General features: G+C 35.1%; 6 protein-coding genes and 2 long non-coding RNA genes across 9 annotated transcripts; 2 read left to right on the forward strand and 6 right to left on the reverse strand.

Moving 5' to 3' along the window:
* Positions 1 to 4,193: 4,193 nt before the first annotated feature.
* Positions 4,194 to 5,711, reverse strand: LOC122300674 (protein LIGHT-DEPENDENT SHORT HYPOCOTYLS 4-like). The gene has a single exon (XM_043111491.1). The coding sequence runs from the start codon at positions 5,209 to 5,211 to the stop codon at positions 4,618 to 4,620; it is 594 nt and encodes a 197-aa protein (XP_042967425.1). The 5' UTR covers positions 5,212 to 5,711; the 3' UTR covers positions 4,194 to 4,617.
* A 2,707-nt stretch (positions 5,712 to 8,418) lies between these two features.
* On the reverse strand, positions 8,419 to 8,874 carry LOC122301862. The gene has a single exon (XM_043113225.1). The coding sequence runs from the start codon at positions 8,872 to 8,874 to the stop codon at positions 8,419 to 8,421; it is 456 nt and encodes a 151-aa protein (XP_042969159.1).
* Positions 8,875 to 21,267: 12,393 nt separating this feature from the next.
* LOC122300673 (putative E3 ubiquitin-protein ligase XBAT35) lies at positions 21,268 to 28,805 on the reverse strand. Its single transcript, XM_043111490.1, has 10 exons — positions 28,514 to 28,805; positions 28,293 to 28,407; positions 27,557 to 27,637; positions 27,351 to 27,439; positions 27,144 to 27,235; positions 26,816 to 26,897; positions 24,454 to 24,556; positions 24,303 to 24,353; positions 23,746 to 23,831; positions 21,268 to 22,095 (listed from the first exon to the last, which is right to left on the reverse strand). The coding sequence occupies exons 1-10, from the start codon at positions 28,613 to 28,615 to the stop codon at positions 21,424 to 21,426; spliced, it is 1,473 nt and encodes a 490-aa protein (XP_042967424.1). The 5' UTR covers positions 28,616 to 28,805; the 3' UTR covers positions 21,268 to 21,423.
* Positions 28,806 to 29,176: 371 nt separating this feature from the next.
* On the reverse strand, positions 29,177 to 39,373 carry LOC122300675 (PH, RCC1 and FYVE domains-containing protein 1-like). Of its 2 annotated transcripts, none has more exons than XM_043111494.1 (9): positions 38,560 to 39,373; positions 37,168 to 37,254; positions 36,674 to 36,763; positions 36,376 to 36,462; positions 36,181 to 36,285; positions 31,819 to 33,861; positions 31,541 to 31,687; positions 30,174 to 30,640; positions 29,177 to 29,746 (listed from the first exon to the last, which is right to left on the reverse strand). In XM_043111494.1, exons 1-9 carry the CDS (start codon positions 38,605 to 38,607, stop codon positions 29,512 to 29,514), a joined length of 3,309 nt encoding a protein of 1,102 aa, XP_042967428.1. In that variant the 5' UTR covers positions 38,608 to 39,373; the 3' UTR covers positions 29,177 to 29,511. The 2 variants fall into 2 exon arrangements, with proteins under 2 accessions (XP_042967428.1, XP_042967427.1); XM_043111493.1 differs by having other exon boundaries at positions 31,819 to 33,888; positions 38,560 to 39,371.
* A 65-nt stretch (positions 39,374 to 39,438) lies between these two features.
* On the forward strand, positions 39,439 to 40,131 carry LOC122300677. The gene is made up of 2 exons (XR_006240059.1): positions 39,439 to 39,803; positions 39,895 to 40,131. It is a non-coding gene; the product is annotated as an uncharacterized LOC122300677 (long non-coding RNA).
* Positions 40,132 to 40,267: 136 nt separating this feature from the next.
* On the reverse strand, positions 40,268 to 41,420 carry LOC122300676. Its single transcript, XR_006240058.1, has 2 exons — positions 40,858 to 41,420; positions 40,268 to 40,749 (listed from the first exon to the last, which is right to left on the reverse strand). It is a non-coding gene; the product is annotated as an uncharacterized LOC122300676 (long non-coding RNA).
* Positions 41,421 to 56,117: 14,697 nt separating this feature from the next.
* Positions 56,118 to 59,362, forward strand: LOC122300678 (receptor-like protein 7). Its single transcript, XM_043111495.1, has one exon. The coding sequence runs from the start codon at positions 56,298 to 56,300 to the stop codon at positions 59,073 to 59,075; it is 2,778 nt and encodes a 925-aa protein (XP_042967429.1). The 5' UTR covers positions 56,118 to 56,297; the 3' UTR covers positions 59,076 to 59,362.
* Positions 59,363 to 63,794: 4,432 nt separating this feature from the next.
* On the reverse strand, positions 63,795 to 64,604 carry LOC122301863. The gene has a single exon (XM_043113227.1). The coding sequence runs from the start codon at positions 64,602 to 64,604 to the stop codon at positions 63,795 to 63,797; it is 810 nt and encodes a 269-aa protein (XP_042969161.1).
* Positions 64,605 to 72,089: the final 7,485 nt, after the last annotated feature.

Here is a 72,089-nt window from a genome sequence, read left to right on the forward strand (position 1 = left end):
TAAAAGGTTTCCTCCATAGTTTTATTATTTAGAAGCAAGCTGCGGTCGATCTGACAGAAACAATCTCCTGCTGCAGATCAATTTCAGACGGTGTGTACTTTAATTTTCTGAGAAGAGAGAACCATATGATGATCTGCTTTACTTTTGGCTGGAAGAATGAAGAATTAATTAATTAACTTGACTGACGATTTATACCAACCAAAATTTGAACTTTGTAAGGGAATGTCGGTAGCTGCTACTTGAAGCAAAATACTAATATTAATGGACATGACCCAGAGAAACGTCATTAATGAAAGCTAGTTGATCACCTTATAACTAATTTCATGTGTTTGCATGCATACATTTTTGCACTACCGTAGCTTCAGTACTAATTTATATTGTATTCCGATTGGGAATTAATCGCACATGTTTGCTCTTGAATGCAGAAACTAGCTCTCACCTCAAGGAAAAGAGAAGCTATGGCGCCTCCTAAGCTACATAAATCTATTAATTCGTCTCATTTAGAGCAATTATTAGATAATTTCTAAGCATAGATAGCCGACACATGACGATGATATTCACATGATCTTAACACAATGTAATGTTACTAAAATTAGGGCTTTTGTCAACAATTTTAATTAATTACATGACATGTTGTGATAGACTGTTGAAAATACCACACCATCTAAAATCCAGGAGTATCCAACAATTTTTTCTCATTTTGTCTGTATGATATTGTTGCCCAAACTCGCACTCATGAAAGGGATCAGACAAGGAAAGTTGATGGCGAGGTAAACCCGTCTATCTCGTTTGTTTTCACAACTCTTCTAATAATTTTTTGAGAAGTTTGGTCGCGATAGTACTAGTACTTTAAGGGGCAAATAAAAAAAATATATAAACATGCATTATATATACATACATACATATATATATATATGTTTATAAATCTTTAGGCAGGCATTAATGATAATAAATAAATAAAGAATCCCGAAAGCTCCGGTGTCGGAAACTGGAAGCTAGCAGCTAGCTTGTGGTCAGCATTTAAAGTTATTCGAAGCAAAGAGATTAAAAAAAAAAATGATCAGATCATCAGGATTTATGGCCAAAATTAAAGTACTAAAGCAGACTAAAAAAAATGATTCTGATGATAAATTAAACTCCGTATCCTCAGAAGTATAACCACAACCTGTCGGTGATCGATCACATTGCATACCAAAGTCTGTAAATAATAGTTATGGATTACTGCCAACTGCAATATGATCAATATGTTCTGATCATAATTGATCCTCGATCGATCTAAACATCATATCATGCATATAATGATTAAATACCTACTTATGGTAGAACATCATGACACTGATTACAAATATTGATTAATGCGTCGAAATTACTCACTTCTTTCTTGTAGGATGATTGTCACATTTGATAAAACATAACAAATTAAAACATGAAGCAATATAAAATATTATTTGCAGGATCTTCCTTGTACATCTATAATTTTTATCTATCAATCCAAAATATTTTTGTCTTATCCAAAAAAATATATTATTTGCGGAAATTTCACTTTCTGCGGTACTAGTATTAAGGACTTGGATCAGTATTAGATGCATGTCTTTTCCCTACTTTTTAAGTATATGTTTGAACAAAATCAATGACATATTCTAGACAATACTTTCAGGTAATCTACTGATCTAGAAAGCCTTTGGATTTTCAACATGGCTCAAAGCTGACTGAAAATTGATATGTTGGATCGGAACAAGTTGATCAAGATCATCGACTGAAACAAACAAGTGGGCGCCGCGGGGGGTGGTTTTGTTGTGGGGGGGTGGGGGTTTTCTCAATAAGAAGGCTAGAAGGCCAAAATAGAAGGACAAAAGATCCTATTTGATCATTGATGTCCAAAACTAGCTCCTCTGATGAACTTTTTGGAGTAGCTGAATGCATGGGAGAGTGCAGTACTCATTACTAGAAATCATCAAATTATCAGATTATTTCGACCATAAGAAAGAGGAGAACTCTAAACAGAAGACAATGATGTATGCATTGTTTTTCATATGAGTACTGCTAAGGTGTCGCTCAGCAATGACAGTTGGGTACTGTGCCCCGAGTCAAATTTACTTTTTAATATTTTTTGTTTTTCTTATTCATATTTTTTTAACATCTTTAAACATTTTTAAAAATTATAAAAAAAATACCAATACCAATGCATAAAGTGGTCAAAATGAGGTGGCAAAAATTGATAGCTTAGCTTAATTGCATGATCGATCTAATCAATACCTGTAGGTTAAGTATAATATGCTCCAATTATTCCTATAGTTAGCTAGCTACCTTACTGTTCTAATTACACCCAATGCATGGTCAAGATAATAGACCAGTTGTGAAATCAGAAAAGAAGACTCGAGCTTAATTCAAAAGAAGAATTGAAAAAACATCTAAGGACAAATCTCCAACAGGAAATCACTCCTTAATATAACGAAAAGATGTATAACATGTACATGCAATGGATTATACATACCACAGGAGAAATCAAGCGAATATACACGTGTTTCCACATCAGATGTCAAATTAATTGATAATTAAGCATAAGACTCAAATAACATGAAAACCCACTAGCTATATATACTGGGCGGCCAAGTGTTATAATTTCTTAACATCAAAGAATTTTAATCATTTTATTCATAATGTTTGTGTTGATTCTAATTATACAACACAGGAATAATGATACATGAAAAGGAAGCTCCATCATCAACGGGGGGCCCCATCACAACCGTGTACATGATATCTTGACGTTTAATAACAACCAAATTTGATTAATTATGGCCTACTGGGATAATTATTAAAATATTAATATAGGTAGGAAAAGTAAACCCACTGCTAAAAAAAACAATATAAAATATCCTAGCATTATAAAGATTATTGCTTTGATAATTCTTTTTCTTTTTCTGATATGCTAATGTCCTATAGATGGGTCCCTTGATTCACCTGAAAGCATCTTGATGTAATCCGATATAAGACCTATATGTATGAATAATGGGAAAGTAATAATTAAAAGGCCAATCAAATGAGTTTAAATTATGGATAATACATGAATCTGATATAGACTCCAGCAATATCTGAACTTATTAGTATGATCAGTAACATGCACAATGGTTTAACTCATTTAGAAGAGTAGCGCTTCCCTAATGGAGCTTTATTAATGAAGTCGAAGAAATCAGTGTCATGGCTAAAAAAAAGACCCAACCATGGGAGGAATAGTCCATCATGTTCAATTTGTTGTCGGCTATTGTAAAGTGTGCCCCAAAGTCACACCGTGAAAGGAGGAAGAAGAAGGAAGAGGAAGGCCGCCTCACAAAATACCAATTCCGGCCTTACCCCATGAATATCAGTCCCTTACACGACATAGAAGTGCTTTTAATTAGTAGGTATGGAATGTATTAACTTGTTGGCTTCTTGGACTCTGGAGTTCGCCTTCCGAACGAAGATCTGAGAGACTTAATCTAAATCAAAGTTAAAGGCATCCATTAATTAATGGAGAACCAATTTGAAATCACTGTATATATAGTAGGATTCATAAAATCTACTTGTAAAATAATACCTCGTCCATCATTTAAAACTGACATGACACAACGAAGAAAATGGGTATGGACTTGCATGATAAATGAGACCATAGACTATTTTATGACAAAGACCCATCCTTAAGATTTACTGGGACGTGAAGAGTTACCGAGACTTGAAGACCAATTAGGAGCTCACACTGCCTTAAATAAGCAGCTAGCCGGCCGATCTCTTAGTTCTTGAAGTAAGAGGCAGACAAATCATGGAATAGTCTCTGAAACTCATTATATATATAATTAAGAGTACACTACAAGAAGGCGAATGGTTTAGTTTCAGAAACTCATTACGTTTGCTTAAGACTACTACAAAACCTGTTACACGATTGTATGTTTGAGCTGTACTGAAGGGCTTTGTTCTATTTCTTCACTGAATATTCATAGGAAAAGCGCTAGTTTATAGGGAGAGGAAAAAGGAGAAATGCAAACTGCCCCACATATATGATACGATAAAAAAAAAGGGGAAGTTTAGTGCTGGACAAATCTGACACATGATCTTTGCAAAGTTATATCCACTTTTTTCAAGAGCTGAATGGATGATTTGCCAATACCCATTAAAAGACTAGAAATGCAAACGAAAAGAAAGAAGAAACACTCAAAAAAGACATACAACATGATCTGCAAATCTATTACTTGTCATAGATAACCTGTCAAGTACATCTATAACAAATTGGATGTTTAAGTCACTAAGACTGTAAACTAAAACTAGTAGATACTTGACTTCTATAACTACTGCTTCTACTGCTACAACAGTTTTGTTTTTTTATTTCTTCTTTTTGGTGAAGTTACTAGTGCTATTACCATTACTGTTTGCATTACGGAATCAAAGAGTAGCAATAGTTCAATACCCACCAATTTATGCATAGTTTCCGAAACAAGGACATAAAGATAACTGTACTACATAGGGAATGTAATATAAAAGATTAGAAATACTTATTGAAGACTAATGCAAGGTAAGGGCTCTCGAACTCTACTTCGAGATAACGCGATTTCCCATCAACATGGTGTCATGCAGAATTGTTTGATCTTACTGGCTCGCATTCGGAGGAGGTGGCAATGCAGTTGGCGGCTGCGGGGGGCGCTTGCGCTTCTTCTTCTCGTAGCTAATCCCCCTTGCCTTGGACTGCGAATCACGAACCTCACGTAGATAGAGCCTCACCGCTCGAGCTCCAAACGGGTTTGCCTCGGGCTTGCCACCGTGCTCTTCAAAGGCGGCCCGGAGGCGGCCGATGAGGGCGTCGAGGGACCCCCAGGCTTGGCGGAGTGGGCATGGACAAGGCGCAGGTGGGTTTGGGTGGCCAAAGAAGGGACAGAGCTGGGTGTGGACCTTGGTCTTCCCGAACTGGTCCAAGTACCTGAGGAATTCAAGCACATGAGCCCCGCTGCAGCGGGAGAGGGAGAGCGGTGGGCGATGGTTCCTGAGGTACTGGCCGAAGGTGTTCCAGTCACGGCGCTTCTGGTTCTCATAGCGGCTGAGGGTTGAGGATGGAGAGGAAGACGAGGATGATCCTACGGTGTTGCTTGTTGGGGTAGTTGGGTTTGTGATGATGGTATTGGTGCTGAAGTTGATGCTCGGGCCGTCGTCTGTGTTCGAGGTGCCAAATTCGTGAAGTGAATCCATATGGAAGTGTTTCTGTTTTCTTGGATCTTTCAAGTTCTGGTAGTGAGATTAGGTTTTACTTTTCCTAATATTCCGGGTCGACAAGGGTTTCCTTTTTTTTTCTTTTTGGTTAAGAGAGGCAGATTTCTTGGGGTCAAACAAGTTCTTAGGAAAGAAGTTTAAAATAGAAAGAGTGAGATAAAGCGATGGGGATGATGGAGTTGATAAGAGGATGTGCGTTTATGGTGGAAAAGATCTAAGATCTGGGATAACGAGACTATCTTACTACAAGTTTTGGGTGTCAGCACCGCTCCTGAAGAAATGGAACATCTAAAAAAACGTCCGTCTTTGATCACTAAGTAAATTTTCAGCAGGATTGGATATCAATCATTCATGGCCGAGGGAAAGAGAGACGGGCAGGCCACCAGACAGAATAAGAGAGAGAGAGCATGGAGTAAGAAAGGACGATCTCAGGGTAGGGGAAAGATCATGATGACGGGATTGATATATAGGGAGAAGAGAATAACAGTAGGGCTAGCAACACTACGTTTTTTATATGTATTAATCTCAGTAATTTTGGTATTTTTTTAATCTTTGTTTGGTTTGAGGTTCTTTGAATCTTTTCTTATCAATCCTAGAAACCTTGAAAGGTTTATGAATGTTGGGTCCTTTTTTTATTTTTTTCGCGGTCCCGTTTGTACGTGAGGTGAGTTAAACTTTTTATAAATAGTAATAAATTATAACGATAGAATAAGTTTTATGAAATTTATTTAAAATAAATTTAGATGTATTTAAATATTAAAATAAATTTAACTATATTTATAAAAAATTATAAATTCTACGTATAAAAAAATATTAAATTAAAAAATATTATAGATCTCATGTGCAAATAAATTTTAAATTAATATAAATTTAATCATTTTAGAGTTTAAATGTTTAAATATTACATTTAACTTAAAATTAGAATAAATTAAATTAATTTTAGTTCAACCTAAATTCCAAACTTACCTTAAATTTCTGAAAAATGCTTTTGAGAAATGACAGACGATTTTCCCTTTATTTTTTTTTTCCGATTAAAACGGAAGCAAGGGTCCCTTGCCAAGGGAGTCTCTCCTGGGCCTACCAAGTGGAAGAGGAAGACAGGCAGAGAGGGTACTTGTGGAATTAGGAAGTCTTAAATCGTAATTAGGAAGTGGAAGGAAGCTCGTTAGGGCATTTGTGGAATTTAATAGAGTTTGATAGAGAGAGAGATAGAGAGAGATGATGGATGGGGACAAGACAAAGTTATTGTTTTTAAAAATGAGGGAATAACATGATTTTGTTTCTTCACTCTTTTTGCGTTGATTGACAACACCTTTTATCCAATGACCCATCTACCCTTCACGACCCTTCACCCATTTACTCTCGGGACTAACTTGCCTATGATATTTCGCACCAAATATTTACCATGCGTAAGTGTTACGCAATAAATTAAAAAAAAATAGTGAGTAGGAGATTTATATTAAAAAATTAATTTTTTAATAATAAATTTTATTATTTTTTAAAATAATTATACAACATTTATTATAAAATTACTCAAATAAATATTAAATATTATAAATACAGTTATGAAATATATAAACTCACAAAATATCTTTTATAAAAAAATGAGGCTCTGTGTAAACAAATAAAATTTATCCTGTAAATTTTAAATTTATTCATTTATTAAAAGATATATATATATATATATAAAACTTTTGTACTTTAAAATTAGAGCAGTGCTACATACAGTTCTCAAATAGAGATTGCAATGCAAGTATAGGTAATTTTATCTTTAAAAATTTTTAAAATTATTAAAATATCTCTCTTAAAATAATATTTTTTTTCTTTTAATAAAGAACCTGTACATATATCCCTCACTTAAAGACTGCAAATAAAAATTCTCTTAAAACTATATACATCGTTACTCTTTCCCAACATGAAGGCAGGGTGTCTTGGCCACAGTTGCTGATTCGTGGTCCGTCTCAAGCTCTCAACTCTGAATATAAAAGAGAGGATGCCCATTATTAATTGTAAATATATGGTGGTGATCATGTATTTTAGAATATCCAGTAACAGAAAATGATGTTTTTCCTCTGTAGATCGAACTAGAAAGATCACATGATGGGTAATAGTGTTTCACAGAGAAAAAAATGAAATAAATTACAATACTAGTGGTACTCCACAAAGAAAAATTGTACTACTGTTCATTCCAAGTTCTTATTAATATTTTTTTATTCATGATGTGAATGTTGACTTGTAAAGATGGGTGATGTGTGTATATCATAAGATAAATTACTAGTGTGGTATATGACATATGCATTCATGATTCATATTTATTTATTTATTTATATTTTTTGTTTTCTTGGGACCTCTTTGGTAGAGGGATGCAATCATCCTTATAAGAGAATAATAATATTTATATAGAAAGGATGAAGTGATGTGATAAATTGACAATGCCATTTCATACAAATTACTAAATTAGTATATATTTTTCTTAATTAAATCTTGAAATTTATAAAACTGTCGGCCTTCATTTAAAAAATAATTATAAAAATCTTGTATGTATATCATTACTTGCGTGAAGATTAATAAACCCGTCGTGTAAATAAGCGTGTATGATAACATTCTTTCAATGTAATTTTTTTCAACATTTGGAAAGTGAGATGATTTCAATATCTAATCTCAAATTTTCATTTTCTTCTTAAATATCAATAAAACATAAATACTTTTTCAATTTCAAATTTTTAAATTTTTTATCTAATAATTATCTAATCATTATAATTTTATTAAATTTCAAAATAAAATACAAAAACAATACTATTTCTCCAAATTTTAAAATAATAATAATATTAAGAAATTATATTATAACAAAATTTTAACTTTATAATATTTTTATTCTATTTTTTCTCTTTTTATTTGTCAAATCCCAATAAAACATCTTTATAACTTAAATCATTTTTCAAATTTTTTTTTGTAACACACCAAATGCGTTGTTGATGAGTAATCATGTCACATTAGTCTACATGGAAATGCCCGTATCTAGGCCTGTTCAACCGGGTTTCAACCCGGGTATACCCGGGTCGAGAACCAGGTCTTAAATCCAGATCGAAACCCGGCCCAGTTTAATCCGGATCAGACCCAGTCCGGAACCCGGATGTATCCAGGTTTTAAAAAAGGGGGATTCCGGGCTAAACTCGATTTTTTTTTTCAAACAAAATGACAAAATAAATCTGGCAAGTATGTCCGCCTCTTGTCCCCCTCCCTCATCGCCCTGTTCCTCACGTAGAAAGCTTCGTGTGCCGACGACATGGTTTCCTTTGACACGGCCTTCTTCAGTACCTTCTTTTCCAGCTTCGAATGATCCAATTCGGCCTTCTCGGCTCTAATCTCAGCTTCCTTCTTTGGCGTCAAGAACACTAACGATTCCTTGCCTTCGTTGTTGCATCTGCGAAGAAAACTCAAGAGCCTCCAGCGTTTTGATGTCGACGCCGGTCCAGTTCCGGTGGAATTGCTTTTCTTGCATTTGCTGGGGGAGGCTTTGGCAGAGCTGTTGTTACTACTATTCGGAGTCCAAATACAGTAGGTTCCGTTAGGGACCCCATCCAGCGCGTCCTCCACCTCTTCCTCCGAAGACGTCAAAAACGTCGACGACGTTTGATCCATAATACCACTAGTCAAAAGTAATTTTTAAAATATGATTAAATCCAGTGAAGAGGACCACGAGGTTTGATCCAGTAATTCTTAAAATATGCTTAGATCCTAATAAATGGCATCGAAATCTCAGTACAGGGGAGAGGAGAGTTGAGAAAACTTACTTCCTTCACTGGAGTCTGGCTTCATTGGCAACTAATTATGGTAAGAAAGAGATTATTCCAAAAAATAAAGAAACAGCAGTAACACACAAGAAAGAAGTCATCAATCATAAAACCAGACGAAACAGAGAGATCATAGCAAAAAAGAAAACAAGGAACCCACTACGACTCCAGACGATATTGCTGTCATTGCTTGCCGGTTTGGACCAAATGCACCCGAAAACTCCAAAGTAGTAGCAGTGTCTTCAATACCGTTGTATTGATCGCCCCTGTTGTTATGTTCACTTCTTTTCCTGCCGCTGTCGCGGCTGTTACATTCAGTTGGAAATGGCCGGCGTTGCTATCACTGGCCAGAGTATGCATTGGGTTTGTAGCAGTTTGGAGCTGCAATTCTGAGTAGAAATTAGGGAGGATATGAAATCAATTTGTTAGCTTGATTCAGTTTGAAGAAACACGAGTACCGGGTTTTAAACCCGGGTTCTGAGTTTAAAACCCGGTACCCGGCCCGAGTACACCCGGGTTTAGACATCCGGGTTTCGGCCCGGATTCAAATCCGGGAATCCGGGCCGAAAACCATAACCGAGAATCCGGTTATCCGGGTTCCGATCCGGACTGGGTAAAACCTGGTCTGGATGAACAGTCCTACCCGTATCCGTAATTTAACTTGTGTATATATATAATAGATCTCGCTGTAAATATTAACGTGTTACACATGATCAGTATCAGACTTAATTATAAATTATAGCATAAGTACCCATTTATTTTAATTTTGCCCACTTTTAAAATATATATATATATATAAATCCCAAATCTTGAGTGAAAGAAAAAGGGACGGCCAACGGGTCATTTAATAGCTCACTTGAGTTTGGGGTCGACTTTGATAAGCATTTAAAGGTTTGTTCCCAACTCAAATCTTTGTTGCAGTTGTGAACGTGTAAGTGATATATAATTATTTAAAATAAATAAATAAATATTAAATTTATTTAAAAAATTAATTTTTTAATAATAGACTCCACTCTTTTTTAATTTTTTAAAATAACTATACGATATTTATATACTCTATAATTATATGTATCATTACTCTTCTAAACTTGATATTATATATATATATATATATATATTAGGCATCCCCTCATCAAATGTAAAGACTTGTATGCACAGATTTTTTTCGTGTGCAAAATAGATTATATTTATTGTAATTTAGAGATTTTACTGTCTATATAATTAATATTGCTAGAAACAGATAAAGAAATGGCGTCAAATTTTTACTGTTCAACGCACGCAGTACTGTTCATAGTTGAAAAACCAAAACAAAACAACCTTTTGATAATGCAATAGAATACAAGCAGTATTATTGTAATCTTGATATTGTCCCAAAACATTTTGAGAAGTGTCATATCCATAAAAGAAAATTTTATTGTTACATAAATTGACGTAACTTGATCAAGTATCACGTCAATTAGTTATATCAATTTATAAATTTATTTTTATTACATTTATTTGCAAATGAATATAGCTAAATAAACATATGTGTGTATGAGAGGTAAACAACTAGCAATTAGGTCATGTGGTCACTAGACACAAGACCTAAAATATAAATACAAGATCTCTAGTCACGTATATATGTAACTTTGATACACACAAGACATGGCATGCACTCCCCACTTTATGAAACATAAAAATCTATGTGAATATATATTTAGAATTTTGTTTAGAAAATACTTAATTAATCGAATATCTACACAATTGGCCGGCTAGCCATATAAGTTCCAGATTTTTTCTTTACCCTAGACTGTACGTGAGCATGACGAAGTAAAATAATAAAAACATAACTCAATCGGTTGCGAATGGTCTTTTTATTGCAATAACTGATCACAAAAATCTATTTTTCTTGTAGTGCATTATGCGTTGGAAAATGCTACTAGCCAGTAGTACTCCATTAATTTTCTCGTGCTCCTTTCACAGCACTCTTAGGTTGGGTTTGAGTGTTGATAAGTGTTGAGGTATGTTGTGAATAATAATATATTCTTCATTTTATTTTTTAAAGTATATCATTAAAATTTATTTTTTTTATTTTAGGTATTGATTTTTACAGTAGATCATACATCAATTTATTTGTTTTTCTCCAATCATTTGAGGGTGGGTTTGGGTGTTGAGAAGAATTGTGAAGAGTAGTAAACAGTAGGTGAAAAGTAATAATAAAGTAATGAATAGTAATAAAAGTAAGTAAATATTATACTTTTTAATATTTTTCCTTAATAGAAAATCAATAACAAGAGAGAGAAATTAATTTAAAATATTTACAATGATAAATAGTTCCCTCCACATCTAGTGAGCTCCTGTAACAAAATGTAAAATAAATGATGGAATTCAAGATTCATTGGATGACACTTTGGAGATAATTTCTTTATATTTTAAAGAAAATTGTATTATAAAGCATCCATTGGGAGTGCTCTTAAGTATGATAAAGGTTGAAAGCGATTTCCGTGATCATATACCATGCGCTAGAATAGCCAATTTTTTTTTTTTTCCCTCCTTGTGCAAGCATATTATAGATATTAACAGTTATAGAATACAATAGTTAACGGGGTGGAATGCCCCCACATTCATCCCAAACCATAAAGCACATACAACACAAGACATAAATTACAAAAGAAGAAGAAGAAGAAGAAGGATTTAGGATTAATGACTTGACCTCCATCCATTTCCTATAAAGAGAAGCCGCTTGAAGTGATTTTGATACAGACCGAAAACGAATTATAATACTAGGACTGGAAGTCGTAGTGAAGTAATGTGTGCTGCATTTTCGTTGGTCTATTTTGACTGCCGGAGACTTCCACTACTTCTTTCCCACTATCCTTGGTTATGGGAAGTAAGAACATTGAAAAATAGCAAACTGAAAATGAACCGAATCAGCGACAGATGACGGCTCGGGATTGTGCACACGCCACACTAGGAGAGTGGAGGATGGCCAAGTCTAAAGGATTTGAGGTCATTGGCCCCAAAAATGCCGCACGTGGCACTAGCAAGCACTCCTCGATGTGGTGGTGCGTGAATCTCACGTGCGGTTTGAGCTGCGCATGTGGCTCACACGCCGCTCTTTTCTGTATTCTATTTTAATTGTCTGAAAAATTGGCGACTGGGGAGTCCTGTGGTGGGGCACGTGACAGTCTTAGGGAGTCGAAAGATAGTAGATCAGTGCTTTTCCTTGCTATGGACGGAAAATTAGAAAAAGAAAAAGTAGAAAACACCCTAAATAATTTTTAGACAAGCCAGAAGGGAGAAGGGATGAGAAGGGATGGAGGAGTAGAAGCTCCAAACACCCCCCCCCCCCCCCCCCCCCGGCGGCGCCCTCTCCTCCGGGCTGAGAGGATGAGATACTTGGATCTTTTGGTAAAAAGCAAAATGACCTCTTGAGAGAGAAAAAGAAGAGTTGCGTGCGGTGCTGCACTTATTTTATTTTTCTAGAATGACCAATTTGTTTGCACGCTACTAAATTACAATTTTCGTTAACAATTCAAAGCAATAATGTTTATTTTTCAAAAATCTGAAGACCTAATAGTATATAATCCGATTTTTCAAATAGAAAATTTGAGTTTGAAACGTGCCCACCTCTTTTACACCAAAAAAAAAAAAAAAGTAATAATGTTTATCCAATCCAAAAAAAAAAAAGAAAAAACTTACAGTAGGTCGACCCAAGTCTCTCTCATTTTCCTTGAAAAGAATCAAAACTAACATCCACGTTATTTATATTCTATTATAGAAGAAAACGGTACCTTGTAATATTTCATGACAATTAGTTTCGGGTCATGTTAAACGGAGGGAGATTTTTCTTTACTTTCTTTATGTAATAAATCATATTAAAAGTAGAAGATGTTCTTTACAATTTTTTTCTTTCTTTCTAATCAAACAATCATTTTATTAATATAAATAGATCAAGATACATATGAGGCGGGGTGGGATTTCTAGAAAAATCCCATTATAACGAATATGATGCAAACGTGCAAAATATATTGAATCTTGGGATATAAAAAAGTGGTGGGGGCCAAATAAGTAGCTGACGATAAAAGTGTAAAAAAATTGGTGGCGTCGTCCTAAATCAAGATTTTTACGGTTTGTAGGTAGAAATAGGGCTGTATACCGATAGGTTCAGTATTGGTTTCAGTGCCAAATTAAGACCTCATTGACATCTACCATGAGAGTTTAAAACCGGCCAAAACCAATCAATTGGAGAGAGAAAATTGATCATATCGATCTTGACATGTGTTGATGTGGTCTTTGATCTGCTGTCGATGTCTTTTATGAAGGAGGAGAGGAGTGGCGTTGTCTACCATGAGAGAGTAGAAGTGGGTTACAAAAGAGGAAACATCGTATTGCGGAAGAAGAAGAAGGCGCGAGAAAGAAGAAAAAGAAGAAGAAGTGGGGGTTTATTAATCTATTTTGAAACGATGCTGTTTGGTTTATTAAAGCCAAACGACGCCGTTTCGTATTTTTTTTTTCTAAACTTCCAGGAGAAAAATTACGCAGTTTCACTTATTTAAGTGAAATAACGCCGTTTTATATACATATATTTTAAAATATATATATAGGGTTGGCCGGTTCAGCTATTCTCCAAGGGTTCAAACCGACGCCGAACCAGCCGATATTGGTTTTCATCAATTCCTGTCGCTCGCTGTCTGATTCCTTACCGATTCTAGCCAGTTCCTTACTCTGGCGTCCAGTCTAATTGGTTCCTAGTAAGTTTAAGCGGTTCTTGTACACCCATAGGTTGAACTGTGGTGCCACTGCCAATAGTGGTGCTTGTTGGTGGTGTGCCATAGTTTTTGGCTTGAGATGTTTGTGAAAGAAATCAATGTCCTAGTTAGCTTCAAATTGTCGGTGGCCAAATTTCTTTGATTAGGAAAAGCAAAAATATAGTGAGATAAAATGTATTGATTGGCTCAAATTGTTAGTGGCCAAATTTGTTTGCGCCTGCTTGTAACAACGTGTGTATATCACATGCCGTTCTTAATGAGATGAGATGGGTAAGATCTAATAGACATTAGAATGACGAAACTACTCAAACAACAACGTATAACAGCGACGTGGGCTAAGCTGCGCATGAGAGCCACACATCGATATTTTAGTCACGGATCTGAATTGTACTAATAGATTGGTAGTTGAGGAGTTGCATGGTGGGATGCGTATAGACTATCGGTCGCCAAAAAGTAGTGGACCGGGCCCAAAACGAGCCGGGGTATAGGAAAAGTGAAAATTTTAGGAAAAAAAAATCTATAAATAAGACAGTTGAAGAAGTGGAACGGAGTGTAGGATTTCCAATAGAACAAGAGGATAGAAATTGTGAGGGACTTTTGCTTTTAGAGAGATGTGGGACTTTTCCCTTGATCTAGAGAAAGGGGGGCTATTATTTACAAAATAGAAATGATATATATAAATTTTAAATACACAAATTTAGCGCAAGTCCTTCATAAAAAAGTGAGTTTTATTGTAGAAAAATGTGAAAAACTCACTTTATCTTAACGAGGTCTATGTTTTTATAGAATACTTGTATAAAATATGTGTACTTAATATTTCTCTTTACAAAACTTACTAGCCATATGATCAACCTGCAGGTCTAGTCGTCATCATGCAAGTTGGCCTAGTTCTGTAAGTTTGTTAATGCTATGTAATTCAATACGCGAAAACTGACGACTAGATTATTAGTAATAGAAACAAGCCTAATTTATTAGCCATTGCTAACAGAACACGTAAGATGGAAATGTGGCCTACGCAGAGAGTTAGTATATATCTATAAAAAGATTTTATATAAGAAATTAACATAACTTCATCACGTAATACAGTAGATTTATTTTATAATATGACGTATTATATGATCAATTTATATTAATTTATAAATTTATTTTTATAAAATATTTTCGTAATTAAAGTATTTATAGAATATATTTTTCAATATAATTAATGAAAATACAAATATACAAAATATAAAAAACGGAAAAAAGGCAATGCCGGATCTATGACACTTGCGTACGGGACAACATTAATTTTTGGTGCTAGATTTGCTACTCAAGCTTAATTAAAGTCTTGTCTGAACGATTCACAAGCGCCCGGCCAACGAACATAATCATATACCCCACAAGCGTGCGTAAACTTTATTGAAAAAATATAGTTGAAAGTATAATTATGTATTAATTTGTACATTAGTATGATGTGATTAGTCAAAAAATAGATTTTATTGAAAACAGTGTTAATTTAAATTTTAAGTATGAATAAATTAATATTAGTACACAGATTAGTGCACGACTGTGCTTGTATGTAGCAAAACTCAACTTTATTTTGGGTGGAATATCTAGTTTTTTTTTTTTTTTTTTTTTAAATAGCAAACTTAAAAATGACATGGATCATTACCCAATCACATCTATCAAAATGCGCGCGAGGTCATGAAATTATGAAGTCCAGGCAAGCTTAATTATTCTGTCTTCTTTTTGCTCCCCCAAAAATAAAGAAAATCAGAGTGGAATATCTTTGATTACACGCTAACAAATTCCCTAATCATTTTCTTAATATTCGATTTAGTACTCCTTTAATCAAAGGGCTTAGCAATAACAATATGATCAGTTTTTACAGCAAGATATGCAAGAACAAGATCCGGGTAGTAGTACTGCGGGCATGAACAACAAAGAGGCAAATTAAGCTAGCCTACCCGCATAATAATGCTTGCCTTTAATAATCGACTCTTTTACTCGCCGACGATCGAGAAAAGCAAAGCCATAGCATATATAGGGATATGATCATGTTGACGTCCCAATTCTTTTGAAATTTGAGACAATATGTGCAAAACATTAGCTAGCTGAGCTCTGCTTTTGACAGACTGAAACATTATTTTTCCTAAGTTTGTGACGAGGAATTAACGGATATTCGGTCGTGTGAATAAATTTAAAGCGGTGAACCAAAACAGTGCGATTTAAAGGGTCGATCCCAACGTGAGTAAACGAATACTGTTGTTTTACTTCAATTATTTAGCGGAATCTCAGTTCCACAGTGAATGAAATTAATACTCAAACCAGCAGATCGAAGATGGTCATGTCTTAAGAAAAAGTCACCATGCATGCAGTTTTCATTGACCATTATCCGTACGATTGTCTCGAATGCTAAACTTCGTTGCCCCTCGTTTTGGGGACAACAACTAGCGGCTTAAATAATAATGCATGCTTCTTCATGGTAAAACTGCAAAACCCCAAAAGTCTTGACACTCACAAACAACCTTCGCCTGCACTCAATTTTCTTAAATGATGGAACAAATTAATTAATGTCTCCGCCGTATATATTTGAAGACAGTATAATTAGTACCGTTTGTCGAGTTTTTATATTATTATTGAAATTCAAGATCTGTTTCAATGCATGACACATTAGGAAATTTACACGCACGTACGTACTAATTTATTGAAGACGGCCGGAGAAAATGAATGCAGATCATCATGATTTGATTTGATCACCGGCCGGCCGCCAGTTTCGTCACTTCTATTATTATCCTTATTATGATCTTCTGTAATATTATTTTATTCATATTTTCAATTATCTTCTGTGTATTCATGATGAGTTTCACCTAATGTACAATCATATATAACGAATAATTTTGCCAATCGAGTCAAGTCTATGCAGCTTTGCAATAGCCTAATTAATTTGCATGCCATCGCAAGTTCACGTACGGCTCATGGAAGCTGAGATAGATATAAAGAAATCAGGAATGAAAGCTAGAGTACTTTAGTGAGGAAGCCAGATCATTTCCTATTAGGGGAAGGGGGAGAATATAATTCTAATGGGTATCTAAAATTTAAGTAAAACACTAAAAAATTAAGGCAAAAATGAGATTTTTAGTTACTTTTTTTTTTTTTGGGTAAATTAAATCAACTAAAGAATTTCCAACGTGTATATATAGCACTTAATTTCAGTACTACCCAAGCTGATGATCTATATCATAATCTTAACTTTTTTTTTTTCTAGGGAAACAATAAGGAGCGAGGGGAAGATAATTTTGAGAGATTTAGTACTGATCTAAGGTTTTGGACTTTGGAGGTCTTTCTTGGACTGAAAATTAATAAGCTAGGCTTTATTAATATGTATATTAAAAGGCCAATGTTTTGGGGCGCTTGTAATTATATGCTGGATGTGCAGCAGTACTGGAGGATGGAGAGGGTACAAGGAGTGGAGAAAGGAATGTTGAAAACTTGGAGAAGCGCTAAGCATGCAGCTATTTGCAAGAAGCTTATAATATATGCATTGACTTTATTTTCTCAGAATCTAAATTTAATTTATATCTATAGTTCTAACTTTCTTCACAAAAATATATATAATAAGGATAATTATGATATTAATGATGGCAAAAAATTACAAGTATATAATTAAAAAAATTAATGCTAGTTTTTATCTTGAATCTTTCATCTCTTGTCACAGTACTTACTAATGTGACATGTTTTTCTTTTTTTTTGAAATAGTGACATGTTTTAAATGTCTTCAAATATTTACTACTTAGATATATATATATATATTTATAGATCATAGTTACTTAGATTAAGTCGCATCAACATATATGGTTAAGTATGGCAAAATTTAAGATGAAGAATAAATTTTATAACGCTTGTATAGCTTGCTTATAAGAATTAGATGCCATATTGACACGTGTTCTCTGTGTGTGTGTGTGTGTGTGTGTGTGTGTGTGTGTGTGAGGTCGTATAAATTAATATTTGTGTATATTTAGTTCTAAGAACTGAGCAATCCTATCATATATGTGGACTACATATTAATTAAGTGGTCTGTTCGTGACTTTCACACTAGTGTTTCATAATTAGAGTGTGTTTCATAATTAGAGTGTAAAAGGACAGACTCATATTATTTATGGAACCAAGAAATTATAGACATAAATTATTGTTGAGTCTTGATCGATATGTAAACAAAAAACATTTCACAGGGAGGGAAAAGGGCTCCTAATTCCCCGTGAAATACTCGATCGTGTGCCCAACATTATTGATTATTATTTTATGTTGCATGCATGCATAGCCTACTTTTGTTTATTGTTTAATAATTTCATGGTAAATAATATTTAAAAATTAAATTATAATAATATTTTATTTAATTTTTAACAAAACGTTTCATATCATCTTATCCAAATTGCGTAACCAAACAAGGCCTTAATTTTCCAATTAGTTCTTCAAAGAGTACAAATCAAGAAAGAAAATGATAGACATACATGAATCATTTATACAAATTCTTTTAAATTAAATGAGTTTTTATAAATAAACTTATAAAAATAACACCACTTTATATAAAGAGAAGTGCTTTATATATAAAGAGAGTACACAAAAATAAATATACAAATTGACGTGATTTCATGTGATCTGTCAGATTTATTTTATAATAAAAATAAATTCATAATCTGACGTATTGTATCAAGTTACATTAATTAATTATGAATTCACTTTTATATAATGGTTAAATTACTTCTCTTATATAAATATCTTCGTTCCAAAACATATTCACGAAAAGAACTTATATTAATGCAATTGCTCTTTAAAATATTTGTTGGTATCCGCATCCCTTCATCTGTACTTTAATTTTAGATAATCTGACATTATCCACCAAAAAAAAAAAGATTGTAATTCCATGCGAAACAAACGTAAGCCTAACACCAAAATTATCTGAAGAAAGCAATATTATCCATCGAGTTTTTTGTAATGAAAAACAAAAAGAAAAAGAAAAGCATAAGAGGGCGGGAGCGGGAGCCAGCTAGCTAGGTGAAAGTACAGTGTCTGATGGGGATATGTAGGGCTTCAAAGAAAAGCAGAGTTTTAATTGGTTGACCTCTCAGATCAGACCAGTTTGATTTGTCGACAGCTCAAACATTCTAAAATTATGACTAAGATATCCTCCTGCTTTTTGTGGTTGACAACGAAAAAGAGTATCTATATGTACAGCTGATCCTCTCCCTAGCTATAAGGCTAGGTTTCTGTGAAGTAACAGCACTTCTGCAGCAATGGAGTTCCATGGCCACCCCCCTCACCCCACCTCTACTGCATTCTTTAGACACTTTAATCATTTTTGTTGCCGATAACTAAGTTTATTCTCTTTCACAACTTAATTATTGATCTAACTTTTCGGTCAATAATGGATCACACTTCTCTGTTCAGTAACTTAACTTAATCCGCCATAGACACTTGCTGATAGATATAGTACGAGGATGCCTGCCTGCCATTCTAAAGAGCTAGCTAGCTCCCACTTGATGATGACGATGATGGTGAAAGATCTCATAGAAAGTGAAAGAAAGTTTTGGCTTTAAGATTTTAGGGTACCCTACGACCCACCGACATGACCATGAATTTTGTTTCCCATCCTCTGCATCACTTCCTGTAAAGCCTTAAAGAGGAAGCAGCTAAGGTTTACTATGAGTCAAATCAATGTTTTTTTTTTTCAGCTTTTTTTCTTTCTCTTGTCTTTTTCTGTTTGTAAATATTTTCTATGCTCTGTCATGTTTTTTTTTTTTTTTTGAAGTGCATGAGAATATATAAATCCAATATCATCTCGATCTGTTCAAATTCGAAACAGTAAGCATCCATCTTTCTTAGTCTGTCATTGTTTGTTTTGTTGTGGCCCTCAGCTACCATCTAGATAAGCTATGTTGAAGGAATTTTTGTATACAGTCGCGGAGTGTACTACTCATTGTAGTTAACATTGAAGGCAATAACGGCCAATCGGCTGCCTCTAATGTTTGCTCTATATTGCGATAAGATTAGGAATAATTTTTGTTCTCACTAGGGGATGCATGCATGCACTGGGCCAGGAATGCTCCTCTAAGAATTTTAAATGGATAATTAAAAATTGTTCTGTAATTTAAATTTTATTATTCATAATTGATAACAATCCGATAAAGTCGGTTCGGGTCCGGTCACTATAATCGGATCTATCGGTTTATCGGGTCCTTTGCACAGCTAATATAATTGATGATGATAAAATTCAAGATTATGAGTAATGGCTCTTTCAAATTCTCTACGTAAATCGCTTACAAAGTTAATATGGCTGAAAAAAATCCTTGTTAAATGAATATCTAAAAACAATATGAATATCTCTTTCACCTGCTGCTCCCCAAGTGAAAATTTTTCTAGTGAATTTACCATTGCTTTTAATTACCATCTTAAATCGTACTCTAAACAAACGGTATTCCCTTTTTTTTCCCAAGGACTGAGGGATGCATAACAAACTCAGATCAACCCAAAGCTCGCTCGTACGCAGGTGGATGGTTGAGCCATAGCAGTTAGCATAGAGCTATAAAAACGTTTGGTGGGTTAAGCTTTAACAGGGACTCAAAGCTCCACATCCATAAGCCTTGGATATAGCTTTAATGGAGTAACTCCTTATTAAGAGGGGAACTTCTTGTTACCGTTTGTTTAAATTTACAAGAATGAGTCTGTACATAGATGTGCTTTGAAATCTGTGCTTAATTAAAAGTTCTAACAATAACTTGTAAAGTGGGCGTGGCCCTGGAGAAAGCAACTCAGGGACCCCCCTAGGGACATAGACCCCGTCGTGGTCGTGCTTCTGGTCGATGTCATTGTCGTTGTTGTTATCATACTGTTAAATATGCAGCAACCGCTCTAAAATTGAAACTGGACAGTGACATGTAATTTAGGCAACAGTTTTTGAACAGAAATCTCATTCTTACTGGTTCCAATCTCAATCTCAATCTCACAGGTACACAAGAATCTAGACAGAAACTATTCTCTTTAGTAAACCTGCTTGTGTTTATGTAACGGAATCATGCTCTGAACTCATCTCATCGGGTTGAATACCAACAGTAAATTGGCTATTCATTTACCAGGCATTAAAGTTGAGTAAATCGTGGGCAGCCTTGCTCTTGCGTTTTCCCTCAAGAGTCATAACATCGAGATATACAGTACCTATTACTTCTGACAACTGTCACTTATTGCAAACCTCTTTTCTCATCTGCATAATTGAACAGTTGAAAAAATTACTTTTCATTTATTGGGTTTAAAAATAGAATACCACCCCAAAATTCTCTCACTAGATTTCTACCACCTCATTGCCACAAACCATATAATTACTTTTAACTGGTTTAAAACTTCAAAGCTTACCCTCAGTTAAAAAATTACAAAAGATTTAGATCAAAGTTCATGTAGCTTACCGAAACTGCAGAAAAGGGAATTGATGTTTCAGAGACCAGTGCAAGGCAATAATATATAAAAAAAACCCTCAGGTGGGGTCCCCAATTATTTAGGAAGTAAGGAACTTTTCTTTCATACAGTATATACAGAAACACATGAACAAAATTATTTAAGGTGTGTCCAAAGCCCACACGGACCATCTAGAGCTTCTCCACATTCTGGTCCAATAGTCAAACAGCATACAGCTTTATAACCTGGTCAATCAAGGCACGACAAACAGGGCAACCCCACTTCTTGGCTTTGATCTCGTTCAAACAAGACATGCATCCAACCATGTGGCCACAGGGAATGCATGCCCCCTCAATTGGAGCATCCAAACATATCACACATGATGATGAACCCCCATCATCATTTTTTTCACCTACTCTAGTAGGTACATTCTTGAAATTTGGGGATGACATTTCAACAGAAGTGGAACCAATTGATGGGTAACGAATAGGGCCATCACCCATAGTCTCATCAGCATTTGGTGGAGTTGATGGGATCGAACCTGGGGTGCGAATTGTTTGAGTTGCAGTAATGCCGTCGTGGTTCTGGGTTTGCAGACTTGAATTGCCTTCAGGGCTAGTAGTTTCACGCACTGGCCACTCAGAACTAGTTGGATTTGGAGCAGGTGCTTTTGATACATGCAAGCCGCTATGATTTGTGTTCACAAAGTTATTCCAATGAATGGATGAGCTTGCTTCTGAGCTTTGGTTGGCATCAAGAAGCGATGGTCTCTCCTGCATAGCAGACTGAATTGAGGCATTATTAGCCATTACCATTTCCAGATCTTCATCAGCTGGTGGTGCAGTGGCCTGAACTGGGGTCTGATTATTATGCAAAACTGCAGGATGCATTGCCTGAAATGTTCCAAACATTTATTCATTAAAAGGGAAAAAATCCCAATGCGTTCAAGTATCCTTACAGCCATCTATCAAACATGAGTCTCCATACAATAACCAAGTCAAATTTCACATATCTTGAGCAGAAATATGCTGAGTAATATGTTGAAGTTCCCATCCAGGTGAAAATTATTAAATTAGTCAGCTACTGCCCTTTATACCGATTCAGAAATTAAAAATCTGTGACTAGAGGGAACAAAAAACAGTGTAGTACTTTGGCAGGCTCGTTAGCAAGCTAGGATATGTATATCAGCAACCAATCTGCTCGTACAGCAGCTACATGACCATATTTCTATATCTTAAATCAATTAGTAAATATAGGCGCACAGGTGTGAACACACACACACATGTAAACATCAAATGTTACACCATTTTAGCCAAATTATGTTTGTGGAGGGATAAACAACTAAACAAGTCCAGCCAAGCTGAACTTTGAGCTGTCTGACCATGTAATGATTATTAGTTATTTATAACCTGCATGGGCCAGAGAGCCAAATAATTGAAGTATTGGGAAAATGTCAACTCTTAACGGTAACTTCAATAGGAAATTTCCAAAGAAAATTATGCTAGGGAATTGGTGAGGCTTCATGGGCATGGAATCATGAAAGGCCAATTAAAAAGTAAGTCATTCTGAGCTGAAACTGAATTCAAACCAGGGAAAGAATTAACTTAAGGCAGATGATAAAGAAGCAATGTCCTATTAGCCATTGAAAGGCCTCACTTGAAAAAAACAGAAAAAATGAAAGATCAATGTCCTTCATATCTTAAGCGAGGGAAACAAAATAATAGCGAGGGAGCATTTGGTTGTTTTTTTCCCCATAGATAAAGGTCTACTTGGGAAAACAATTGTTCTCAGATATTCTCAGACTATTTCACTACTATATAAAGATGATCTGAGATACTCTTAGCATCCAAACAGAGCCTTTAATCTGAAAATCCAAACCTGTGTTTGGGTGTGTATCGGCGTATCTTATATTCACTGTAAAATGTTCACAATTAAAGGTATAATTGCCCCTGGACTTTGCAGTTTTCGTTATCAGCTATGCCGCCACTGCAGTGTACGATTTTTACTGGCCAAGAAGTCACTTTGAAGTATAATATTGCCAAATCATTGCCGCTGAACCCAATAGTGAAGCTAGTGCAAAGGACACTTAGGTTAAGTCTATTTCATATTGGGTCATTTTAGTCATGTCACATGCCATTTAGGCCACAATACTAACTGTATGTAATAATTGTCACGCAGAACATCACAAATGGTAATATATAGTGTATGACCTCACTAAGGAATATTTCCATCACTTACCACAACATCCAGTCCCTTACGCCTGCTTATGGTTATAATGTTTCAGGTCATTTCTAGGATTATTATCTAGGGAACCTTATCAAGAGGAAAAACATCAATCTTTTAGACTATGGAAAGGGTGCTTCCACATTTACACTTAATGTAAGCAAATTACTTGAAGGAATTTGCTTTTGATGATAAAAGGTGGTAAAATTTTCTTTTCCAACAAAATTGTCTCATAATCATGTAAGTGTCATGTATGAGTTCTGCCTTTGCTCTGACATCAAATGGAAGAATAACATCCATAAGAAAAGTGTGCAAGGTACCTGTGAAATTCCTTTGCATGCATCACAAAACCGCTGAAGTTGCAGCTTGTCACTTTCACTCACTGGTGCAAACTTCATGCGTGTCTCTGAAAATGAAGCATGCTAATTGTCATTGAAACTGCTAATTCTCAAGCATTACATCATCATAAAAACAAAAAAAAAAAAAAAAGAAAAAAAGAAGATTCTACTACACCTGGCTGGGCAAGAGTACTAAGGATACATAATCTCTCCCAGCTTCTACTACACTTAGTGAAAGTGTTTTATCTCATCTCATCATTATAATTTTTTCAAATTTCCATGCAAAATATAATAACCAATTAACTTTTTCAAATCCCAAAACAATAATGATATTAAAAAATAATATTCTAACAATATTTTATTCAACTTTCAACTTTCATCTCAATTCATCTCATCTCAACTCACTATCCAAACCGCACCTTACTCTCTTATGCTGTTTCTTCTTGAATTCTCTTACTGCTAATATTCTTAGAGCAACTATTTATTAAGCTTTGCAGTTTCAGGATAGGTTCAAATAATTTAACAATCATTATACTTACGCCTATGCGTTCGAAATCTCCTCCTCTGCCTCCGCCTCCTGCCTCTTGAAACTATGCATGAACACGAAATTAAAGTAAGATCTAGACAGTAGAGAATGTGTGACATCAAATCAAAGATCCCAGAAGCAAAATTTCATCAATGAGAAATTACTGGTAGCTGTATTGTGTATTATCACTGAAGGATCAGAGCAGTGTAGATTGTGTTCTTCCAAATTGGCTTTCCATAATGCAATAACTGTACATGGTCGTGCATCCTGCTCACTCATCAGAAACACCATATAAGAAGACCATAAAAAATCCAGAGATCCATTAGTAAACAAAAGAGGCAAAACACGATAATGTGAGACACAGAAAATTTGCAACTATCAGTGCAAACAGGTATTAGGCCTATCACTTCAGAATAAAGTTAAATGGTTAAATCCAGAAATTTTACAATAAAACCATGAAGGTTAATATATTAGAAATTTTACAATAAAACCGTGAAGGCTAACATATTAGCAAGACTCAAATTAGGTATACTTAAATTGATTGATAGTACACAATAAAAAGTGAAAAAGGAGCAGAGGAAATGGTGCTTCATAAATTTCTGGGAACTTGCCCATCATTATAAGGGCATCTTAGACGGGTTTGATCATCTGCCCTGGTGTTGGCACCTCTTACTAGTAAAGGGAACTGACAAGTGGCAATCTATTACCATATAAATGCTGATGCAGTGCCTTCACAACAGAATGAGCTATGTCATCGACCATTTTTCATAAATTTTATTATTTATTCTTCTTTTTTATCTGAAACCTTTCGGTTTCTCAACTTTTCCCCTCTTCTTGCTGGAAAAAACCTTTCCTCTCATGTGATAAACTCTTCGGTTTCTAAGCCTTCTCATTAAAAAAACCTGTCCTCTACTCTTCAGATAATTGAAAGAAAACCCTTCAGTTTCTGCCCTGTGCATCGTGTGGGTTTACGACTAGTTGATAATACCAGACTAACTACAACATGGATGGATATGGAAGTGGCAGAACAAAGGCAGAATTGTGGACCAGAGTTGTATGTATATGAGATCCAGGAGGAAAAGCTACAGAGTGAGAGTAACATAAGAGTGAGATACCTTGCGGTTAGGAAAGAAATACCCATAAAATGGGGACATTTTGCAATTTATCAGTTTACAGTCAAAGAGCGGGAGGTAACAGCACATTGGAGAGAAATGTTAGCTCTAGAGATCATCTTACAAGAATAATTGAACAGCTTCATTTTTCCATAATTCTAATTCCAGGAAATGGGAGAGCAAAAAAGAACTCGAATAATTTAATAATGTTTATCTTTTACAACCATTATATTGAGCTTGAAAATTAAGTTCCTTAAACAAAGCCGAACCCAAAAGTAACTTTTAATTTGTGTTGAGGAAATAGAAGACCAAACATGAAAAATTCAGACACATGAATCCCAAGCACACCTAATGGGGTAAATAGGTATTTTAATAAATGTACGGCAGAATTTGCAACCCAATAAATCAAAATATTTAAACGACATATATCAAATCAAAATCTAAGCAATAAAAACAAGGAACACAAAAATTTTGTTCACGAATTGAAAACTTTTGAAGAACTCTTCAAAAGGAAAAGCACTCTAGATATTCAGCCACCACCTATAAATCCACCATAAAAGTAATGACTACAATAAATTTTAGACAATCGCAAAGCCTTTGACTCTAAACCTGACTAGCAATTCTCATGAGTGACCTAGTCAATTTCTGCATCAAGGGCAGCTCCAGAGGTATTTTCTATAACAAACAAACTTGTTAGACCTAGTGTTGCTTCAACAACAGCACTAACAAGCTCACCAACTCTCAAAGAAACCAATGATTAAAGATCAAAGGGTGACGGTTGTGTATAGCGAGAGAACTATTTGGCTATACTGCTCAATATCCCATAGTGTTCTTTTTTTTTTGACCAAAAAAAGGGGGGGGGGGGATTTTGGAAATAATGCCCAAGACCTTAGACAATCATGCATCATTAACTATTCAGAGGTAGGGCTCAAATTAGAGTCAAACTGGGAATTGGAAACCTTGCTTAAATCAAACTTGGGCATGCCTGAGACATCTCACGGGCATTCTAGCGAGTTAGCTCACTTGACTGAAACATCTGACAATTTTTAGAGAGCAAGTTTGCTTGACCGCTACAAATGTAATTCTTGCTTGACCGAACATCGCACGAGTCTGGTGAACTCATTGTGACTTGAAATTTTGTTTGCAATTTCGAACCAAACTCTTCTTAAAGCAGTTACAACTAAATTGGACTAATTGTTTTCATTAGAATATGCCAATGCAATAATTTTACATTAACAATATGAACTTACAAAAGACAAAGGTGATGTGAAGTGATACCATGTGTTAAAAGTTTTGAAGCATTGAGTTGATCTAGAGCTTAAGAAATTATTTACAAAAATTCCTGTAGCAAAGCCTAAACCAATCATATATGAATCAAATTCCTTGGCAGAATGATTAATAAAATTTATTATACCTGCAAACTAAGGTATATGGAAAGCTCCAACTTGGAAGGCATTGTAGGATTACGTGAACCACAGGGTAGAACAACAACCCAACTGAAAGAAATACAATAATAACAGGCATAGAGGCGTTAAGAGTTGTGAGAATAATTTCCTATAGATAACCTGAAGAAAACAGGGTGGAATAAAAATTGCATCAATCCAAGCCTAGCCATCCAATGATATTACTATGTATTAAGACAACTTGTCATAATAGTAAACAGGGTCAGGAGAGGGGGACATTCGAGATAAATGAGCACAGAAAAATAAGAAAAAAGGACCAAATTTTTCCATGAAACCTACACATTTCGCGAGAGTAATTGAGGTGCCAATACTTCAAGAAAACCTGGCCCGTAAAGCTCCCGCAGCCAACCAGAGAATAAGCAAATATGGCCCTACAGATCAACATAAAAGTACATGCTTAGAGATTAGAAGAAGGAAAGGAAAATTCTTGCCAACACTGAATTCATATAATACTAGAATGAAATTACAGCACAATTTTAAGTTGACCTCAATAGTGCGGACTACATCATTGTGCCCCTTGGCCCTAGCAACATCAAGAGGAGTTTGATAATCATCATTCATCAACAGCGCATTTGCTGAAATTTTTAGAGAAATGATCTATCACTTTAGCGTACCGAATGTGGAAGGAAACATCATATTTCTCAGTCTAAAGTAATATTAGATGGTAGATGCAATTTCACAGTATAACTCACCTCCATGCAAAAGTAGTAACTTCACAGTATTTTCAAGGCCTCTTTCAGCTGCGTGATGTAAAGGGGTCCCAGCATGACGACCTACAGCACATTAAAAAATGACGGATGAAGTGAACTCATAACGAATCTGGTGCATTTGCGCCCGCACCGACACACATGCATACATCTACATGTATATAAATAGAGCAATGCTACATACAGTCGTGGAATTGCAAACGCCGCGCAATCACTTTGAAAAAGAGGGGGGTCCACGATTAAAAAGTTAGTTTTTTTTTCATGTGGGTTCCATATTAATTCATTTTTTTCAAAGCGACTGCACGCCGCTTGCACAACCACGACTGCAAATATCATTTCTCATATAAATATCTATAATTAAGAAACGCAAGCACGGGCTATTAAGCACTAAAGATGTCTTCTTCTTTTTTTCCCCACATAAATTAAGGTTAAACGTAGGAAAACTAGCACTTTTCAACCAAATTTTCTTGCATGGTAGCAAAAACAGTAACATAACAAAAAGGAACATATGAGATAAAAAAAAAAAACTAGGCATAGTTCTCTCATACGGTTAGAACCCAAAATACCATTTCTTTCAAGCTTCATTAAACATCGCTTTCTTCGTCTATCAAATGTAATCAACATAAATAAAACTAAAAAGAATAAAATAAAATTGCATTATTTCAACGAAGAAAGCGCCTATACATCACAAAAAGAAAAAAGAAAAAATAAATAAAGATACCGGGCCGATACGCATTGACATTGGCACCGAGCTCTATCAAAGTTTTTGCAACATTATGAAGCTCCGGATTCAAACACGCGACAATCAAAGGGGTTTTTCCCTTCCAGTCAATCCACTGAACCAAAGACCACAACAATCAGTGCCGGTTACATATATTTTCCAAAATTACCACCGATAACGATGAAAACTATGATCGAATTGTTTTGTTTCTGAGGAAGTACCTCGAGGCCTGCACCTTCTCTGCAAAGGGCTTTGACGCCCTCAGCGTTGCCACAACTGACTTGCTGGTAGAGTAGCTCATCCTTGGATTGCTTTTGTCCCATTTTTAAAACAACAGCGTGAAATCCCCACGTTTGAAGGAAAGCCAAAACAACAGCGTGAGATCCCCACGTTTGAAGGAAAACCAAATAGAGTTTCCAGGAAAGTTGGGAACTTTATCCTGGGAAAGTAAACGGATCCTGAAGTACAGACGAGAGAATTAACGACACGCTAAGGAGTCCCACCGAAGACTTCTACAGAATAAAATGTTTTTTAAAATTCTTAAATATTTATTTTTTAAAAAATTAAAAATTTATTACAATGGGTTTAGGACACGTCAGAGATTGGTGGGTAGTTATCTGGTGTTATTGAGTGGTTCGAACTTCGTTTCATGGGGCCTATGCCAAGTTGGGTTCATCTCAGCCTTTCACTTCTCTAATTAATTAATGCATGTCTTTTCAATATTGGTGTTGTCACCGACTTTTTAATATTTCATAATTATTTCATTGCTTATAAATTTAGGGACAATTTCTATAAAAAGAGTTTTTTTTTTTTTTAAATAAAAAATAAAGAAATAAAACGTGGAAGATACATGCATTGACCCCGAAAATTCAAGAGGTCAGGGATGCAATTAAACGATACTGCCATTATTTGCTGCTCAATACGATACGCATACTTCAGTCTTGGATAAAACAACACGAACAGGATTTACAATGGCATTGTGAAAATCCTAGGAAGTTCATCTATTGTACAACCTTGATGGTAAACACCGGCTATCAAAATTAGTATATTGGGGGATAAATTAAAGAATAAAATGAGTGAAAGAATTACAGTTAAGCTGTGCCATTCTTCTCAAAGAAAGTCTTCCTAATTTTTTCTGAACATGGATATGTTTAAACCCTGTGGATACTTAATGCTGCTAATCCAAGGCAGTTCACCACATATATGGCAGGAGCTGAAACTATGTTTCGGAAGATGCTGATGCCTCATTATTTTCATCAGCAGGTGCTGAAGTGCTGGATGATGCGTCATCAGCAGGTGCCTGAGTGCAAGATGATCCTTCATCAGCAGGTGCTGAAGTGCTAGATGATCCCGTCAAAGCAGGGCTTGCTGTTGGTGGACTGTATCTCCTAAGTACTCTATCTTTGTTTTTACTCCACCATTCCTCCGCCTGGTGTTCGTCAAATCTTCTTTTACTGCAAAAAGGTTTGAAGTCATTAATATGCATCGCATTAACTTCAGCAATTTGCCCTTTTGTTTTTCAAATGGTGCGTAAACACAGGCTCAGACAAATATGAGCAATACCTTGCCGAACGGAGCTATGTCTGGATTGATCATATATCCAACACCAACAATTATATGCTCAAACAAAAGCCTAATACATGACAACCACGTCCACGTGACAGGTAAAAAAAATGTTCAAAATAATTTTTAGTTTTGGATGTCTAGCTTACGCGGCAGAGAAACTTCTAGCTTACATGGTAGAGACATGCACACGCAGAGGGTCTAGATGCATAAATATATACAAGCACGAATGTAGGCATGCGGGTAAAGACTCGCACATTCTATGTAAAACTAAATTATTATCATTATTTTTGTTCGATGAAGTATTTACTAGTGTACCTGAATCTCACTCGGTGGAAAATCTTTGCACCATTTTGACGTAGAAGAACAGTAACATAGACACCGGGTTCAATTTGTTCAGTAACTTCTTTTTCTCCATTCCTCATTGTTGAAGGTTCAAATCTTGAGCCAGTATTTGAGCTTTGGTGAGATAGAGCACCAATTGTATTAGAAGTCGATGATCTGTTATTCTCCTGGAGAGTATTTCTCCCACCCGCAGACAAGTCCATAACTCTTGCAATATCTATGCTGTCTTGCATCCTTTTTTCTTGTATTTTAGAAGACTCATTGACTGAGGATGTTTTATGAGATGCATATTGTTGGTCAGACTCTAAGCTTATGGGCAGGGAGGAAGATATATCAGATGTTGCAGTTGTGGTTAGAAAAACTTCAACTTGAGAATGAATTGCTTTAAATGTTTCATCGTCAGAAACATATGGAGGCACCTTCTCTATCACTTCGTTTAACTGAAATCACGAAGTGCAGCATGAGCAGAATGATTTAGTAATAAGTAAGTCAACATGATAGGGAAATGCAATTATCATCTCATTTGGTTTTCTGTCATCAACAATGATTCATGCCAGTCAGATTTTGCAAATAAACCATGCACAATAACCAGGCCAATTTGCTTACTGTATGCAATACCTGTATTTGATAGATTTTAGATATATAATATACATTTGGGCCAGAGCATTTGATAGTGTTAAATTGCTAGTTTAGACTATATTACTATTGTTTGTTTTCTGGAATTTCATGTTGCAAGATTGTATAATATCAATCGATATGCGCAGCGAACACTTCCATTTTTACCATCTCTGTTCCATGAGGGGAGGGAGCTAATAAGAACACCAGTTGTGTATATTATTAAGATATTAAGACTACAAAGTTTGGCTCTGATTGTATTGAAGAATTGTGTGCATCTAGAACTTTTCCTTCCTCTCCTGTTTTTTTTCCTTTTTCCCTTTCTTTTAAATACTCCCTGTCTTGTGCTTCACCCCTTTTGGTGCCCTTCATTAATTTTTACTCATTTGTAGCTTGTTAGCAAAAAAGATAAGCTAAAAAGAAAAACTTTCAAGATTTTTTATTAAATATATTTATCAACAAAGAGAAGGATTTCCATATTCACATGTGTCAGAGAACATTGAACCTTTTTAGTGATTTTTTCAATACTTGAGTTTTCCAGCTGTTGTTAACTACGAAGTGGAAAAGGCAGACAAATCCATGTTTTACTGAATTTTCCAATAATATGCAAACTTCCCATCATATAGGAAATCATGCTCATAACTTCTTTTTTTTAATTACAACTGGGCCACCCTGGAACATACCCATCAATCTGAATGAGAAATGGTATTCAGCAATTAAAATACCTGTTCTGCAATAGACTTGACAATTTCTCTTGCTACCCTACACTTGGAAGCTTCCTCTTTAGCTAATGATGCAGCTTGTTTAGCATTTCTGTGCAAATTCTTAAGCTCCAGGTCTTGCATGTCACACTTTTGCTTCAAATATTTAACCTGAAGTGAAGGAGATTATGGGACAGAATTGTAAAACTATATCTGAGGGACAACCTCACAATTTATACCAATAAAGTAATAGAAGGATGCAAAGAAGAATGTTATAATTGCAAAAGGAACATAATTTGTACTTGGTTTTGCAACTTTGACACTTCTTGATTCAGGAGTTCGTTTGTCTTCCTGAGACCATCAATAAGACTCCTAGAAAATGTGGGGGTGGGAGAGCGTGGAGGGCTCGGTTTCCTCAAGTATGGTGAAGCAGGTCTTGAGTTAATAGTGGGATTAGATGATGATGGCATTACAGGCTTTAGAGCATTTTGAAGAGCACCGATCGAACTTGGAAATGCAATATCTTTCAGTTGTAAGAGTGATGGAGCTTGAGAAACCCGGCCTACAGAAGGAGAACCAGATCTACTCCCAGGCTTTTCTGACTTGATCTCAAGATATTTGATAGGTTCTGAAGTGGGAGATAGCAAAATCCTTGAAGACCTCACCTCTCCCCTATCTAATTTTTCCCTGGAATCTATAGAACGGCGAGGGGTTGTAATTTTTCTACTTATGTTAGATGTGTTACCAGTCTCAGCAGTCTTAAGTTTTGCATAGCAAGCATCACATACACGATGGGGTTTGCCAGGAGTTGGAGCCAAAGCTGCTTTCAATGCTTTTCTGGAACTACAAGCATGACAATGCACCAGTCCACAATTATAGCAGTTGTGCCTCTTTCTAGTAAAACCAAATGCTTGCCGGCAACCAGAACAAACTGATTGGTCTGCTCCAGATACCCATTTATGGATGCATATACTTGAAGTAAAATTTGAGCCACAATATATATTCTTTACATGCCTATCTTTTAAGGCTTCCACTAATGTTGGATATTTGCGGTCTTCCTTGTCCCCATGTCCCAATCTTCCATTGGCACCTTTACCCCAAGTGTATACTTCACTTCTAGATGTCAGAACAGCAACATGATATGCCCCACAAGCTATTTCTTCAACAAATTCACCAACTAGTTTATCTTGTACCAAGCAAGGTACCTTTCCATCAGAGCTTGGATTGCCTAGCTGACCATATACAGTGGCACCCATTGTAAACACGTGGCCTGATGTAGTGAGGGCAACCGTCAGTGTGTGTCCGCATGCAAGCTGGTGGAAGTTATAGTCAATAAGTGAAGAGACACAGGTGGGGACAAGATAAGCTTCCTTGCTTCCATGGCCCAAACGATGTTTGTCACCGTCACCCCAGGTGAACAACTTTTTAGATGAAACATTTGAACCAGACTGGCCCACAACCTCTACAATGGCTGCAGTATGCCATACTCCACATGCAACCTTAGTAGTCTTTAGTCCACTCAATGCTTGGACCTCCTTTGGATATGAAATGCTCTTGCGATCTCCATGTCCCAAAACACCATATGTACCATCACCAAATGTGAACAATTTTCCATTGGAAGTTGCCAATGCTGAATGCCATGTGCCACATGCAACAGATAAAACCTGAAGTCCTTCTAAAGGGCCAGCAACCCTTTTAGGTATCCAATGGCTAACATCTGTGCCATGACCAAGAAGTCCGGCATTATGGGTACCATCACCCCAAGTAAATAAATCACCAGATGTAGATACAGCACATGTATGATACTCTCCGCATGCAACATAATCTACATTAGTAACTGCTAGGAACTCAACAAGATGAGGGTGACTAAAGTCTTTATCAATCCCATGACCAAGTCTTCCTCCAGAATCCTCCCCCCAGGTAAAAACCTCGCCCTGCCTTGTTACGAGGGCAACATGCCGCACACCACAAGCAATCTGGTGAACATCAAGAACAACATCAGACTCCAAGGACTTAGGAGTCAGCACATCAGTTTTTGAAGGAATTGGGTTCACAGAGCCATCAGGTAAAATCCCATCGCACAATACCTCTCCCCATACATAAATATCACCCAACAATTCTATGTCATCTGGTCCAGATCCTCCACTAGAACAGCTAGGAGTGCTGGAAACACTAAAGCGGATGCCATCTCCAGAACTTGTTCTTAGTTGCATATTTGGATGTACTGAAACCACATCTGAGCTTGGTGAATTCAATGGAGATTCACAAGAATTCCACTCAATAGATGCCCTGCTTCGAGCAATATTTGAAGCGAAGTCTAGAGTTGCAGCAGAAGGACGACCATCCTGAATAAAGTCATCGTTTTTATTGAGCTAAAATACAAACAAAAGAACTAAATTAGATGTTAAAGAACTAAATTAGATGTTCTGACAAAATGTCTACACGAAACAAATGTTCAAAATAGTTGAGCCAACAATGTGTTGTATACATTCCTCACATTCATGTCAAGATTGTTGCATAAAATGCATGTATTATGCAAAATAAATCATCAAACAAAATTAATATGTCAATCAGTATATAATATTAGATGTTTTTTCTTTAGTACCTTATTTCAGTCGGCCTCGGCTATTATCTTTAATGGAACTAATAAACATGATTTTCTTGTTTCTTTTTCTAGTTCCTGACTTGTAATTAGGTTCAGTATTTGTATACTTCTTGTGTACTTAAAAAAAAAAAACACTTAATTGTGTAAATTTATTTAATTTATTTTTCTTGCGTAAAATTGCATTGACCTGCCTTGAGGTTTCACGAAACTATATTCTTACTTATTTCAAGTTAAACACCAGACTCCAATGAATAAGAAAACATTATACATCAATGATCCTCAAACCATTAAAAATCAAGCCTTTCAACTTGTTTTCATGGTTTACACATAAAAAAGCAATGAGGAAGACTTTTTTTCTGCAATCATTGTAATTGCCCATTTATTTCAACTTTTATATCCTAATTGCAAAAAAGATGTTCTCTCTCAGGGGAAGCAAAAATGCTTAAGAAAACTCAATCTAATTTTATTAAAAAAAAAAAAGAAAGAAGAAGAATTCAAAACTTCAAAACTAAATGAGGAGCATTGTGTTTGTGAGAGAACAGTGTATTAAGCCCTCTTCAAAAATCTAGACCCTCAAGGGTCAGTGTAATGGTTGCTAAGAACAAATTAGTTGCCATTGAACTCGTAAAGGTAACAATGGTATTTGTTGTTTAAGTGAATTTCTATTTATTTTTATATTATCAATAGATTCCGTTAGTTTATTTAATGGTTGTAATTTCACAAAACCTCAAGAAGGGTCAATGCAATGTTCCTTTTTTGGGGTGGGGGGAGGAGGAATCACAGATCTAGAGTATATAATCTAGGATTTGGTTTCAAGTGTCATCAACTTGCCTCACAAAATTCAGTTTCTTGTCTACCAGAACATTGAAGTCAAGTAACAAAGCATACTAATTCTTGAAGATTACCAACTAGATTGCTTGATGCAGGGTGCGTGTCCATCAGGAGCATAAAAGGGTTAGAGGACAAGAATGGCTTGAAAGTGGAAGAAAATCGCACAAGAATTGGTCAACATAAGACTTTGCTCAACCCTAGCCTGATGTTCGGTTGAACAAGAACCAACCAGATAGCTCACTCGAGACCTCACTCGAGTCTCAATTGAGCGAACATGGCTGGATTGATTTTATTCTGAAAGAGTTGTAATTCAGTTAAGAGTTTATTTGAGTATTTCAGATATTTAGGACAAGTACATAAGGGGAAAACAAGAGGTAACACCTAGCTAGGAGAAAGATAATTAGGACTTCTATGGACAAGATAATTGCTATTAAGATTTTGAAATTATATAGATTAGCCTTAATCTAGGGTTTGACTAGGACTAATTTTCGAGTTCTTTTTTATTTTGAAGTCTTCAATTGTGAGCCTATAAAAAGGTAAGCCTAGGGTCATTTCGAAGGTTGTTGATTATTATTGTTATTATTGTTGTTGTTATTTGATATTTATGATTATACTCTAGAAAAATTTTCCCTATGCATCTTAGAATGAGTGCTTTAAGATTTATTGAAGAGTTTCTTCATTTTCCTGAAGCAGATCTTGTGTTTTATCTATTTCGTTGAATTTGTAGCATCAAAATTTGATCTGTACACTGCATCATTGCTTATTAACTGTTGATTCATGGATATCATATGTCACTTGCAAATGTATATAAGCTTCAATGTTTGAGAATCTGACCTCCCAACAAATTGGTTTCAACTAGAATAATATTACTATTTTTTTATAAGTAACAAGAATAATATTACTATAATTTCCAAGAATAATAAGAGATGGACCCAACTTTCAAGCAGATGTTCAGCTACTCTTTTAACTTTTTCAAATATTTTTCTGATTACTTTCTTTTAAAGTCAGGCTATTTTCAAAACCTACACTGAGACCAATTATGCTCTTCTTTGAAAAACTCATAAAGAAACACATCACTATTAAGTGCAAGGCATGAATATTTCCATATTAATAGATTGCAAAAGTACAAACATTACGTCCACAAGGTAAAGAAAATCATACAGAGTACATATTGAAGAAAAAAAAAATTTACTGCTCATGTATGGAACTCTGTTGAATGGGAACTCACATCTGGAATATCACTTCTAGTCCGTCTACTATGCTGTTGTCCAGCAGAAATTAATGCCTTAAGGCCTGCAAACCATACCTCTGCCTCAGCTTTGTCTTTGCAAATCTATAAATATGAAAAGTCACGGATCTGCATTAAAACTTCTCATCCAACTGAAATAAAACAAATCAAAATAAATAATTGATTGTTACTAACCAGATCCAGTGATCGTTCGCCGTTATTATATAGAAGTGAAAATGACAAGTAATCCTTCTCAGGGCGCAAATATCGTCTAAAAACAGCCTGTAAAAAGTTGCACATAGAAGTTAGTTCATCCCAGCTTTGGGAAACAAAATTCTCCATGAATTATTTCTAAAGAAATGATTTGGTGAATTATGAGAGTTCATCCCAGCTTTGGGAAACAAAATTCTCCACGCATTATTTCTAAAGAAATGATTTGGTGAATTATGACTGTATATGATCACTCAATGTGAAATATAACTCTTTAACTCACAGTTCTCTGTCCAGGAATAATCCGTGAAACGGAAGATAATGTCAGAATCCTTTCTTCTCCATGTGAGTACCAGATAAGTGTTGCTTCATCCTGTTAATACAACTAATTCATACACAGTACACTGGAGAGATACATCATGACTATCCATAGTACTGGATAAATGAAGCTTATGCACAGAGAACATATGCACACGTCTCAGTATAACTATCCAAGAAACCTACTGTTGTCTGCATACATACAGCATCTCATAAACAGAATACATAGACTAGCAGTTAGCATAAATTATATTGAAGTCATCGTCAAGCAAACATCTTGCTCCAATACATAATATACCCTCAGCCCACCTTAAAAAGGGTGGTCTATCCGATAACAATCTTATCATTTTTACTTTTATTTTCCATCTGAAAGTAGCTTATACATGCACGGGATATCATGTCCAGAATGAAGAATTTTAAAAACATGAAACAACATCCACAACCATTGAAAATACTCACCGTAGAAATTCGGAATGGACAGAACTTAGGCTTTCCTTTCCGGCTATACTTTATTAACTGAGTACCTTTTTTCAAAGCAATGAGCGCCTTCAAAAGAGGTGAAAAAAATTAAAATACAAAAATAGTTAAAAGACTGAGAAATCCCATGCTTTATTAAAATTGTGACTTCCAAAAATCACTTGTTTTAACAGCTCTACATTAGTGAAACAGCAAGCTGTAAGCCAAGTTAGTAGTGGGACATCAAATACACACAAAATATTCCTAAGGGATAGTCATTGATCACATACGTAGGACCCTCTATTAATAATTTACTCTGTCTTGGTAAGTAAAAGAAATAAAAAAAAATCAGTAAAATAATAATTTCAGAAGTATTTTTATTGTTGACCTTTGCTAATCCATTACAGAAGTAGGAGATGTTGTCATTTCCAAATGGTAGATCTCCCAAATTATTTTTCCATTGCATTTATGTGTGGGCTGTTAACCTTTTTAGTCTGATTATAAATCTAAGAAGGTTTTCGTTCTTCCATTTTTCATCTCTGGTTCATAGTCAAGCTATAATTACTTCATCCCCATCAATTGTAATTCTTAGCTGCATCATGGTCAATGTTGTATTACAATTAGGAAAGTAACAATTCCACTGTACATATGGTTGGCCTACATATACAATCCTTATATCTTGGTTCCTGTACTTCCTTTAACCATACAATATTCACCGTAGATGAGTTAAATTCAAATAAATTCTATAAGTTCTAATGACTTTTAAGAAAAAATGCATCTGCATACTCTATGCGGACTTAAATTTGACTAATCTTCACATCTTAAGAATGAAGATCTAAAAGGTATTTTTGAAAATATATTCCAAAACTCAATCCTTGCTGGAAAAATTTACCTTGCAGCCAGGGTTTCATTCAACCTGCCTTGCCTTGATTGCCTAAGGAAAGAAACTGTCCAGTACTTTCATATCCTCTTACCTTTTGCGTTTTCGTTTCCAGTATCCTTTTGTTTTGGCTTGTGCGTATTAAACTAGTATCATCTAGAAATTTGATCCTGGGTGTGTCTTGCTATTCATTTAAAAGCCCTTTGACCACATATTTATTCAAGCCCAACATACACCGTCAAAATCTTCCGTCATGAGCATAATTTGATGCTAATAAAAACTACGACATGAAAGACATTCGATCCAGAGTACTATTTTCTCAATCACTAATTGACACCCCTACAACAAAACACCTAAAAAACAACAAGTTATGAAATTCATTAATGTTTCACAACACCTTTGTTACTTGATACAATAAATTGGGGAAGAGAACCACTCCCTCAAATTTCTCTTAAACCAAACAGAAGACTTGTGAAAAAGATAAAAATAATATGGGGTGAGTGAAGGAAACTGACTTGCTCAATGTCTCGCTCATGTTTCCCATGGCTAGCAGGATCTGCCATTCCATCTGAAAAGACCGTTAGGAAGGCGACGAGGACGAAGCTTAAGCGATAACTGCATCAGGCGATAATGCGGCGGCGACTTGCGTGCCCCAGTCTTCATAGATGCATATGTTTTCTTCTCCTGCTTTGGCCTCTCATCAAAATTACCCACTCCCTCAAAATCAAGATTTCCAAATGAGGAACAAATGGAAAAATGAAACCACCAGTAGAGATTCAAATCTCAAAGATCACCGACTGATTCAAACGTAGTATCTTGTCGATCCGTCAAAAAATGGATGAGCAATGCATGATTTTATCAGCAGATAGGTGTATGATCTCCGATAGATTGAGCGGTTTGGGCGTGCAAAAGGAACATGAACCCAATGCAATCGGGGGAGAGAGGGAGGGAGAGAGAGAGAGGAAGAAAAGGCGAAATTAGAGGGAAGTAAGCGGTCAGGTTGATGAAGCCATGATGGCGGTTTGCAGCTCAAAAGAAACTGGGCCTAGACATTGGCGCGCTTCTGTATCTGCTGCCACGTCACCAACTCATCAAATTTCTTTTTAAAAGAAAACATGTTAAATATGTGTACGAGAAAATTTTCAAATCGGTCTATCTATTTTTTTTTCCAAATAACAGTTTTTAATGAGAAAATGTTACAAATGAGTCCCATTTTATTAACACTGTAACCGCACATAGACTAATCTTTGATCCCATTAGAAATCCTTCTTCCCCCTTCTCTAAGTGATTCTTGTTTTGTGGACCCTCCTTCCCTCCTCTTGCAACCACCTCGCACCGACGTTGAGCTGAACCCCTCACCTGCGGACCCTCCTCCCCTCAAGCAAATCCCCCTCACCCGCAACCCTCCTCCTCCCACCTCTCGCAACCAAGCCCTCCCCTCGCCGCTGGCATTATCTGATTCTTACCCTCACATTGTCGTTGACCCTCCCCCTTTCGACGGAAACCCACAACCTCTCGCCCCCCTCTCGCATGGCCTTCTACAGAGATCTTCACTCCCGTCTCGCAATGTTAGCAAGAAAACTAACAAACCTCTCTGCCCACTCTCGAATCCCCTCTCAGTTGTGACCCTTCCTTGTCTCTCTCAAAGATGAGCGAAGGACTTCGAATTGGTATATTCTCTACCAGCAACCATTGACGATGATGTAGTCCTTGAAGCCGTGACACTTTGAGGGCAATTTTGGTGCCATTAGCCACTTTAGTATGCCCTTTTTACCATTTAATTTTTCAAGTAATGGTTAGATTGTGATATCTAAAGCCTAAATTCCTCTTGTTTGTCATCATGGTGGAAGAGGCTGAAAAATATGTGGGCTTGGTGGGCGACGGAGATGGTGGTCAATAGATGGGTGAGGTAATGGATTTTTTTATGCTCTGGTTTTTTTGTTCAAAACAAATGGTGATCTAAATTGGATTTGTGATTATTTGATGCATGTTTAGGTTTTTTTATCTGAGTTGGTTTGTGTAATTGAGGGAACGATGTGAATGTCAGGCGACAGACGATGAATAAAGAAAATGAAAATTAAGAATTATCAGGTGCTTTGGTTTTATGTTGTTTAGTGTAGACTTGCTAATATGACGCCTTTGATAGGGGGCTATTAAATTCCCAAACCTAGCCAGACCGTTCCAAAGAGGAACTGTATGTGCATCTATTAAATACATAGGTGCTTCGTGACAGTCCTGTTGTTTAAAGGAGAAAAACAGCCCTCCAACCAGCATCAAACACGTAAGAAAAAGGAGAATTAGCACAATACACTGCCAAACAGGTGATTAAATATGTAAATAGCAAAACACAGGCCTTCTTGAATGGTTTTTCCCTCGGTGCACGTGTCTCTCGCAATACTTGGAATATGGGAATGCCTCTTTCGAGCACCTCCATTTTTTCTCATTTGTTCTTCTGCACTTGCCTGGCTTTGGGTCTATTTTCCTCCCCAAACCCATCTGCAAGTAGTTCCAACCAATTGCACCTAGAAACACCTCAAATCCCCTTTGTTGCTAAAAGCACAAACTTTTATTCAAAAACTTAAATAAAAACACATGGACGCACACTCGCTCAAAAACGTCCATCCCCTTGCAATCTTTTGTGGCGCTCAATGGCCCTGTTGACTACAGTTAGTTCATCCCAAATTGTCATTTGAGCTCATAATGCACTGAAAATATAAAGACAAAAATGTGCTGTCGGTATAAAAATGAAAAATAAAAATAAAATATCATAAGTATAGGGTTTATTATCTGTGCAGAGAGAGATTAGTACTCACCTTTCTCTGGACATTTAGGCATACTCTTTGGGCATGGATGTGAGCTTGCTAGCTGATTGAGAAAGAGAGAGCAGGTTTGAAGCGAAGATGAAAGGAAAATTAATGAGGACAGAGTAGTGTGCTTAAAAGGCAAGGTAAAGGGGGCAAGTGGTCCAGTATTTATTTATTAAAGAAAATAGAAATTGACAAAAGGGATTAGGGATATAAAATAGGCTAAACTAAGAAAGAAGGTAAAATTTTCTTTGTTTATTGGTGAGGTTATTTCCAAGTTTGAGCTGAATCTTTTTAGAATTATGTGACTCCATGGTAAAGTCAAGTGGAAAGAGAGTTGTTTGGACATGTGAAGAGTTTTTGTTTCAATACTTTGGAAATAGTCCAGATTCATGGTTTCGCACTCCTTATTCTCCTTTTGTTCTGCAATGGCTTCTCTATCTTTTACCTTTATCTCCCTTACCTACCCGTGATTTTGATTCTTTGAAGCTCAGTTTTCCTTGGATACGGAGATGAGAGCTTCAAAACAAAGGAGGGGTTTGGGTAAGGGATGGAGTCAAGGGTGGAACTAAGCCCCCCAAAATTTTTAAAATCATAGGAAAATTATAATTTTGGAGGTGTTTTTATAAAGAAAACTATATGAAAATTAGTATTTGACCCCCCCCCCCCCCCCCCCCCCCCCCCCCCCCCCAAAATTATTTTTTTGTAACTTCCCCCCCCCCCCCCCAAAACCAAATTTTCTGGTTTCGCCTTTGGATGGAGTGGAAACAGAAAGGAAGGAATGGGAGGGCACTGACATCTGTGCTGTTCGGGTGTAAACAAGTGAATAGTTAGTAAAATAATATGTTGACGTGGCAGGCTGCTATTAGAGGGTTGGTTATGGGTGAGGACCAGCTGGACTGGTCTCTAAGTTTTCTCTATTAAATATGGCTAATTAGAAATGCGTGGGTCCTGAGACTCGTCCCGAGAGTGTATATCCGCACTTTTCTTTTTCCTTTTTTTACTAGTGATTAAGTGTAACCTATAGATAATCAAATTAGGGCATAAAATGGTTTTAGTCTATTTATTTAATTTTAATAGTATCATAAATACTTTAATTCAGATTTTTATTATTTTTAGATATAAATGTAGTTAAATTATCAATTTAGATCCTTCATCATATTTAAATCATCATTGATTAAGATCTCCTACACAATCTCTGTCATTTTGAATTTAAATTCTATTTTAATTGAACTACCAACTTTCGTAGGGAACTCTTCCCTTTCTTAAAATCTTTGACATTCATCAGATAAATTTTACACGTTTATTTCATAGCAACTAGAAATAGCAACCGATTACACCCACGATTCTCTTCGTGCACAACGTCCTCGTACACAAAAACACCAATCCGTCCGTCACCCTTCCTCTTTTCTCGGTATGATCCTCACTTTTCGACAATCACAAACATAATTCCAACCAAACACATCGAATGCCTTCTTTCGTCTATATATATCCCTCACTTCCTCTACCAATTCCTCAAAAATACCATCCTTGTTTTAGAGCACCCAATTACAAAGCCTTACACAAAAAAGAGAAATGAGAAATCCCAACCTTTGCTCTATGTCAACAACCATGAATCACCACCATGTAATGCTGCAACTTCTTCTCGGACAGGCCATGCCGCAGGTTGCAACCCAAGCCAAAGGAACTTGATCATAAATTAGGATTAGTATACGTTAGCTAGTTATATATATTATTATTATTATTAAAACTAGTTATTTGAAAGCCAGTGTTTACATATCACGCATGTTATAATATTTACAAGCATGTCATTCATCATGTTTCATTCCGTAAATTATAGTTATATATATTATGCATCTCACGTTGTATAAGACATGTAAATTTTTATAAGATCAAGTATAAGATAAGCTCATAACAATTAATAAGATGGCTATTAGATGCATGGTACTAATGTGATTTATGGATGGATATATAAGTCACAGAGTTAAACGTGATCCACCATAGTATGTTATAATACTATTAGTGGCTCCCCTTGAGGCGGCATAATGTAGGGCCAGTGCACAATCTTGCACGTAGGGTTAAGTGTGTGGGCCAGTAAGACAAATATGATAAGTCAGATAATTTAAGATAAGTCAGATAATTTAAGACAAGTTATGCATGACATAAACATATGTATGAATTGTGACGCCCCCAAATTCCGTTTGGGATCGGACGGACATTTGAAGCGTCGAGACATGCAACACAAGGTTACCTGCCCCCGTTCATGACATATAAGATGCAATAATCCTAACATGCATCTAACATTATGCAATATTCGTAGCGGATAATTTTTTTCTTTAGCAATACTATGCACCAAACTGAAAATATCCCAATACTTAAAACATACTTCATACATAAAGATCCATTGAATAACTAAGATCACAGCACTATTCCAAAATAGTTATGATCCAAAAGTACTGGAGATGCAACTCCATCGTACAAGTAGTAATTTAACTACTATATTAACATTAACGACGCACCGTCGTTCAGTCGACTGTGTCTAGTTGGTCAGCTCCTGATCCTCCTTCAGGTCCTGTAACAAGATCTACCATTCGGGGGGAATGGTAGTTGGGACTACCACAGTGAGATTTGATTACAAATCTCAGCAAGTTAACAAAAAACTTCCATACAGACTAATGATGCATGTATGACAGTAAAAGCATAAATGCATAATCAAATTTATAAGTAATTAAAGCATAACTTAGCGTACAACATAACATAATTGACATAGCTTAAATTGAATCATGAACTGAACTTGACTTGACATGAACTTGATCTGAAACTTGACTTAGCATGAACTTGCTCTGAAACTTGAATTAACATGAAAAATACATACTCCACAGTTGTTGTGGCCCCATGTATTCTATGTGTAAATACATACTCCACAGTTGTTGTGGCCCCATGTATTCTACACAAACTTGACTTAACATTAAAAATACATACTCCACAGTTGTTGTGGCCCCATGTATTCTATACATCACTATGCAGTTAAATACATACTCCACAGTTGTTGTGGCCCCATGTATTCTACATAAACTGAATATACTCAAGATGAAACGTGACTGGAATATGAAAGGACTGAAGCCCTAACGTAACATAACGTGACTTGAACATAATTTGAAATACATAACCAACTTGAGATAGTAACATTTCGTAACATGGCATAACATATAACAAACAACATATTTAGCACGACATATTTGTAAGGAGCAGCAGTGTTTTCAAAGATTGACCTGAGATCCGGGTATCATCAGCTAAAAGTCAAGGATCAAGATGTGCTGAAAACTGCCTTTAGGACAAGGTATGGCCACTTCGAGTTTTTAGTGATGCCTTTTGGGTTAACCAATGCTCCAACCGCATTCATGGACATGATGAACAAAATATTCAGACCTTATTTGGATAATTTTGTTGTCGTATTCATTGATGACATCTTAATCTACTCTAAGAACAAGGAGGAACACAGACATCATCTAAGCATGGCTTTAACTATACTTAAGGATCAGAAACTTTATGCCAAACTTAGTAAGTGTGAGTTCTGGCTGGAAGAAGTAAAATTTCTAGGTCATGTGATCTCTAGTAGAGGAGTAGCAGTAGACCCGAGCAAGATTGAAGCTGTAACGAACTGGCAGAGACCGACCAGTGTGCATGAGATCCGAAGTTTCTTAGGACTGGCTGGTTACTATAGGAGATTTGTGGAAGGATTCTCCCGTTTGTCTGGACCACTCACCGCCCTGACTAAGAAAAATGTGAAATTTACTTGGAATGATAAGTGCGAAACAAGTTTTCTTGAGTTGAAGAAAAGACTTACCACCGCACCGGTACTTACACTGCCGGAACCTCTTAAATCTTTTGTAGTATATAGCGATGCATCTAAGGCAGGACTCGGATGTGTGCTAATGCAAGAAGGGAAAGTGGTTGCTTATGCTTCACGACAACTGAAGAATCACGAACAGAATTATCCTACTCATGATTTGGAATTAGCTGCAGTAGTTTTTGCTCTTAAAATTTGGAGACATTATTTGTATGGCGAGAAGTGTGAAGTCTTCACAGATCACAAAAGCCTAAAGTACCTGTTTAAGCAGAAGAATCTTAATATGAGGCAAAGAAGATGGCTGGAATTAATCAGCGACTATCAGTGCGACATCAAGTATCATCCTGGAAAGGCCAACGTGGTAGCTGATGCTTTAAGCCGCAAGAGCAGACAAGAAGCTTCATCAGTTCCTTCATCAGAAGTAAATTCCCTCTTATGTAGTATGAGAAAACTGTTGATTAGAAACCGTAGTCAGGAAACCATGTTGACTACAATCCAAGAATTCATTCCATTGGACTGGGAAGAACTGAAAGACCGTCAAAAGAAGGACAGTAAACTTGCGGAAGTTGTAAAAAAGATCGAAAAGTCAAAAGGACCAGTGGACTTTAGCCTCAGAGAGGATGGGACTCTGTATTACAAGGACCGAAGAGTCATTCCAGCAGATGAAGAGTTAAAGAAAAAAGTACTAAAGGAAGCTCATAACACACCTTACACTGCTCATCCTGGTAGTACAAAAATGTATCAGGATTTGAAACAGTCTTTTTGGTGGGAAGGAATGAAGAAGGACGTAGCAGAATTTGTGAACAAATGTTCTGTCTGTAGATTAGTAAAAGCAGAGCACCAAAAGCCAGCCGGTAAATTGCAGTCATTGCCAATCCCAGAATGGAAATGGGAGGATATTTCCATGGATTTTATAGTAGGCTTTCCAAGGACCTCAGCCGGAAATAATACTATCTGGGTAATAGTTGATCGTCTGACAAAAAGTGCTCACTTCATACCCATTAAGAATACAGATTCTCTAGAAAGATTGACGAGAATTTATATAGCAGAGATTGTCAGATTGCATGGAGTGCCTAAGACGATCGTATCAGATAGAGACCCTCGTTTTACGTCACGCTTCTGGAAAAGTTTACAAGAATCGATGGGCTCTAGTCTGAGGTTTAGTAGTGCATACCACCCACAAACAGATGGACAGACAGAAAGGACGATTCAAACTTTGGAAGATATGCTAAGAGCCTGTGTTTTGGATTACGAAGGGAATTGGGAGAAACAATTGCCTTTGGTAGAATTTGCTTATAACAATAGTTTCCAGGCCACTATTCAAATGGCACCATATGAAGCCTTGTATGGTAGAAAGTGTAGATCACCTCTGTATTGGGATGAAGTAGGGGAAAGCAAAGTAGTTGGACCAGAAGTCTTACAAGAGATTAAGGACCAAGTACACTTGATTAAAGAAAGGATGAAAACAGCACAGAGTCGACAGAAGAGCTACGCTGATAATCGAAGGAGGAGCATAGATTTTAAAGTTGGAGATTGGGTCTATGTGAAGGTATCTCCAATGAGAGGAGTAAGTCGTTTCGGAGTGAAAAACAAGTTAAGTCCGAGATATGTGGGACCTTATGAGATAGTGGAGAAAGTGGGAGTAGTTGCATATCGTTTGGAATTGCCAACTGAGTTCCATGGAATTCATAATGTTTTCCATGTGTCTTCTTTGAAAAAGAGTTTTGGGAATCAGACACCAATGCTAGTGGATCCCGATAGCATACCTTTACAACCCAACTTGACCTATGAAGAGAAGCCAATGCAAATTCTTGACTGGAAAGATAAAGAGTTGCGGAACCGTAAGATCCCATTGGTCAAAGTACTTTGGCAAAATCATAATATTCAAGAGGCGACTTGGGAGAAGGAAGTTGATATGCGAGCCAAGTACCCCCAGTTGTTTGACATCTAAATTCAGTCTTGCAGAGTTGTTTTGGGCTTTTGCTTAATTGATACTTTGTGGTTCACTTGTACAGGACTGACAATATCAGACGTTGTACTTCGTTATTCGAATATCAATAAAGTATATGTGTTTCCTTAACTTTTGAATTGTTATTTCTTACTTACTTCGATTTCGAGGACGAAATCTTTTTTTTTAGGAGGGGAGATTGTAACAGCCCGCTAGAAATTCAATTGTGAAATTTCTATTAACTTTAGGAATCTCGTGAAAAACCCATAAGTTTTCACGAATCCATTAATCGTATAGGTTTTTGTCTAACTACATAGTTAGTGTTATTATTTACTATGGTATCAGAAGTGTATTTTTGATTATTAGAGATAGTTAGAAGTGTCAAAATGTATTATGGTTTGTGCCATTAGACTCGGAGGGTTATTTAAAGTCTTATGGCGCAATAACATTTTTTCATATTTTCGGACAAAACGTCTGTTCAAAACTGTAGATATTATTGGATAAAAAGAAATATCTTGAGGTAATTTTCGTGAATATTATTGGGTAAAAATATTTTGAGTTGATTTTTATAGATATTATTAGATAAAAATATCTTAAGTTGATTTTTGTAGATATTATTGGATAGAATATTATGAGATAATCTTTTATAGATATTTTGGGTAGGAGAAAACCACACTTAACTCTCAACTCCAGCCTTATCACCTCCCTTATCTCGTCCATAAATGTGTCCAGCCAGCACCCATGAACTTATCTTCAATTACTCCTTCTAATAAAAGATTATCAAACACACTCTCTCGGACAGATTTTAGGAGATCTTTTGCATGCCCATTTCGAAGCTGTTGTAAGTGTTTTATCATAAAGTCTCCTTCATATAAGTTGTTCCTTTTTTAGTCTAGTTTACATGGATATCTTATTTGCCCCATTTGAAGATCATTTTGTCAGTCAAATATTGTGTAAACTATAGAAAGGTCATTCTGGGAGATAAACTGGAGAATATGTTATAGTTTGGAGTTTTTGACCAAGCTAATGGATAGATATTGGTCCGAAATTTTTATGGAATATTGTTAACATGTATATATGACTATTGGTTGAGGATTTTTGCATGATTAAAGGTTTTGATGAAAGATTTTCTTAGATTTAGAAACTTAGAAACTGGAAGAGGAAAAACAGTTTCTGTTTTGAGAAAGTTTAACTCTTTGGTGGTTTAAACCTATTCTAATGACTTTAATAATTTTATTGGAGGATCCTAAACATCTTATATACATGTTATATTATTATTTTGAAGATATTTGATGTTAGTTTCAAAGATATGGAATTTTATGCAAAGAGATATTCAGATAAGCCAAAGTGTGGATATTCTTGGCTAAATTTATGTTTTGATTAATTTCTAACCATGTGATCTTGAATTAGAAGCTTGTATATGTTTTAGGACATCTTTTTAAACCATGTAATGGTTTGGTTTGAAGATCATATATTTATAAGTCATAGATCAAGAGATTTATCAAAACTAGTTGAGGAAAAAGTTTCTGTTTTTGGACTAAGTGTAAAACCAAAAACTCCAAATTTTATTTTGTGATTTTGGTGACTTTAGTTTGATGATTTAAAGCATGGTTGATGTTAGGATGATATTATGAATATGTTAGAAGTAAGATTTGATTTTTGAAATTCTTGGAGATGTTTTGATTTAAGGTCAAAACTTGTGATTCAAGTGCTTGGATCTTTTTACAAAAAAGTTTGGTGTTGATTATTAGCTTTTTCTAAATGGATGTTTTAAGTATGGTTTTGAACTTAGGATTGGAAGATGTTTGTTGCAAAATTTTGGTTTAAGCATGAGTTTTGAAGTTGGAAGGAATTGCAACAAAAATAAAGGGAAATGGCCTATGGATGTTTCGACCATAGTGTGTTCTTCATAGTTGTGTTTTGTTTTAAATTTTTCTGAATTGATATTTAAGTTTAGGACAAGATTTACATGAGGAATGTAAATTTTGGAAACTTTTGGAATTAGTATACAAAATCCTTAAGTTATGGGTAAAACGGTCATTTTCCCACATATAGAGAGTAAAATGAAAATTTTACTCTTTAAGTTAGTATTTTCCATATTTCAAATTATTAGTGATTTAGTTCTAACTTTTAGAATCACTAATTACAGTTCCTCGTGATCGCACTTGAAGTTTTATAAGAAACGCGGAGATCGAGGTAAGTTAGCTTTTAACTTACTAGCAGTCTACTGTGTATGTGTGCTAAGTAAAAGAATTACAGTGTATGTATGTATGTTATCATATATGTCATGCCATGCCAAGTTATCATGTAATTGTCTATTATACAGAATTTATTCTGTCATCAATTTTTATCTGTTACACAATATATTCTGTCATGTATTACTATACATTACAAATATGTCGTGCTAAATATGTTGTTTGTTATATGTTATGCCATGTTACGAAATGTTACTATCTCAAGTTGGTTATGTATTTCAAATTATGTTCAAGTCACGTTATGTTACGTCAGGGCTTCAGTCCTTTCATATTCCAGTCACGTTTCATATTGAGTATATTCAGTTTATGTAGAATACATGGGGCCACAACAACTGTGGAGTATGTATTTAACTGCATAGTGATGTATAGAATACATGGGGCCACAACAACTGTAAAGTATGTATTTACACATAGAATACATGGGGCCACAACAACTGTGGAGTATGTATTTACACGTAGAATACATGGGGCCACAACAACTGTGGAGTATGTATTTTTCATGTTAATTCAAGTTTCAGAGCAAGTTCATGCTAAGTCAAGTTTCAGATCAAGTTCATGTCAAGTCAAGCTCAGTTCATGATTCAATTTAAGCTATGTCAATTATGCTATGTTGTACGCTAAGTTATGCTTTAATTACTTATAAATTTGATTATGCATTTATGCTTTTACTGTCATACATGCATCATTAGTTTGTATGGAAGTTTTTTGTTAACTTGCTGAGATTTGTAATCAAATCTCACTGTGGTAGTCCCAATTACCATTCCCCCCGAATGGTAGATCTTGTTACAGGACCTGAAGGAGGATCAGGAGCTGACCAACTAGACACAGTCGACTGAACGACGGTGCGTCGTTAATGTTAATATAGTAGTTAAATTACTACTTGTACGATGGAGTTGCATCTCCAGTACTTTTGGATCATAACTATTTTGGAATAGTGCTGTGATCTTAGTTATTCAATGGATCTTTATGTATGAAGTATGTTTTAAGTATTGGGATATTTTCAGTTTGGTGCATAGTATTGCTAAAGAAAAAAATTATCCGCTGCGAATATTGCATAATGTTAGATGCATGTTAGGATTATTGCATCTTATATGTCATGAACGGGGGCAGGTAACCTTGTGTTGCATGTCTCGACGCTTCAAATGTCCGTCCGATCCCAAACGGAATTTGGGGGCGTCACATGAATGATCATGATTTTAATTTCTCAGCATGAAATGTTTTATGAAAAACTTTATATTAAGTATATTTACATTATGATGAGTTTTTTATTGAGTCGCCAACTTATTTTAGTTTGTTTTATATTTTTAAACCACTTCAAGTAAGCATGATGATGAGTACGAGTAGACAAGCCAGGTTTAAATGGAGTAGTTGATTACATTCCAGACTTTTAGAATAAACTATTTATTTTTTTACATAAATTATATTAGTTTATTTTATTTAATATTATTTGAAAACATGTTTATATTCAATAATTTTTTTATGAAATAAATGTAAATTTTATTTTATTAAATGTGAGATCTCTTATCGGGTTTACTTTTATGAAAACACGTGACATCTCCAGCTTACGAGAAAGGGTGTTACATTAAGTAAGTATTTTTTAATGATATTGTAAAATTTTTTAAATGTTTAAAGATATAAAAAGATGTATGAAAAACAAACATTTGGCCTTCTCGAGAGAATTTGTCGGGCTACACCCTCAGTGGGTGTAGCATGACTATGGATAATATTATATGTATTGAGTATCTATAATTTAATTTAATTTATTATGGTTTTTTTTGCAATTCAAATTTCAAGATTTTCATCATTGTAATAGTTGACATGATATATGATTATGTGTATAAAATTGTAATTCCAGATAATATTTTTTTTTATCTTAGATTAATAATAGATTAAAAGTAATATTAGTTAATTCTTCAATGTGTCCATGATGAACTCATTTGTAAATAGTTATTATTTTTTATTTTTTTAGTATGTAAAATACCAAACGATGATTCGATATCAAAAAGATGAAGAAGCCAGGACTTAGGAGGAGATGATGACGAGGAGGGGAACAAATACTTGGTCTCAAGAATAGGAAGTTGCTTATAAGCAGATCGATGAGATGATAAATATTAATATATCATTCTTGGAAAACTATTTTTTTCAAGATTTTTAAAAAAGGCAATGATATACTTACAGGTTTTTTACAATTATTTTACAATCAATCAATGCAAACATGTTATTTTATTATAAATAAATTTCAATTTTACAGAACTAGTCTTCATCTAATATATAAGTCGTAAAATAACTATAAGCAGATGTTTTCCTCTTAAAAAATCATTATTTAAATGATTGGGTTATTTATTATTTTGAGAGAAACGAAGTTGGAGTATACTCGATCTTGTTAATTAATTTGTCATATTATAACAGTTACAAAAAGTTCTAGTTATACTTTAAGTAGTCTTTGCCTTTGGTAGTTTTAATTCATATGTGACTCGGACTGGCCTTAATTTTTAGATTGTTATATCTATTAAAAATAATTTATCTTAAATGATTATTTAGAGCAAAAGATCATGATGAACCTTGACTTGAGAAGAGAACAAGAGAGCATGATAAACTACTAGTTTAACTTCTATAAAATGCTCATGTAGGAGTCAAAACCCTAAATTTGGATAATTACATTAAGGGTTTATTGCTTCTTTGATCATCTTTTTTTCACTTTTTATTTTTTCTGATAAATGTGTCACATTAATATGATGAAAGTAGAATGTGAGTGAGGTGTATAACATTACTCTTTCTCTTATAGTACTTTTTGACTCTTTTTTCGATGTGCAGCTACTGTGGCGTGATGGTGAGAGCTGGCTTGCCAGCTTGTTACAATTCAAGAAGAGCTTAATCATTAGTCAATCTAGAGATCCTTTTGCTTATCTGAATTAGGCTTCCTCGTGGATGTTTGAAATTAGCAGGGATTGCTACTGGTGCCTGGTGGGATGGTGTTGAGCGCAATACAAACACTGGTCATGCCATTGGCCTTGACCTCAATAATAGCTACCTATGGCTCTCTCAACTCCAATAGCAGCTTCTTCCTTCTTGTTTATTTTGAGAGGCGTAATCTGGCGACAATCATGTTTCCCATGGCTAGCAGGATCTGCCATTCCATTTGAAAATACCGTAAGGAAGGCAACGATCGAGGAAGAAGCTCAAGCAATAATTGCATCAGACGATAATGCGGCAACCCTAGTCTTCATAGATGCATATGCTTTCTTCTCCTGCTTTGACCTCTCATCAAAATTACCCATACCTTCAAAATCAAGATTGCCAAATCAGGAAAAATTGGAAAATAGAAATCACCAATAGAGATTCAAATATCAAAAATTACTAACAAATTCAAACGGAGTATCCTGTCGATCCGTAAAAAAATGGTTAAAAATGAATTACATACGAAGAGCGCTTTTAATTTTAAAGGATCCAAATTTAATTCATTTTCCAATTTTATTCACAAAATATATTGAAGGTATATATATAAAAACCATCTTATTCATCAATTAAATAGTTGTATTCTTACATGTCCTTAAATACTTATGTCTCAAACATGGATGACCATAAAGCCGGACCGGTATCAACCGATCATCTAAGCCTAACTAGCCCACCCAATTGATGAATCATGATGATGAAATTCTTCCAACTACTGTACTGTTCTAGACGGCCGGTACGTATAAATGAGTGCCACATATATATCGTACCTAATTGAAAAAGAAATGGTTGGTTTCTTAGTCAGATTGAGTTGTCTTGTTCTGATCATTACTTAATATTATTGGATTTAGACTCCGATTTGTGGATTGATAACCTATTTAATTATGGTTTTTGATTGTAGACCCAAGTACTCGTACACGGAAAATGATGAATTGGAATTTGGAGTGGTCGTAAAGATTAACAGTAATCTTAATTCATTTAATCTAATTATTATAATTTTTAAAAAAATTTTATATAAAATAAAATAAATAATTTAATTTTTTTAAATTAAAAAATATTAAAACATTATATTTAAATAATATTTTATTCATATTTTAACTCATCTCATCTTATTTGTAAATTTAATCCTGCATGTATTCAAAGAAAATAAAAGTTCAAAAAAAAAAAAAATCTGTACGAGCATGATGTCTATATATAGTACTACAATAAATATAATGGCTTTTATTTTAATTTATTTTCTTCACTTTTAGGTCGTATATTTATTACTAAATATAATGGCTTTTATTTATTTTTGTGTGATACGACTATACCTTATCATAATTTTCTCTTCTGCATCTGAGTATGCCTTCCCTTATTGGTTCATGCTTTTGTACAATTATTAAGTCTGTGGGATTGTCGCATCTTAGCTCATGCATGTGTTACCTCAATGTCTAATGCTTTGAGTTGCTAACATGTGTGATTGTTGATGACTCGTACGTTTCTACTCTCATTCGAGGATCCAAGACTATAAAATTTGTGGCAGAATCAGTATCGGGGAATTTGGCAGCATTCAGTTAAGAAATGGTACTAATTTAGAGGCAAATAAAAATTGCTCAAGACATTACATGTTTGATGCGACGGTTGCCATTACTTTCAAGACACGGAGACGACTGGACTTTAACGGGAAATGCCATTCCCACATAAATTTCTTACTTAAAAGAAATTTCTTGATGAGGACTTGACTAATTTAAACATGGAAAAAGTTTATATCCGCCCATGTTGAAAATGCCATTTTCACGGAAATTTCTTATCTAAGAAATTTCTTACCGCTTGACTAATTTAAACATGAGAAAATTTGTATGCCGCCTATGTTGACTAGTTGACTGCTGGTCAATTTTTTTTTTTAATTTTTTAATTTAGTGATTAAAGAAGTAATTTTAAGTGTATTAGTATATTTTTTTTTATTTTTTAAAAATATTTAAATATATAAAAAAATGTAAAAAAAAAAAATTGAAAAGTAACTATCGATCAAAAGAGCAGTGCTACTCAAATAATAATGCATATGAGTACTATTACTATAGTTTGAGGCTAAGTGACAAATTTGAAATTTAGTATATTCAGTGCTTGTATTGCAAAAACAAATTGGTAACAAGAATACATGATTTTGAGTAAAATGAACGAAGTTTCTATTTGTAGAATCAAAATGATATGATTGCAAACCTTCCCAGTTTTTCAATATGGAGTGTTGAATAGAGGTTTTAGCCAATAGACACTATAAGAAAAACATTTATTTCTCATTAGTTATTTGCTATTAAAATGAGTTCATTTTCATCATAAATAGTCATTTTCATCGTAAATAACCCATTATAAATACTCAATTTTCTTATAGTGAGAAAATCACATACTTATATATAGATAGGTGCTCTTTTACTTATTTAGTAATCCTGGCCATGAGTTATTTTTTTTAGGAATTTTAAAAAATTATTACTAAATGTTTGGTGCTATTACTAAAATCATTTCATTTTAACTGTTTATCTAAATGAGACGTAAACCTTTTGATTGGTCTTTAGCAGGTTCTTTGACTAAGGAGTACACATGATTTACCTTACTACTTTTATGAGCTGAGATAAGAAATATATAAATAGTAGTGAGATAGTTTGTAAATAGTAGTGGAGTTTTGATAAATAAGAGAGAGAAAAAGTTGAATAAAAATATCATAAAGTTAAAATATTGTTAGAATTTAATTTTTTAATATAATTTTTATTTTATAATTTGAAAAAGTTGAATTAATTTTTATGTTTTATATGAAAGTTTGAGAAGATTATAATTACTAAGTAATGATTAAAGAGTTGTGAACGCTAGTAGAAAAGAAATAAAAAATAGTAATAGAGTATTAAAAAGTAATAAACATTAATAATAAATAAATAATAAATAATAATAAAGTATTCTGAAAATATTTGAGATATTTTTAATACCCAGACCTAGCTAGCGCAAGTTTAGATAAACAAAGGATTCTCAAAACTTCTTATAGATTTATTTCTAAATATTACTCAGATATAAAATACTTTTCAATTTCAAAATTTAATTACTTATTCACTATTCAATTACAAAAACCAATATAATTCTTATAAATTTCAAAATAAAAGAAAAAATCAATACAACTTTTACAAACTTCAAAATAAAATAATATTAAAAAATAATATTTAAACAATATTTTAGTTTTATAATATTTTTATTTAATTTTTCTATCTCATTTCTCAAAATTCAATAAAACATCTTCACTCAAATAATTTCACAATTATTCACAAAATTTTGAAATACTCTAAGGGATACTTAGGGAATGAGATTGTTCAGTTACATTTAGATATTGAGATGATCTTAGATTGTCTTTGAATAATAGTAAAAAAAGTAACGAATAGTAATAAAAAAAATAGTGAATAGTTTATGAATAATAATAAGATAGTATGAGATGATCTAAGATCATCTTACTAACCAAATATATAATTGGATTTAGACTCCAATTTGTGGATTAGTATCCTATTTAATTGTGGTTTTTGATAGTAGACCCATGTACTCATACACGGAGAATGATGAATTGGAATTTGGAGCGGCCTTAAAGATTAAGAGCAATCTTAATTTATTTTATTTAATCATTATAATTTTTAAATTTTGTTATATAAAATAAAATAAATAATTTATTTATTTTTAAAATAAAAAAATATTTAAATAATATTTTATTTAATTTTTAACTCATCTCAATAAAACTAAACTAGTACTAAATTTAATCCTACATGTATCCATAGAAAATAAAAGTTAAAAAAAAAAAAATCTCTACGGGCATGTTGTCTGTAGTACTACTACAAATATAATGGCTTTTTATTTTATTTTATTTTATTTTCTTTGCTTTTAGGTCTTATATTTATTAAAAAATAGTACTTATTTAGATGCAAATGGTAATTGGTCAAGACATTACGTGTTGGAAAAATCTTGTTTGATGCAACGGTGGCCATTACTTTTCAAGCCTTCAATAACACAGAGACGACTTGACTCGAAAAATGAGACTTTTGAGCTGGACAATATAAAGAAAATATAAAGAAGACTCTTACTTTTATATGACAAGAACCATTACTTTCACAAGCCTTCAATGTCACGAAAACGACTAAATATGAGAATTGAGATTTTTTAATTTTTTATGAGCATATATCTTAATGAAGTGAGAATACAAGAACAATATAAGATAACAGATTTCAGAAGGTGTTACGTACATATCATCCATTAATATATATTGTAAGCTAGCTTAGCACGAAGAGGACAACTTGACTAAACATATAGTCCCCTACCAACTCATTCAAGACTAATTTAAATACATCACATACTTGTTGAGTGAATGAAATCATCTAAAATTCCTTTAAGCCATTTCTTGTCTGATTCTCTTGATCTCTCCCCAACTCCAATATTTTAGACAATGGGTTTATCCTTTCCTCTCATCATCTTGATCTTGCACTTTCTTGTTTCATTGATGATGTTTTATCTTATACTTGCTGCCTCTTCTTCTGGTGTGCAGCCCCTGTGCCATGATAATAAGAGATTTGCCTTGTTGCAATTCAAGGAAAGCTTTATTATCAATCAGTCCGCGTCCGGATATCCCTCTGCTTATCCAAAGGTTTCAAGGTGGAAACCAGATCAAATCAGTGATTGTTGCAATTGGGACGGTGTAGAGTGCAATAAGGACAATGGTCATGTCATCGGCCTCGATCTTAATAGCAGCTGTCTTCAAGGTATTCTCAACTCCAATAGCAGCCTCTTCCACCTTGCTCACCTCCAAAACCTCAATTTGGACGACAATGACTTCAACTCTTCTCCGATCCCAACTAGTTTTAGACAACTTTCAAGGCTAACAAAGCTCAGCCTCTCTTTCTCTGTATTTTCTGGCCAAATCCCTTCAGAAATCTTAGAGCTCTCCAAGTTAGTTTTTCTAGATCTCTCATATAATTCGTTGTTGAAGCTCCAAAAATCTGGCCTAACAGTTATAGCTCAAAACCTCACAAACTTGGAAGTACTAAATCTTGACAAGGTTGTTATATCATCCAACGTACCTAATATCTTGGCAAACTTATCTTCTTTAACGAATCTATCTCTAAAAGAGTGTGACCTGCATGGTGAGTTTCCTGTGGGAATCTTCGGTCTACCTAATCTTCAGCTTCTTCATATAGGGTTCAACGAATACCTCACGGGATGTCTCCCAGAATTTAACAGCACTAGCCCCCTTGTATCATTGAGACTTGGATCCACGAACTTCTATGGTGAGCTACCGGATTCGATTGGTAACCTCAAGTCCTTGGTTATATTTATTGTGCGGTATTGCAATTTCTCAGGAGAAATACCATCTTCACTAGGTAACCTTACCAATCTAGAAGTTTTACTACTTCAATCAAATAGGTTGCACGGTTCAATTCCACGGTCAATATCTAGGCTTGTAAATCTTGAAATTCTGCGTCTCCATGATAACGATTTGAGTGGCACGGTGGAGCTTGAGTTGTTTCTAAGACTCAATAACCTCTTTGATCTCGAGTTAGATGGAAACAATATTTCGTTGCTTACAAAGCCCAGTACCAACTCAACTTTTCCAAAACTTGAGGTATTATCAATAGGTGGTTGTGACTTGGGTGAGTTCCCAGAGTTTCTGAGGATCCAAGATCAGTTGAAATTATTAGATCTTAGTGGAAACAAGATTCACGGCCAAGTTCCAAAATGGATGTGGAACGTAAGTATAGAAACTCTCTGGGATTTAAATTTGGGTAACAACTTTCTCACCGGTTTCGACCAACTTCCGGTTGTGCTCCCCTACGTTAATCTGAATAATCTGGCGCTTGATTCTAACATGCTTCAAGGTTCACTACCAATCCCACCTCCTTCCATTGTTTTATATTCGGTCTCAAACAACAAAATGACCGGAGAAATACCAGATTTGATTTGCAATCTAAGTTTAATAAATATTCTTGATTTGTCAAGCAACAACTTGGGTGGTTCTCTTCCACAATGCTTAGGCAACTTGAGTGATTCTCTCACAATTGTGGATGTACACGACAATAATTTTCATGGAACCATTCCTCGGATCCGTGGTGAAGGAAAAGAATTGAAGCTGATTGATTTCAGCCAAAATCATTTACAGGGGCGTGTACCGAGATCATTGGCCAATTGTACCAAGCTTGAAGTTGTTAATCTTGGTAACAATCAGATACATGATATTTTTCCTTCCTGGTTGGGCATTCTTCCAGAGTTGAGGATTCTCATTTTGAGATCTAATAAACTACATGGTACAATAGGAAGTTCAGATAGCAATTTCAAATTCCCAAAATTGCACATCATTGACCTTTCAAATAATGATATTTCTGGCAAGTTGCCATATGAACACTTCCAAAATTGGAAAGCCATGCAAATCGTCAATGCCAAGAGCTTAAAGTACATGGGGGAAATCATAACTTCAGCGATGTCTGCAAACTCTACGGTGCGTATGCCCTCCATTAACTACTCAATCGCGATGATCAACAAAGGCACGGAGACAAATTATGAGAAAGTCCCAGATTTCCCTATAGCTATTGACTACTCAATCACGATGATCAACAAAGGCACGGAGACAAATTATGAGAAAGTCCCAGATTTCCTTATAGCTATTGATCTCTCGAGCAATAGATTTGAAGGAGAAATTCCAGAAGTGGTGGGGAATCTAAAAGGACTTGATTTGCTCAACATTTCCAACAACTTTCTCACAGGTCCTATACCATTTACTTTGGCAAACTTGATAGGGCTAGAATCATTGGATCTGTCTCAAAACAGGTTGTCTGGTGTGATCCCTCCGCAACTAGCAGAACTCACTTTCCTTTCACACTTTAATGTCTCCCATAATCGCTTGATAGGACCTATACCACATGGGAAACAATTTGACACATTCGACAACAGTTCGTTCAGTGAGAACCCTGAATTATGCGGTAACCCTTTGCCAAAGAAATGTGGGAATCCTGAGGACTCAGTATTGCCTCCATCTTCAAGCCACAACTCAAATCAATTCTCATTTGAATTTGGTTGGAAAGTAGTCGCAATGGGATATGGATGTGGATTCGTGTTTGGAGCTGTGTCTGGGCAAATCGTGATCACAAAGAAGTATGGTTGGTTTATGAAGAAGACATTCGCAATTGGGCAGCCGACCCGTAGAAGGGTGAATTGGAGGGGCCGCATAAATTAAATATAATCCTACATGCATGTTTCCATAATTAATAAATAATTCTATGCACAATGTCTGTAGTACGCACTATTATTGTAGCTTTATTTTTATTTTTATTTTTTTGTTTTTTTATTCCTCTTTTAGATGTTATAGGAAAGGGCCATGGATAGCCAGATAGGATGTTTGTACTGAAAAGAATCTGTTGTATTTGCACCCAAGCTCTCAATAAAACAAGTGTTGTGAAAGAAAATTAACCACAGAAATTTATGGCAGTGAAAGCAAAGATGCCCTGCTTTGGTGTATTTTACTATTTCCGTTCCAATTACAATAATCGTTACGCTTATGTTATGTATACAAGGAGAGAATTTCAAACACATATATCTAAGATAAGATAAAGGGTAGTAGTTTGGTAATCTGGAGAATTGAACTTCATTTTCATCTTGAGTTACTACTATTGTACTCTGCTGGTCCTTGTTTATTCCTCCTCCATTCACAAATATATAAGAGTAAGACCCATATGCGTTCATACCCCTACAACAAAAACATCTAAAAAAGCTATAAAAAGAAGTTATGAAATTCATTAATGTTTCACAACACCTTTGTTAATTGATTCATTAAATTGGGAAAGAGAACCACCCCCACAATTTTCTCTAAACAAAACAGAAGACTTGAGAAAAAGATAAAAATAATAAGGGGTGAGTGAGGGAAACTAACTTGCTCAATGTCTCGCTCATTTTTCCCATGGCTAGCAGGATCTGCCATTCCATCTAAAAATACTGTAAGGAATGCGACGAGGACGGAGCTCAAGCAATAACTGGATAATGCGGCAGCGACTCGTGCCCCAGTCTTCGTAGATGCATATGCTTTCTTCTCCTGCTTTGGCCTCTCATCAAAATTACCCACTACCCTCAAAATCAAGGTTGTCAAATCAGGAAAAATCAAAAAATAGAAATCACCAATAGAGATTCAAATATCAAAGATCACTGACAAATTCAAACGGAATATCTGTTGATCTGTAAAAAATGTATGACACATGCATCATTTTTTTTTTAATAATTTAGCAACTATATGAAGAACGCTTTTAATTTTGAAGGATCCAAATTTAATTTATTTTCCAATTTTATTCACAAAAATATATTGAAGGTATATATATAAACCATCTTATTCATCAATTAAATAGTTGTATCCTTACATGTCCTAAAATACTTATGTCTCAAACACGGATGACCATGAGGCCGGACCGGTATCAATTGATCATCTAAGCCTAACCAGCCCATCCAATTGGTGAATCATGATGATGAAATTCTTCCAACTACTGTACTGTTCTAGACGGCCAGGTACGTTTTTTTTTTTTTTTTTTGAAAATGGTGTAAATTTCATTCATAAAATTATACATCAGTACAATCAAACACCACTGCTTGACATATCACACAAACTCTACAACATTTCTCTAGACACAATGGTCTCAATACATCTAGGAACTTCTTCAATGTTATAGACGTCTTCTGAGCACTCCAATCCAGCCTTTGCAAGTTGATGTGTTGCACCATTAACTGTTCTATAAGTGTGTGAGACAGTCCAGGTTGAAGTTGAGTCCAAAATCGTCCTTGAGTCATCAATTAGACAGCCTCCCAAGCTCCAGTTAGGAGTGTGACTTTGGAGCATCTCAACTACCTGCTTCGAGTCCCCTTCTAGGCAGACTTGCCTCAGCCCCATTTCTTGACAAAATACTACAGCCAACAGTAGTCCATAGGCCTCTGCATCGAATGGTTCCCCCCTAAACTGCCTTGATGCCTGAAGGGCGCCAATGACTAGGCCCTGGTGATCCCTGATAATGACTCCTATGCCAACCATTCCCTCTCCCCTTCTAACTGCTGCATCCCAATTAGCCTTGAACTGACCCAGGGAATGTTTGCTCCACCTGTAAACCACTATCGTGGCTTGGTTAAGAGTTGATTTGGGGTTTGTGGTTGAGGCTTTGTAGTCCAATAGATCAGTTCTGGCTTGCTGAACTAGGATCGAGGGGTGCTTGAATCCTTTTCCTTGCAGGAACTCATTTCTTCTGGTCTAGATCCCTCTAAGTGTAACTGCCACCTCTTCCAATTCTGCAGTATTTAGTCTTACCACTAGCTTAGCCCATATGTCAAACATCAAATCACTATGAACAACCATCTTTTGCACCTTCCTGCAGCCTTGACTCCACACATCTCTTGCTGCAGCACAGCCCCACAAAACATGGCCTGAGGTTTCAAAAACTTACATACAAACTGGACACATGCTGTCTTATATTATTTTCCTCCTCCTCAAATTGGCTAAGGTAGGTAAAGCCTCACTGCAGGCCCTCCAAACAAACATTTTGACTGCAGGGGCTAGCCTTAGTTTCCATAATGCTTTCCAAACTCCTTGGTCATTAGTTCTATTCGAGTTTTCCTCTTCCATTTTACTAATCATATCTCTGTGGAGATGGTACCCACTCTTGACTGTGTACATGCCATTGCTTGTTAACCTCCATACTCTCACATCCTTTCTGCCACCAACACTGATAGGAATGGACTTGATTGCTTCCACTTCTTCTTCTGAGAACAATTGTTGAAGTAGGGGTTCTCTCCATCTTAGTTGATTAGGTTCAAGCAGTTCACTTACTGTCTGGTAGTTGCAGTTTGGTACCTGAGTGGATTTGACTTGATACTCGGGAAGGGAAGGGATCCAACAGTTAGACCAGATGTTGATGCTATGTCCATTGCCTACTCTCCATAGTAGGCCCTCTCTTAGTAAGCTTAGCCCTGCATGGATGCCTCTCCATGCAAAGGATGGGCTCCTGCCCAATGTTGACCCCATTAGATCTGTTTGTTTGAAGTACTTCTGTTTGAGAATCGTTGAGACCAGTGAGGAGGGGTTTTGTAAGATTCTCCATCCCTGTTTTGACAACATAGCTAAGTTAAAACTTCTGAAGTCCCTGAAGCCAAGCCCACCCGACTCCTTTGAGTAGCTGATTTGCTTCCAGTTCACCCATTGGATCTTTGTTGTGTCTTCATTAAACCCCCACTAGAATTTCCTGAATAGCTGGTTTAGCTTTTTGGTGATAGAGACTGGTAGAAGGAAAATTCCCATCGAATATGTTGGGATGGCTTGCAATACAGCCTTGAGAAGAGTTTCCTTTCCTGCAGCTGATAGGTGCTTTGTCTTCCAGTTTGCTATTCGAGCCCAAGTCCTGTCAATGAGTGAGTGGAATGCAGCCATCTTGGTTCTTCCCACTACAGCAGGCAAGCCTAGATACTTTTCAAAAGAGCCCTTAGATTTAACCCCTGCCATCATGAGGATTTGGTGCTGTGTCTCCTTCCTTGTGTTCTTGCTGAAAAAGATGGAGGATTTTTCTTTGTTTAACATCTGACCCGAGGCCTTCTCATAGAGATCCAGTATGCTTAGAACCTTATAGAGTTCCTTGTTGCTGGCTTGGCAGAAAAATAGGCTATCATCTGCAAAGAAAATGTGGTTTACTGTGATTGGGCCTCTACCCAAGGAGATACTTGTGATATCCTTACATAATTCTGCTCTGTTCAATAAGGCTGTGAGAGCTTCAGCACAGATTATGAAAATGTAAGGAGATAAGGGGTCTCCTTGTCGAATACCCCTCGTGGGCACAAACTGTTGTTGGGGCTCACCATTGACTATGATAGAGTAGGACACTGATTTGAGGCAGTTCTGTACCAAATTGATCCAGTGTTGAGGGAAACCCATCTTAACCAATACAACTGTGACAAAATCCCACTTTACTCTATCATATGCCTTGCTCATGTCCAGTTTGAGTGCCATGAACCCTCTCCTCCCTTTCACCCTTGATGTCATTGAGTGCAGCACCTCATATGCAATTAGAGTGTTGTCTGAAATAAGTCTCACAGGTATAAAGGCACTCTGGTTCAAGGAGATTATGCTGGGCAATATTCCTTTTAGTCGGTTTGCTAAGGTTTTTGACATAATCTTGTATAGGACATTGCAAAGATTGATTGGTCTATACTCAGCCACTATCTCAGGTTTTTTAACCTTAGGGATCAGGGTTATATATGTATCATTAACCTCTTGTAAAGAGGCCTCTTGGTTTAGAGCTTTGAGGGCAAAATCACAAACTCCCTTTCCCACCACTTGCCAATGCTGTTGATAGAACTGGGCTAGGAACCCATCAGGACCAGGTGATCCCAATGGGTTCATTTGGAATACTGCATTGGTGACCTCCTCGGGGGTAAATGGTTCCATGAGCCTGCTTTCCATTTCTTCATTTACTTTAGGCTCTAGTGCAAGTAAGCATTCCTCTATGTTAGAAGGTGAAGATGTAGTGAAGAAAGAAGAGAAAAAACCTGTGAATACACCTCTTATGGCCTCCTGTTCAGTGATCTCTCGACCCAACTGGTCTTTGATGGACTTTATGGTGTTTGTTTTCCTTCTTTGGTTTGCCTGCATATGTAAAAACTGGGTATTTCTGTCTCCATACTTGAGCCAATGTTGTTTTGCCCTCTAGCGCCATACCATATCTCTTTCTGCAAGTGAGAACTCAACCTCCCTTTGTAATAGTTTCATTTCATCCACATGTTGTCCAGTTCCACTATTTTGAAGGTGACTAATCTTGTTCATTTTCTGTGCTATATCTCTTTGGTCATTAGCTTTGGTTTTTTTCCTCCAATGCACCAAATCCCCTTGGCATACTATTAACTTATGTCTCATTGAGCTGGCTCCATTACTCCCATGCTAACCTTTTCCCCATGCTTCTGTTACAATTCCCTGGCATTCATCTCTTAAGTCCCAAGCAGCCTCGTATTTGAATATCAAGCCCCTCTTGTTTCTTTTACAGTTCAAAAACTGTTTGTTAATGTATAATGATGAGTGGTCAGAGTTAACAGCAGGTAGTATTGTGCACAATGCCAAGCTATGCAAGTTACTCCATTCCTTGTTTGCAAAGGCTCTATCTATTCTTTCCTTAATGAAATCACCCCCAAACTTGTTATTAGCCCATGTATACTTCTGCCCCCGAGACTGTAAATCACTTAGTCCACACCTTTCAACCACCTGTCTGAATTCTTCTATCTGTTTGTATGGCCTGCTTGCCCCCCCAAGTTTCTCCTTCTGGTAGAGAATTTCATTGAAATCCCCTGCACACAGCCATGCCATAGGGGTGGTGGGTTTAAGCATATGGAGTAATTGCCAGCTACTACTCCTCTTAGCTACTTCTGGGTGGCCATAAAGGCCTGTGAATTGCCAGGTAGGGTCATTTTCCTCCTCCAACACTATAGAATTGACGTGCCATCGTGAGTAGCTAATGATTTCCACATTCCAATCTGTTTTCCACAACAAGGCTATTCCTCCCCTAAGACCCACACTATCTACTGCCAGACAGTTATCAAATCTTAGTTTCCCCCTGATCATGTCCATTCTTCTACAGTTGCATTTAGTTTCCACTAGGAAAACTAAAGATGGGATCTTATCCTTGGCTAATTGCCTAAGGACTCTAACTGTCCGAGGGTTCCCAAGCCCTCGACAGTTCCACACCAAGATGCTCATTGTTCTTGGCAGGGCTGGGATCCAGCCTCTGCCATTGGGGTAAAGTTTTCATTAGTTTCTCCGAGTTTCTTTGTTCTTTTGGGGTTGTGTTCATTAAAGATCCTATGCCTCTTCCTTTCTCTATCTTCCTTTCTTGCATTTCTCAGGTTATAATTTGTTAAATCAGCAAGAGCCTCACCTGAGTTTCCTTCTGTTTGGATGTGTTCCCCTCAAGCTTTCCTTTTCGATTTTCCAGCTTTTGTCCTCTTGTCAGTTGGCTCAAGCTCATTGCTGTCCACCCTTCCTGGTAGAGCATCACTCAACTTGGTTTTGGCTTGGATCTTGGTGCTGCAGTCTCCATGCCTTGTGTTAGGTTCCATAGTCGGTTTTTCTGAGTCTAGTTCCATTCTAGTGTGATATCCCACCATCTCTTTAGACTCAGCTCTAGCTATAGAGATATGAACCTCATGCAGTTCTAGGGGCTGTTCTGGGATTTTACTTTGACTTTCTTCTAATCCTTTGTGTAAATTCACGCTTTCTTGGGGGTCTATGGTTTCCTTTCTCAAGCATCCTGCTGTCAACCCATACCCTTCTGTCAACCCATGCCCATCAAGGTCTGGCATGTCCCTTCTCAGTTTATCAACTGTAGCCTTCTTCTGTTCACTTGTAGGGTCCTGTAGCTCTACCTGCTCCTTCAGGCCGTGTTCTCCACCTTCATCTCTCCATCTTCCTCCCTGCCGATCCCCTTGAAACTGCTTTTGAGAGTCTGAACCACCATATTTGTGGTTGTCAAAGATATTTGTGTTCTTGGGATGAGCTCTGAGCCAGGTCTCGAGCTCATCCCAAGTGGTTTATGAAGGTTCACAGCCACCCTAACACGCATACACCTTCCCCATGCTAGTCCTTCCGAGTCTGATTCCACTCTGATCACATGACCCACTGATGATGCAAATTGGGTCCCGAAGTCTTCAGTCATTGCTGCAAGTGGCAAGTTGTGTAGTTGCACCCAGAATGGTTCGAATTCAAAACGTAGAGCATTGATCGAGACAGATTCGTCAACCTCCAGTAGGGTCAGTAGGCTTCGATCGTAGAACCATGGCCTCCCACTCAAGACCTTTCCTTTATCTTTTATGCATTGAAACTCAATCAAAAAGCATTGGTCACCCAATTCCTTGAACCTTACTCATCCCTGTAGCCTCCAGATTTGGGACATAGTTACTCTGAAGCCTTCACTATTGACTAACTTTTCAGTTAGAGCTCTTCCAATGATGCTATGCTTTCCACGCCTGCCTCCCTCCACATCTTCTTATGGTTTAACATGAAAGAAAGAACTTTCCTCTTTTGAGAGCTGTAGTCTCTCCCATCTGTTAGTAAGTTTATCTACCTCCATTCTGGTTAGCTCCCACGTTGTAACTGACTCACACAAAGTGAGACTCAAGCTTTTGCCCAAGGCAGAAGCACTGGAACCTCACTCTAACTCCCGAGAGTAGAGAAGGCACTCCAAAAACTCACCGGGTACATATAAATGAGTGCCACATATCCCTCCTATATAATTGAAAAAGAAATGGTATAGTTTCTTAGTCAGATTGAGTTGTCTTTTTCTGATCATTACTTAATATAATTGGATTTAGATTCCAATTTGTGGATTGGTATCCTATTTAATTATGGTTTTTGATTGTAGACCCATGGACTCATTCACGAAGAATGATGAATTGGAATTCGGAGCGGCCGTAAAGATTAAAAGCAATTTTAATTCATTTAATCTAATTATTATAATTTTTTAAAATTTTTTAAATAAAATAAAATAAATAATTTAATTTTTTTAATTAAAAAATTATATTTAAATAATATTTGATTCATATTTCAACTCATCTTATCCTAAATAAAAAGAAAAAAATCTGTACGAGCATGATGTCTATAGTACTACTATAAATATAATGGCTTTTATTTATTTATTTATTTATTCACTTTTAGGTCGTATATTTATTACTAAATATAATGGCTTTTATTTGTATTTTTTTATTTTTGTGTGATACGACTATTACTTATCATAATTTTCTCTACTGCATCTGATTATGCCTTCCCTTATTGGTTCATGCTTCTGTACAATTATTAATTCTGTGGAACTGTCGCATCTTAGCTCATGCATGTGTTACCTCACTGTCTAATGCTTTGAGTTGTTAATATGTGTGATTGTTGATGACTCGTACGTTAATTCTACTCTCCTTATTCGAGGATCCAAGACTATAAAATTTGTGGAATCTAATGGGCAAGCTGAGAAATCTGCAAAGAGAAAGAGGAAGAATCATCCAGTTAGGAATGATATAATACCTGTGTTTTCCTTCATAATTATGTGAAGTTGGATCACTACTCATGTCCTTCATAATTGTTTGCTAAACTGCTAATTCATTTCATAAGCTTTTTATTTGATAATCCACTTTCTGCAATTATTTCCTTCACCAATACTTGTTATAGAAATGATAACTTGAGTTTTCCTGAAACTATTCTTTGGTTTTTTCAGAAAGTTGTGCAGATTTTATGGTATGTAGGCTGTATTAATTTTAAAGCAGGGAAATTCTTTTCCCATTGCTCATGTCGCCTACTAATTGAAGAAAAAAATAAAATCTTGGTGGATCTTTTGGGTCTGGAAGGTGCTACATGCAACTAGTTCCCCTTGGATGCTAATATCAGTATCTCAAATTATTTAAAAATGATAATAAATATATTATTAAATAAGAATTTGAAAAAATTGAATTGTTTATTATATTTTGTGTAACAATTTAATAAAATTATAATGATGAAATAAGATAAATTGAGATGAGGTGAAATCATCTCCCAATCTAAACGAGGTGATATCACCTCACCCAAGAAGAATGATGAATTGGAATTTCGAAAGGCCGTAAAGATTAACAGCAATCTTAATTTATTTTATCTAAATCATTATAAATTTTTTAAATTTTAAATAAAATATAGTAAATAATTTTATATTTTTAAAATTTTAAAAAAATAAAAAATATATTTAATTAATATTTTATTTAATTTTTAACTCATTTCTTCTTAAAATCAAACTAGTACTAAATTTAAACCTACATGTATCCATAGAAAATAAAAGTTAAAAATAAAAAAATATATACGAGTATGATGTCTGTAGTACTACTATAAATATAATGACTTTTATTTTCATCGCTTTTAGATCGTATATTAATTAAGAAATAGTACTAATTTAGAGGCAAATGATAATTGGTCTAAGACATTACATGTATCATGCGACGGTTGCCATTACTTTCAAGACACGGAGACGACTTGACTTTAAAGGGAAATGCCATTCCCACATAAATTTCTTACCTGAGAAATTTCTTACCGATGACTTGACTAATTTAAACATGAGAAAAGTTTGTATGCCGCCATGTTGACTGGTTACCGCTGGTCATTTTTTTAAATTTATTTATTTATTTATTTAGCGATTAAGAAAATAATTTTAAATATATCGATATATTTTTTTATTTTTTAAATATATTAAAAATGTAAAAAAAGTAAAAAGCAACTATCAATCAAATGGAGCGGTGCTACTCAAACGGCAGAGTAGCCCACTCCTATAAACATATGGTCCCTGTCAACTCATCACATACTAATTTAAATACAGTACTCGTTAAGTGAATGAAATTATCTAAAATTCCTTTACTCCATTTCAATCTTTGGTTTGGCCACTAAGATTTCTTATCTTGAATATAAAATTCTTATCTCATTATTATAATAGACAATTCAACTTTTTCAAATCTCAAAAAAATAAAAATATGCTAAACACTTAAGAGCATTCACATTGGTCTATGCATATGCATATACAAAGTCATATTTGCATAATATGAGCCTAAATTCATCTACATTGAATTATGCATCTTCAAATATTTGCATAGCTATGAACAGTACCTTTACATGTTTAAAGATCTACTATTCACTCTCCAAAACATATTTTATTCATTCTTTTTCTCTCCTCCCACTCTCTTTCTACATATTTTACCTTTAAATATTTTACTACATATTTTACTCATTCACTCCCCAAAAAATATTTTACTTAAATATTTTACATATTTGAATATCAAACCCTATTAAAAAAAAAAGCAAAAAAATAAAATAAAATGATAATATTTTATTATTACTTTGTCTCAAATTTGTATAAGCCAATGTGAAAATTTTGCTTGTATGGCAAATTAGATCTCTAAAAGATGTGATTTTGCATATGCATATGCCTAAACCAATGTGAATGACTTCTAGGTGACTTCTAGGACTCCTTAATCCATGGTTTGTGTGTGCTAATCTTTGTTGATGACTCATAAGCTGCCAATTGTTAACTTTTTATTTGATAACCCACTTTCTGCAAAAATTCCCTTCACCAATACTTGTTATAGAAATGATAACTTGAGTTTTCCTTAAACCATTCATGGTTTTTTCAGGAAGTTGTACATATTTTATCGTATGTAGGCTGTATTAATTTTTAAAAAGCAGGGAAATTCTTCTCCCATTGCTCATGTCGCCTACTGATTGAAGAAAAAATAAAAATCTTGATGGATCTCCGGGGTCTTCTCTGTTATTTTTGGCTTTACACGGATTAAATAATCTCATACCTATTACCCATCCAAAATAAAAAAAAAAAAATCTCAAAACAATCTCATACATATCTTAACTTCTGGTGTAGGTGTGTGGGGGGGGAGAACAAGCTGGGGTAGGTGTGTAGTCGTACAGTACTTATATTACAAAAAAAGTTAATAAGGTAGTGTGGTTGTATGGTTGATTCGTTATTGAATATATTTTGTAATGACAACTTTTCTCATCTTGTTCTTAGATACTATTGGGTATGACTATTTTCTAAAAGATAAATATCTTAAGTTGATATTTAGAGGCAAATGATGATTGGCAAAAACATTACATGGTTTATGGGACGCAGACTATTACTTTCACGAACCTTTAATGCCACATAAACGACTTAACATGGGAAAGTAAAGTTTTTTAACTCTTTATTAGCATATATCGGAGAAAAGCAAGAATATGTGAACAAGATAGTGAAAAATAATATCAGTATCTCATATTATTTATAAATGATAATAAGTATATTATGAATAATAATAAAATATTTTAAAAATAACTAAAAACAGTCCTCAAACATGGATGCCCATAAGGCCGGACCGGTATCAACAAATCATCTAAGCCTAACCGGCCCATCCAATTGATGAATCATGATGATGATCAAATTCTTCCAACCACTGTAGTGTTGTAGACTGGTACGTATAAATGACTGCAACATATCCTAGCTATTGAAAAAGAAATGGTATAGTTTCTTAGTGAATTGGAATTTGGAGCGGCCTTAAAGGTTAAGAGCAATCTTAATTTATTTTATTTAGTCATTATAATTTTTTTAAATTTTTAAATAAAATAAAATAAATAATTTAATTTTTTAAAATAAAAAATATATTTAAATAATATTTTATTTAATTTTCAACTCATCTCATATCATCTATAAAACTAAACTAATACTAAATTTAATCCTACATGTATCTATAGAAAATAATAGTTAAAAAAAAAAAAATCTCTACGGGCATGTTGCCTGTAGTACTACTATAAATATAATGGCTTTTTATTTTTTTTATTTTCTTTGCTTTGAGGCCTTATATTTATTAAGAAATAGTACTTATTTAGAGGCTAATGATAATTGGTCAAGACATTACGTTTTGGAAAAATCTTGTTTGATGCATCGGTGGCCATTACTTTTGAAGCCTTCAAGGACACAGAGACGACTTGACTTGAAAAATGAGATTTTTGAACTGGACAATGCAAGGAAGACTCCTAAATGTGCACGTTAAATATATAAATTAGTATAAATGAGGATTATATTTTTTTAAATATTTTTTAAACATTGAAAAAAAATATAAATTTAATAATAGTCACATCCTTAATTATTAAAATAAATAAAAAATTAAAATTTAATAATAATCACATCTTTAATTATTAAAAAAATAAGAATATAAATTTATAATATGCACATTTAATAGGTATACTTGATTTTTCCTTTTGGACTATTATTTTCATCTAGTGAATTGAGCTAGTCCCATCAATTTTGTAAATTTTGTTTAGTATACGTTAGCTAGTTTTATATATTATTATTATTAAAACTAGTTATTTGAAAGCCAGTGTTTACATATCACGCATATTATAATATTTACAAGCATGTCATTCATTATGTTTCATTCCGTATATTATAGTTATATATATTATGCATCTCACGTTATATAAGACATGTAATTTTTAATAAGATTAAGTATAAGATAAGCTCATAGCAATTAATAAGATGGCTATTAGATGCATGGTACTAATCTGATTTATGGATGGATATATAAGTCACAGAGTTAAACGTGATCTACCATAGTACGTTATAATACTATTAGCGGCTTCCCTTAAGGTGGCATAATGTGGAGCTAGTGCACAACCTTGCACGTAGGGTTAAGTGTATGGGCAAGTAAGACAAATATAATAAGTCAGATAATTTAAGATAAGTTAGATAATTTAAGACAAGTCATGCATGACATAAACATATGTATGAATGATCATGATTTTAATTTCTCAGCATGAAATGTTTTATGAAAAACTTTATATTAAGTATATTTACATTATGATGAGTTTTTTATTGAGTCGCCAACTCATTTTAGTTTGTTTTATATTTTTAAACCACTTCAAGTAAGCGTGATGATGAGTACGAGTAGACGAGCCAGGTTTAGATGGAGTAGTTGATTACATTCTAGACTTTTGGAATAAACTATTTATTTTTTTACATAAATTATATTAGTTTATTTTATTTAATATTATTTGAAAACATGTTTATATTAAATAATTTTTTTATGAAATAAATGTAAATTTTTTTTATTAAATATGAGATCTCTTGCCGGGTTACTTTTATGAAAATACGTGACATCTCCAGTCTACAAGAAGGGGGTGTTACATTAAGTAGGTTTTTTTTAATGATGTTGTAATTTATTTTTAAATGTTTAAGGATATAAAAATATGTATGAAAAAAAAAATATTTGGCCTTCTCGAGAGAATTTGTCGGGCTACACCCTCGGTGGGTGTAGCACAACTCTATGGATAATATTATATGTATTGAGTATCTATAATTTAATTTAATTTATTATTGTTTTTTTTTTTCAATTCAAATTTCAAGATTTTCATCATTGTAATAGTTGACATGTGAGCATATATGATTATGTGTATAAAATTGTAATTCCAGATAATATTTTTTTATCTTAGATTAATAATAGATTAAAAGTAATATTAGTTAATTATTTAATGTATCCACGAACTCATTTGTAATTAGTTATTATTTTTTATTTTTTTTGGTATGTAAAATACCAAATGATGATTCGATATCAAAAAGATGAAGAAGCCAGGACTTAGGAGGAGATGATTTCGAGGAGGGGGACAAATACTTGGTCTCAACAATAGGAAGTTGCTTATAAGCAG

The sequence above is a fragment of the Carya illinoinensis genome, chromosome 2 (genome assembly GCF_018687715.1).
Source record: "Carya illinoinensis cultivar Pawnee chromosome 2, C.illinoinensisPawnee_v1, whole genome shotgun sequence".
Classification (NCBI taxonomy): domain Eukaryota; kingdom Viridiplantae; phylum Streptophyta; class Magnoliopsida; order Fagales; family Juglandaceae; genus Carya; species Carya illinoinensis.

Excerpts from the sequence above, each read along its gene's own strand:
- LOC122300674 (XM_043111491.1), bottom strand. The coding sequence starts at position 5,211 with ATGGATTCACTTCACGAATTTGGCACCTCGAACACAGACGACGGCCCG.
- LOC122300675 (XM_043111493.1), bottom strand. The coding sequence starts at position 38,607 with ATGGCAGATCCTGCTAGCCATGGGAAACATGAGCGAGACATTGAGCAA. Across the intron at positions 36,463-36,673 it reads TTATTCCTGGACAGAGAACT|GCTGTTTTTAGACGATATTT; the intron begins GTGAGTTAAAGA and ends AACTTTTTACAG. Across the intron at positions 33,889-36,180 it reads CTAGAAGTGATATTCCAGAT|CTCAATAAAAACGATGACTT; the intron begins GTGAGTTCCCAT and ends TTTGTATTTTAG.
- LOC122301863 (XM_043113227.1), bottom strand. The coding sequence starts at position 64,604 with ATGAGCATCTTGGTGTGGAACTGTCGAGGGCTTGGGAACCCTCGGACA.
- LOC122301862 (XM_043113225.1), bottom strand. The coding sequence starts at position 8,874 with ATGGATCAAACGTCGTCGACGTTTTTGACGTCTTCGGAGGAAGAGGTG.
- LOC122300673 (XM_043111490.1), bottom strand. The coding sequence starts at position 28,615 with ATGGGACAAAAGCAATCCAAGGATGAGCTACTCTACCAGCAAGTCAGT. Across the intron at positions 27,440-27,556 it reads GTTACTACTTTTGCATGGAG|CAAATGCGCTGTTGATGAAT; the intron begins GTGAGTTATACT and ends TAAAAATTTCAG. Across the intron at positions 23,832-24,302 it reads GAGATTTCGAACGCATAGGC|AGACACGCATGAAGTTTGCA; the intron begins GTAAGTATAATG and ends CTTCATTTTCAG.
- LOC122300678 (XM_043111495.1), top strand. The coding sequence starts at position 56,298 with ATGGGTTTATCCTTTCCTCTCATCATCTTGATCTTGCACTTTCTTGTT.